Source organism: Rutidosis leptorrhynchoides, chromosome 9 (assembly GCF_046630445.1).
Source record: "Rutidosis leptorrhynchoides isolate AG116_Rl617_1_P2 chromosome 9, CSIRO_AGI_Rlap_v1, whole genome shotgun sequence".
Classification (NCBI taxonomy): domain Eukaryota; kingdom Viridiplantae; phylum Streptophyta; class Magnoliopsida; order Asterales; family Asteraceae; genus Rutidosis; species Rutidosis leptorrhynchoides.
In genome coordinates this window covers 30274618-30339891 of record NC_092341.1, presented here as the reverse complement: position 1 = coordinate 30339891, position 65274 = coordinate 30274618, and the positions used below count along the sequence as shown (strand labels likewise).

General features: G+C 34.3%; 1 long non-coding RNA gene, 1 other non-coding gene and 1 pseudogene across 2 annotated transcripts; 1 reads left to right on the top strand and 2 right to left on the bottom strand.

The window, feature by feature from the left end:
- Positions 1 to 30034: 30034 nt before the first annotated feature.
- Positions 30035 to 30225, bottom strand: LOC139869639 (U2 spliceosomal RNA). Its single transcript, XR_011766236.1, has one exon. It is a non-coding gene; the product is annotated as a U2 spliceosomal RNA (small nuclear RNA).
- A 922-nt stretch (positions 30226 to 31147) lies between these two features.
- LOC139867880 (shikimate O-hydroxycinnamoyltransferase-like) lies at positions 31148 to 32074 on the bottom strand (annotated as a pseudogene).
- A 49-nt stretch (positions 32075 to 32123) lies between these two features.
- LOC139869446 (uncharacterized) lies at positions 32124 to 33142 on the top strand. The gene is made up of 3 exons (XR_011766061.1): positions 32124 to 32391; positions 32860 to 32928; positions 33074 to 33142. It is a non-coding gene; the product is annotated as an uncharacterized lncRNA (long non-coding RNA).
- The last annotated feature ends 32132 nt before the right edge of the window (positions 33143 to 65274 follow it).

Sequence of the window (65274 nt, the reverse complement as noted above, 5' to 3'; positions counted from 1 at the left end):
ACTATATATGCATATGAAATTATAAATCCGGTTTTGTTAATAGTTTGATATGAAATTATAAATCTTGTTTTCTTGCTGGCAATCATTATCTTCTAGTTGAAACTCCAAGCCTTCTACAGTTCAGGTATAATTAACGATGTCAAAAACGAGATTCTTTCACGTTACCAATTTCTGTATTTTTATAATAAACTTTTTACATGTTGTTTAATTTCTAGCACTAAGAAAAAACACTTGTGATGAACAGAGTGTAGTATGATGAACAGGTGTATATGAGCATGTGATGAACAGTGTAGTATGATGAATAGATGTGTTGATCACCTAAATGGATGAATTCGTGTATTTGAGTCAATCACAGTGATGAAAAGAGTGTAGTATGATGAACAGATGTGTATATGATCATGTACATGCATATATATAGTAGCAGTTATTAAATAAATCTTATTGCCACATGAATTAGTGTATTACAAGGTTGAGTGGAGTTGATTATAAGTAAGAGTGTGTGTGTGTGTGTGTGTGTGTGTGTGTGTGTGTGTGTGTGTGTTTGTGTGTGTGTGTGTGTGTGTGTGTGTGTGTGTGTGTAACCAAGGGGTAGAAGGGTGGTATTTATAGTCAATCATACCACCTCCTTGCAATGGTATATTGGTATTGATACACACAATTCACATGATTTCTTATTAATAATCATACCAAATTCTAATTAGCTATTTGCATTGTTGCAAACATCGGCCAACTCGACCGAAAACTCAGGGGAGTTTAACCCAAGAAGCGATTTCTTCAACCTTGCCTGTGTCTTTTAGAGGTATTAGAACTATGCGTAGGTGAACTTTCTTTAAGTATATCCTGATTTAACTTTATAGCTTCTTAGACCACTTTAGACTAGATTTCTATTCTTTTAAGCTGTTTCTATCTAGCACAAACCACACACTTTTGGACTAAAATTTAGAGGGGTGATATAGGCCAAGGCAGTAGTGTAAAACGAAGGCGACTCGTAAAGAGACTAAAACCAAGCTACCGTGGTGGTCTTAGCCAAAAGACCGAGAAAGGTATGCCTTTTCTGATCGTAAGCCTCTAATTTTAATAAAATGTTTCTTGTTAGTTTCTTTAGTTTGGGAAATGTGGAATGCATCTTAATTAGCATTTGAACTTTAAATATTGAAGACAGAACCAAAAACTAGAGCTTCATTCTACATGTGATGAGTGATGCTGGTAATCAATATCTTCTATTTGAAGCTCCAAACCTTCTGCAGTTTCAGGCTTGATCAAATATTCAAATACCTCGAAAACAAGATACTTATACAGTTCATTTTACTGTTCTTTTGCAGTAATCCTGATACTGTGTTTTTGATCATCCTTCCGGTTTTTAGTATTACTCATGTGATGCCCCGTACAAAATCATCGTGTACGAATCATCAACAGCAGGATCATTACAAGGTTAATTACTATATGCTGTAATAAAAGAAGTTGCATTCACTATAAACAGGTGACGTCATAACCGACATCAAATGTTTTACAATCTAAAAGCACGCTTCACTAAGTAGAAGCAAATAATAAGTGTATGTGACCACAATGGTCGTTACAAGTCATAGTTCAAAAGTACTAAAGTTTGAATGCAAGGTAAAGTAGTTCATGCGATGACAACTCTAAGCAGCGGGTGTCTACAGCACGACTAGTACACAGCGGAAGCTAACCTTAAGCACCTGAGAAAAACATGCTTAAAAATGTCAACACAAAGGTTGGTGAGCTATAGTTTAAGTATAACAGTAAGTAAGGTAGGCCACAAGATTTCAGTGCTACAAAGAGCGTTTCAAAACAGTATGATAAAGTATATGTTAACCGTGGGCACTTGGTAACTAACTTAACGTTTATACCCCCTGAAAGTACACTTGGCAAGTGCGTATGTTTACGAAGTATTAAACACTCGTTAAATGCTAGCGCTACTAGCCCGAGTGGGGATGTCAAACCCTATGGATCCATATCTAAGATTCGCGTTCACGGTTCAAAAACCAATGATTAAACGTTACCGAGCTAAAGGGAATGTTTATTCGTGCCTAGTATGTAAAACATAAAATTCGCATGTATTCTCAGTTCCCAAAATAAGTTAAAGTAAAAAGGGAATGCTATAACTCACAATGATAAAGTAGCGGTAAAGTCGAGTCGGGAAAAGTAAGCAAGTAATGAAGGTCGTCCAAACGGGTCCTCAACCTAAGTCAAATAGTACTAAGTCAGTAAATCGTCCGAATAGGTTTAAAAGTATGTAAATAAGGTCTTAAGGGTCATCATCATTCATCATCAAACAAAAGGCGTAAAGTAAGTTTCGTTTATGAAAGTAGTTTAAAACAAAGGCTGACTTCGATCAGTCACCACGGCCTCTACCCTTATTGAATTAAGGTGAGACTAGTGGTCATGGCTCCGTATATGAGTCCTTTAAGTGTGGTAAAATTTACAGAAGCAAACTCGTCTTCGTTTGACCGTGACGACGGTCTAAGTGCGAGTAGGTCAGAAATTTCTGCACAACGTTAAAGGACATAGTGACGATCGGAGGGCCATAAATCCTAAACCGTAACTCGGATTAAGATGAGTATTAAACGAAAAATTATCTACTCGAAAAGACCTATTTGAAAATCAAGGTTACAGCAGCCTAGGTTTAGTGGTATGTTACAGAAACAGCAGAACAGTAGGCTGTAAGCAGAAGCAGAAAGATAAGTGGGTTCCGGTGGGTTTTGGTGCTTGACGTTCATCATGGTTCTCATCCTTGATGCATATAGCTTCAAGTGTACAACTCATTGATGTGTTTACATCATCTTTACCATGGTTTGACCATCATAACCCAAGTGCAAGTCTAAGACATGAAGCACAACTCACTTAAGTGTTGCAAGTGTTTTGATGAACCAAAGTTTCATCAAAGTCTTAGATTTAGCACATACATGAAATGTAAAAGTAATACTAACTAAGTTTTGACAATTATGACACAAGTGTGAGTCTAAGACATGTAGATCAACTCACTTAAGAGTTGTATGAAGTTGATGAACCAAAGTTACATCAAGGTCTTAGATCTAACACTTACATGAACTTTAAAAGTAAAAACAAATTACAAACTTGAAGTAAACTTATGAAATCAAGATCTTAAGTAGTAGAACATAGTTCTTAGTTAGATCTTGAAGATTCAAGACTCAAAAGCCTAGATCAAGCATAAGTGTACAAAGTTATAGTTAAAGAAGCTTATTTATGTGTTCTTGAACTTTCAAGTTAACTTTTAGTTCAAGATTAATGAGATCAAGACTAACTTGTAGTACTTGACCATTTAACTAACAAACATGAAATTAAAGTGCATGATATAAAGAGATAAACTAAGTAAATAAGTAAAAGGTTCATGGTTGTTCATACTTTTAAAGATTCAACCAAAGTTTGATCTTTAAGTAAAGTAAACTTTAAGTTTACTTCAAGAACTACAAGTATGATTTCAACACATGAACTTACAATCTTTGAAACAATAAAAGTAGAATCATAAACTAGTAAGTTTATGTTCTTGTGTTCTTGAAAAATACAAGATATTATGAAGAATCAAACTAAAGTGTTGATTCTTGAAACTAGTAAGCAAGTAATAAATAACAACAACTAGTAAGTAGGTAATAATTAACAAACAAGTAATCAAACAACAAGTAACAAAAGATGATGATGATCTTGGTAGCCAAAGGCTACGGTTTTAAGAGAGAAGAAAGGGAAGAACTCAAGCTTTGTTACTTACAAAATGTAGAGAAGGATGAGAGAAAAAAATGAAGCAAGTTGAAGTGTGTGTTTGAATGAGAGAAAACAAGAGAGTGAAGTAATGAAAAATGAAACCAAAATGCTCTCCAAGCCATCTAAGGCCCACGGTCAGCAGCTCAAAAAAAAAGGGGAAGGCAAGTGTTTAATGGTTACTAGCATGAGATTGTCCTTAAAGGTGGTTACTTGAGGTGCATGCATGGGGATAACAAGCAACTAGATTCCAATGTGCATAAAACTAACTAGTTACCATCTAAAATGATACTTACATATGAAAGACATGGGCTAATGAAGTCCATGAAGATGTAGGGTGGGCTTGCAAATCTAAATTCATGAGTCCATTACACTAAACAAGCCCAAGTTCCATTAATTCACAAGTTAAACTAATTAAAGCCCAAGTAATTAACTAATAACCTTAGTTAATTAAAATGATTAATAAAATCAATCATGAATGTAAATAATATTTAAAAATATTATTCGTGTAAGTCTCGGGTGTCACAAAGACGTTTCGGGCAATTAAAGTCAAGTACGGGCAATCATGGCAACATGTAAATGTAATAACATACATTTGTTTAATCACACGTATTAATAATAATAATTATTAATAAATTAACGTTGGAAAATCCAGGGTCGTTACACTACCCACCTGTTAAAGAAAATTTCGTCCCGAAATTTAAGCTGAGGTAGATGGAGGAGTCGGGAAAAGGTCAGGATACTTCCGCATCATTTGATCCTCTCGCTCCCAAGTAAACTCAGGTCCTCGTTTGGCATTCCATCGTACTCGGACGATCGAAATCTTGTTGCGTTTCAAAGTTTTGATCTCACAATCCATAATCTCAACAGGCTCTTCCACGAAGTGGAGTTTGTCGTCAATTGTAAGTTCCTCAAGTGGTATGATAAGTTCAGGTGCAGCAAGACACTTCTTTAAGTTTGACACGTGGAAGGTAGGATGAACTGAGCTCAATTGTGCTGGTAGATCCAAACGGTAGGCAACGGGTCCAACACGTTCCAAGATTTCAAAAGGACCAATGTATCGTGGGTTTAACTTTCCACGTTTTCCAAAATTGATCACACCTTTCCAAGGTGCAACCTTCAACATTACACGATCACCAACGTTGAATTCAAAGACTTTACGTTTAAGATCGGCATAACTCTTTTGACGGTCACGAGCAGTCTTAAGTCTAGCTTGAATCTGAGCAATCTTCTTCGTCGTTTCGTGGACTACCTCGGGTCCGGTGATTTGCTTTTCGCCTACTTCGGCACAACAAATAGGAGATCGGCACTTGCGGCCATACAATGCTTCAAAAGGTGCAGCATTAATGCTCGAGTGATAACTGTTGTTGTACGAGAATTTGGCGAGTGGCAAATGCCTTTCCCAGGCCTTTCCGAAATCAATGACACATGCACGCAACATGTCCTCCAAGGTCTGAATCGTTCGTTCACTTTGTCCGTCAGTCTGAGGTGATAAGCAGTACTCATGTCAAGATGAGTTCCCATGGCTTCTTGCAAAGAACGCCAAAATCTAGAAGCAAAACGGGGATCGCGATCGGAGATGATCGATAAAGGTACACCATGACGAGGTACAACCTCTTTGATGTATAATTGGGCAAGTCTTTCCATTGTATCTGTTTCCTTCATCGCTAGAAAGTGTGCAGATTTGATAAGGCGGTCAACAATAACCCAAATAGTATCGTATCCGCCCACCGTCTTCGGCAGCTTAGTAATGAAATCCATTGTGATCCTTTCCCACTTCCATTGCGGGATTTCTGGCTGTTGAAGTAACCCAAAAGGTCTCTGATGCTCGGCTTTAACCTTCGAGCAAGTCAAACACTTACCAACATAAGTCGCAACGTCCTTCTTAAGATTCGGCCACCAATACTGTTCTTTAAGGTCGTGGTACATTTTGCCCTTTCCAGGATGAATCGAATATCTCGACTTGTGTGCTTCATCAAGTATAAGGTTCCGTAGATCTCCATAAAGAGGTACCCAAATTCTTCCGGCATAACATCGGAGTCCAGACTCCCTAACCTCGAATCGAGAGACAAGTATGTTCAAATGTTCATGAGATATGTTTTCCTCCTTGAGGGCCTCTTCTTGGGCTACTCGGATCTGACTGTTGAGGTTCGAATGGATGGTGATGTTCAGAGCCCTAACACGAAGAGGTGTCGTCCTCTCCTTTCGGCTTAAAGCGTCAGCTACAACATTGGCCTTGCCAGGATGATAACGGAGTTCACAATCGTAGTCGTTGAGTGTCTCGATCCATTGACGCTGTCTCATATTCAGTTGCTTCTGATCGAAGATGTGCTGGAGACTCTTGTGATCGGTGAAGATAGTGCTCTTAGTTCCATACAAATAATGTCTCCACAATTTGATCGCAAAGACAACGGCTCCAAGTTCAAGATCATGAGTAGTGTAGTTCCGCTCGTGAATCTTTAATTGGCGGGAGGCATAGGCAATAACTTTTGATCGTTGCATCAGTACACAACCAAAACCACTCTTCGATGCATCACAATAAACAATAAAGTCGTCACTGCCCTCAGGAAGTGATAGGATAGGTGCGGTGGTTAACTTCTTCTTCAAAGTTTGGAATGCTGATTCGTGTGCGGGTTCCCAAATGAACTTCTTGCCCTTGTGAGTTAGCGCGGTCAATGGACGCGCAATCAGAGAGAAACCTTCGATAAACCTTCGGTAATAACCGGCGAGACCTAGGAATTGGCGAATGTGAGTTGGTGTAGTGGGGTCTCCCACTTGCTGATGGCTTCAATCTTGGCAGGATCAACTTTGATACCCTGGTCGCTCATAACATGACCCAGAAATTGAACTTCCTTCAACCAAAATTCACACTTGGAGAATTTGGCGTAAAGTTGCTCTTGTCTCAAGAGTTCAATTACTAATCGGAGGTGTTGCTCATGTTCTTCTTCGCTCTTTGAGTAGATGAGGATATCATTTATGAAGACGATGACAAACTTGTCCAAGTAAGGCTTGCAGACACGATTCATGAGGTCCATGAACACGGCAGGTGCATTTGTCAAACCGAATGGCATCACGAGAAACTCATAATGACCATAACGGGTCCTGAATGCAGTCTTCATCACGTCACTTTCCTTCACCCTCAACTGGTGATAGCCGGATCGCAAATCGATCTTTGAGTAGACACTCGATCCTTGTAGTTGATCAAAAAGGTCATCAATTCGTGGAAGAGGATACCGATTCTTGATTGTCAATTTGTTGAGTTCACGGTAGTCGATACACATACGGAAGGATCCATCCTTCTTCTTCACAAACAACACAGGTGCGCCCCAAGGCGAGAAACTTGGTTGGATAAATCCTCGGTCAAGTAATTCTTGTAGTTGACTCTGTAATTCTTGCATCTCAGAAGGTGCGAGTCTATAAGGTGCGCGAGCTACAGGTGCAGCTCCTGGCACTAAGTCGATCTGAAACTCTACGGCTCTCGGCGGTGGTAATCCAAGCAATTCTTTGAAATGTCCCGTTCTTATTGATTAAAAACGTTCCATATTAATTGATTTCGTTGCGAGGTTTTGACCTCTATATGAGATGTTTTTCAAAGACTGCATTCATTTATAAAACAAACCATAACCTTTATTTCATAAATAAAGGTTTAAAAAGCTTTACGTAGATTATCAAATAATGATAATCTAAAATATCCTGTTTACACACGACCATTACATAATGGTTTACAATACAAATATGTTACATCGAAATCAGTTTCTTGAATGCAGTTTTTACACAATATCATACAAACATGGACTCCAAATCTTGTCCTTATTTTAGTATGCAACAGCGGAAGCTCTTAGTATTCACCTGAGAATAAACATGCTTTAAACGTCAACAAAAATGTTGGTGAGTTATAGGTTTAACCTATATATATCAAATCGTAACAATAGACCACAAGATTTCATAGTTCAATACACATCCCATACATAGATATAAAAATCATTCATATGGTGAACACCTGGTAACCGACATTAACAAGATGCATATTTAAGAATATCCCCATCATTCCGGGACACCCTTCGGATATGATATAAATTTCGAAGTACTAAAGCATCCGGTACTTTGGATGGGGTTTGTTAGGCCCAATAGATCTATCTTTAGGATTCGCGTCAATTAGGGTGTCTGTTCCCTAATTCTTAGATTACCAGACTTAATAAAAAGGGGCATATTCGATTTTGATAATTCAACCATAGAATGTAGTTTCACGTACTTGTGTCTATTTTGTAAATCATTTATAAAACCTGCATGTATTCTCATCCCAAAAATATTAGATTTAAAAAGTGGGACTATAACTCACTTTCATAGATTTTTACTTCGTCGGGAAGTAAGACTTGGCCACTGGTTGATTCACAAACCTATAACAATATATACATATATATCAAAGTATGTTCAAAATATATTTACAAAACTTTTAATACATTTTGATGTTTTAAGTTTATTAAGTCAGCTGTCCTCGTTAGTAACCTACAACTAGTTGTCCACAGTTAGATGTACAGAAATAAATCGATAAATATTATCTTGAATCAATCCACGACCCAGTGTATACGTATCTCAGTATTGATCACAACTCAAACTATATATATATTTTGGAATCAACCTCAACCCTGTATAGCTAACTCTAACATTCACATATAGAGTGTCTATGGTTATTCCGCAATATATATATAGATGGGTCGACATGATAGGTCAAAACATTGTATACGTGTCTATGGTATCTCAAGATTAAATAATATACAATATAAGTTGATTAGGTTATGGTTGGAATAGATTTATTACTAACTTTCACGTAGGTAAAATGAGTAGTTTTTATCAATCTTGTTTTACTCGCCATTTCTTCGTTTCTAATCCGTTTTGAGTGATTTCAATGGCCACGGTTTCGTATTGAACTTAACTTTATGAATCTAAATAGAAAAAGTATAAGTTTATAGTCAGAAATACAAGTTACAAGTCGTTTTTGAAAGATGTAGTCATTTCCGTCGAAAGAACGACATCTTGATGACCATTTTGAAAAACACACTTTCACTTTGAGTTTAACCATGATTTTTGGATATAGTTTCATGTTCATAAGAAAAATCATTTTTCCAGAAGTATAGCTTTTAAATCAAAGTTCTTCTTAGCTTTTAATTATCCCAACCAAAACAGCCCCCGATTTTACTACGACGGCGTATATCCAGTTTTACGGTGTTTATCGTGTTTCTGGGTTTTAAATCATTAAGTTAGCATATCATATAGATATAGAACATGTGTTTAGTTGATTTTAAAAGTCTAGTTAGAAGGATTAACTTTATTTGCGAACAAGTTTAGAATTAACTAAACTATGTTCTAGTGATTACAAGTTTATAACGTTGAATAAGACAGCTTTTTATGTATGAATCGAATGATGTTATGAACATCATTACTACCTCAAGTTCCTTGGATAAACCTACTGGAAATGAGAAAAATGGATCTAGCTTCAAAGGATCCTTGGATGGCTTGAAAGTTCTTGAAGCAGAATCATGACACGAAAATAATTTCAAGTAAGATTTCCACTCGAAATAAGATTGTTATAGTTATAGAAATTGAATTAAAGTTTGAATATGATTATTACCTTGTATTAGAAAGATAACCTACTGTAAGTAACAAAGGTTTCTTGATTTTGGATGATTACTTGGAATGGATTTAGAAAACTTGGAAGTAAACTTGCAATCTTGGAAGTATTCTTGATTTTATGAAACTAGAACTTTTGGAATTTATGAAGAACACTTAGAACTTGAAGATAGAACTTGAGAGAGATCAACTAGATGAATAAAATTGAAGAATAAAAGTGTTTGTAGGTGTTTTTGGTCGTTGGTGTATGGATTAGATATAAAGGATATGTAATTTTGTTTTCATGTAAATAAGTCATGAATGATTACTCATATTTTTGTAATTTTATGAGATATTTCATGCTAGTTGCCAAATGATGGTTCCCACATGTGTTAGGTGACTCACATGGGCTGCTAAGAGCTGATCATTGGAGTGTATATACCAATAGTACATACATCTAAATGCTGTGTATTGTACGAGTACGAATACGGGTGCATACGAGTAGAATTGTTGATGAAACTGAACGAGGATGTAATTGTAAGCATTTTTGTTAAGTAGAAGTATTTTGATAAGTGTCTTGAAGTCTTTCAAAAGTGTATGAATACATATTAAAACACTACATGTATATACATTTTAACTGAGTCGTTAAGTCATCATTAGTCGTTACATGTAAGTGTTGTTTTGAAACCTTTAGGTTAACGTTCTTGTTAAATGTTGTTAACCCAATGTTTATAATATCAAAAGAGATTTTAAATTATTATATTATCATGATATTATGATGTACGAATATCTCTTAATATGATATATATACATTAAATGTCGTTACAACGATAATCGTTACATATATGTCTCGTTTCAAAATCATTAAGTTAGTAGTCTTGTTTTTACATATGTAGTTCATTGTTAATATACTTAATGATATGTTTACTTATCATAATATCATGTTAACTATATATATAACCATATATATGTCATCATATAGTTTTTACAAGTTTTAACGTTCGTGAATCACCGGTCAACTTGGGTGATCAATTGTCTATATGAAACCTATTTCAATTAATCAAGTCTTAACAAGTTTGATTGCTTAACATGTTGGAAACACTTAATCATGTAAATAACAATTTCATTTAATATATATAAACATGGAAAAATTCGGGTCACTATAGTACCTACCCGTTAAATAAATTTCGTCCCGAAATTTTAAGCAGTTGGAGGTGTTGACGTATCTTCTGGAAATAAGTGCGGGTATTTCTTCTTTATCTGATCTTCTCATTCCCAGGTGAACTCGGGTCCTCTAAGAGCATTCCATCGAACCTTAACAATTGGTATCTTGTTTTGCTTAAGTCTTTTAACCTCACGATCCATTATTTCGACGGGTTCTTCGATAAATTGAAGTTTTTCGTTGATTTGGATTTCATCTAACGGAATAGTGAGATCTTCTTTAGCAAAACATTTCTTTAAATTCGAGACGTGGAAAGTGTTATGTCCAGCCGCGAGTTGTTGCGGTAAGTCAAGTCGGTAAGCTACTGGTTCGACACGATCTATAATCTTGAATGGTCCAATGTACCTTGGATTTAGTTTCCCCCGTTTACCAAATCGAACAACGCCTTTCCAAGGTGAAACCTTAAGCATGACCATCTCTCCAATCTCAAATTCTATATCTTTTCTTTTAATGACCGCATAGCTCTTTTGTCGACTTTGGGCAGTTTTCAATCGTTGTTGAATTTGGATGATCTTCTCGGTAGTTTCTTGAATTATCTCCGGACCCGTAATCTGTCTATCCCCCACTTCACTCCAACAAATTGGAGACCTGCACTTTCTATCATAAAGTACTTCAAACGGCGCCATCTCAATACTCGAATGGTAACTGTTGTTGTAGGAAAATTCTGCTAACGGTAGGAGTCGATCCCAACTGTTTTCGAAATCAATAACACATGCTCGTAGCATGTCTTCTGAAATGTCCCGTTCTTATTGATTAAAAACATTCCATATTAATTGATTTCGTTGCGAGGTTTTGACCTCTATATGAGACGTTTTTCAAAGACTGCATTCATTTTAAAACAAACCATAACCTTTAAATCATCAATAAAGGTTTAAAAAGCTTTACGTAGATTATCAAATAATGATAATCTAAAATATCCTGTATACACACGACCATTACATAATGGTTTACAATACAAATATGTTACAACAAAATAAGTTTCTTGAATGCAGTTTTTACACAATATCATACAAGCATGGACTCCAAATTTCGTCCTTATTTAAGTATGCGACAGCGGAAGCTCTTAATAATCACCTGAGAATAAACATGCTTAAAATGTCAACAAAAATGTTGGTGAGTTATAGGTTTAACCTATATTTATCAAATCATAATAATAGACCACAAGATTTCATATTTCAATACCCATCCCATACATAGAGATAAAAATCATTCATATGGTGAACACCTGGTAACCGACATTAACAAGATGCATATATAAGAATATCCCCATCATTTCGGGACACCCTTCGGATATGATATAAATTTCGAAGTACTAAAGCATCCGGTACTTTGGATGGGGTTTGTTAGGCCTAATAGATCTATCTTCAGGATTCGCGTCAATTAGGGTGTCTGTTCCCTAATTCTTAGATTACCAGACTTAATAAAAAGGGGCATATTCGATTTCGATAATTCAACCATAGAATGTAGTTTCATGTACTTGTGTCTATTTTGTAAATCATTTATAAAACCTGCATGTATTCTCATCCCAAAAATATTAGATTTTAAAAGTGGGACTATAACTCACTTTCACAGATTTTTACTTCGTCGGGAAGTAAGACTTGGCCACTGGTTGATTCACGAACCTATAACAATATATACATATATATCAAAGTATGTTCAAAATATATTTACAACACTTTTAATATATTTTGATGTTTTAAGTTTATTAAGTCAGCTGTCCTCGTTAGTAACCTACAACTAGTTGTCCACAGTTAGATGTACAGAAATAAATCGATAAATATTATCTTGAATCAATCCACGACCCAGTGTATACGTATCTCAGTATTGATCACAACTCAAACTATATATATTTTGGAATCAACCTCAACCCTGTATAGCTAACTCCAACATTCACATATAGAGTGTCTATGGTTGTTCCGAAATATATATAGATGTGTCGACATGATAGGTCGAAACATTGTATACGTGTCTATGGTATCTCAAGATTACATAATATACAATACAAGTTGATTAAGTTATGTTTGGAATAGATTTGTTACCAATTTTCACGTAGCTAAAATGAGAAAAATTATCCAATCTTGTTTTACCCATAACTTCTTCATTTTAAATCCGTTTTGAGTGAATCAAATTGCTATGGTTTCATATTGAACTCTATTTTATGAATATAAACAGAAAAAGTATAGGTTTATAGTCGGAAAAATAAGTTACAAGTCGTTTTTGTAAAGGTAGTCATTTCAGTCGAAAGAACGACGTCTAGATGACCATTTTAGAAAACATACTTCCACTTTGAGTTTAACCATAATTTTTGGATATAGTTTCATGTTCATAATAAAAATCATTTTCTCAGAATAACAACTTTTAAATCAAAGTTTATCATAGTTTTTAATTAACTAACCCAAAACAGCCCGCGGTGTTACTACGACGGCGTAAATCCGGTTTTACGGTGTTTTTCGTGTTTCCAGGTTTTAAATCATTAAGTTAGCATATCATATAGATATAGAACATGTTTTTAGTTGATTTTAAAAGTCAAGTTAGAAGGATTAACTTTTGTTTGCGAACAAGTTTAGAATTAACTAAACTATGTTCTAGTGATTACAAGTTTAAACCTTCGAATAAGATAGCTTTATATATATGAATCGAATGATGTTATGAACATCATTACTACCTTAAGTTCCTTGGATAAACCTACTGTAAAAGAGAAAAATGGATCTAGCTTCAACGGATCCTTGGATGGCTCGAAGTTCTTGAAGCAGAATCATGACACGAAAACAAGTTCAAGTAAGATCATCACTTGAAATAAGATTGTTATAGTTATAGAAATTGAACCAAAGTTTGAATATGATTATTACCTTGTATTAGAATGATAACCTACTGTAAGAAATAAAGATTTCTTGAGGTTGGATGATCACCTTACAAGATTGGAAGTGAGCTAGCAAACTTGAAAGTATTCTTGATTTTATGTAACTAGAACTTGTAGAATATATGAAGAACACTTAGAACTTGAAGATAGAACTTGAGAGAGATCAATTAGATGAAGAAAATTGAAGAATGAAAGTGTTTGTAGGTGTTTTTGGTCGTTGGTGTATGGATTAGATATAAAGGATATGTAATTTTGTTTTCATGTAAATAAGTCATGAATGATTACTCATATTTTTGTAATTTTATGAGATATTTCATGCTAGTTGCCAAATGATGGTTCCCACATGTGTTAGGTGACTCACATGGGCTGCTAAGAGCTGATCATTGGAGTGTATATACCAATAGTACATACATCTAAAAGCTGTGTATTGTACGAGTACGAATACGGGTGCATACGAGTAGAATTGTTGATGAAACTGAACGAGGATGTAATTGTAAGCATTTTTGTTAAGTAGAAGTATTTTGATAAGTGTATTGAAGTCTTTCAAAAGTGTATAAATACATATTAAAACACTACATGTATATACATTTTAACTGAGTCGTTAAGTCATCGTTAGTCGTTACATGTAAGTGTTGTTTTGAAACCTTTAGGTTAACGATCTTGTTAAATGTTGTTAACCCAATGTTTATAATATCAAATGAGATTTTAAATTATTATATTATCATGATATTATCATGTATGAATATCTCTTAATATGATATATATACATTAAATGTCTTTACAACGATAATCGTTACATATATGTCTCGTTTAAAAATCATTAAGTTAGTAGTCTTGTTTTTACATATGTAGTTCATTGTTAATATACTTAATGATATGTTTACTTATCATAGTATCATGTTCACTATATATATATCCATATATATGTCATCATATAGTTTTTACAAGTTTTAACGTTCGTGAATCACCGGTCAACTTGGGTGGTCAATTGTCTATATGAAACATATTTCAATTAATCAAGTCTTAATAAGTTTGATTGCTTAACATGTTGGAAACATTTAATCATGTAAATATCAATCTCAATTAATATATATAAACATGGAAAAGTTCGGGTCACTACATCTTCAAGGGTCTGTATCGTCCTTTCACTTTTCCCATTAGTTTGTGGATGATAAGCAGTACTCATGTTTAGACGAGTCCCCAACGCTTGTTGCAATGTCTGCCAAAATCTTGAAACAAATCTGCCATCCCTATCTGAGATAATAGAGACTGGTATTCCATGTCTGGAGACAACTTCCTTCAAGTATAATCGCGCCAACTTCTCCATTTTATCATCTTCTCTCATTGGCAGAAAGTGTGCTGACTTGGTAAGACGATCGACTATTACCCAAATTGTATCATAACCACTTGCAGTCCTTGGCAATTTAGTAATGAAATCCATGGTAATATTTTCCCATTTCCATTCCAGGATTTCAGGTTGTTTAAGTAGACCTGATGATTTCTGATGTTCAGCTTTGACCTTAGAACACGTCAAACATTCTCCTATGTATTTAGCAATATCGGCTTTCATACCCGGCCACCAAAAGTGTTTCTTGAGATCTTTGTACATCTTCCCCGCTCCGGGATGTATTGAATATCTGGTTTTATGTGCTTCCTTAAGTACCTTTTTTCTCACATCTCCAAACTTTGGTACCTAAATTCTTTCAGCCCTATACCGGGTTCCGTCTTCCCGAATATTAAGATGTTTCTCCGATCCTTTGGGTATTTCATTCTTCAACTTTCCTTCTTTTACAACTCACTGCTGCGCCTCCTTTATTTGAGTAGTAAGGTTAGTACGAATAATTATATTCATAGATTTTACTCTAATGGGTTCTCTGTCCTTCCTGCTCAAGGCGTCGGCTACCACATTTGCCTTCCCCGGGTGGTAACTAATCTCAAAGTCGTAATCATTCAACAATTCAATCCACCTACGCTGCCTCATATTTAGTTGTTTCTGATTAAATATGTGTTGAAGACTTTTGTGGTCGGTATATATAATACTTTTGACCCCATATAAGTAGTGCCTCCAAGTCTTTAATGCAAAAACAACTGTGCCTAATTCCAAATCATGCGTCGTATAATTCTGTTCGTGAATCTTCAATTGTCTAGACGCATAAGCAATTACCTTCGTTCGTTGCATTAATACACAACCGAGACCTTGCTTTGAGGCGTCACAATATATCACAAAATCATCATTCCCTTCAGGTAATGACAATATAGGTGCCGTAGTTAACTTTTTCTTCAATAATTGAAACGCTTTATCTTGTTCATCCTTCCATTCAAATTTCTTCCCTTTATGCGTTAATGCAGTCAAGGGTTTTGCTATTTTGGAAAAATCTTGAATGAATCTCCTGTAATAACCAGCCAGTCCTAAAAATTGGCGTATATGCTTTGGAGTTTTCTGGGTTTCCCACTTTTCAACAGTTTCTATCTTTGCCGGATCCACTTGAATACCTTCTTTGTTCACTATGTGATCAAGGAATTGAACTTCTTCCAACCAAAATGCACACTTTGAAAACTTAGCGTACAATTCTTCCTTCCTCAATACTTCTAACACCTTTCTCAAATGTTCACCGTGTTCTTGGTCATTCTTTGAGTAAATAAGTATGTCATCAATGAAAACAATGACAAACTTGTCAAGGTATGGTCCACACACTCGGTTCATAAGGTCCATGAACACAGCTGGTGCGTTAGTCAATCCAAACGGCATAACCATAAACTCATATTGACCATAACGTGTCCTAAAAGCAGTCTTTGGAATATCATCTTCTTTCACCCGCATTTGATGATACCCGGAACGTAAGTCAATCTTTGAATAAACAGACGAGCCTTGTAGTTGATCAAATAAGTTGTCGATTCTCGGTAGTGGGTAGAGGTTCTTGATGGTAAGTTTGTTCAACTCTCGGTAGTCGATACACAACCTGAATGTACCATCTTTCTTCTTGACAAACAAAACAGGAGCTCCCCACGGTGATGTGCTTAGTCGAATGAAACCACGTTCTAAAAGTTCTTGTAATTGACTTTGCAGTTCTTTCATCTTGCTGGGTGCGAGTCTGTAAGGAGCACGAGCTATTGGTGCAGCTCCTGGTACAAGATCTATTTGAAATTCAACGGATCTATGTGGGGGTAATCCCGGTAATTCTTTCGGAAATACATCGGGAAATTCTTTTGCGACGGGAACATCATTGATGCTCTTTTCTTCAGTTTGTACTTTCTCGACGTGTGCTAGAACAGCATAGCAACCTTTTCTTATTAGTTTTTGTGCCTTCAAATTACTAATAAGATGTAGCTTCGTGTTGCCCTTTTCTCCGTACACCATTAAGGGTTTTCCTTTTTCTCGTATAATGCGAATTGCATTTTTGTAACAAACAATCTCTACTTTCACTTCTTTCAACCAGTCCATACCGATTATCACATCAAAACTCCCTAACTCTACTGGTATCAAGTCAATCTTAAATGTTTCACTAACCAGTTTAATTTCTCGATTCTGACATATATTATCTGCTGAAATTAATTTACCATTTGCTAATTCGAGTAAAAATTTACTATCCAAAGGCGTCAATGGGCAACTTAATTTAGCACAAAAATCCCTACTCATATAGCTTCTATCCGCACCCGAATCAAATAAAACGTAAGCAGATTTATTGTCAATAAGAAACGTACCCGTAACAAGCTCTGGGTCTTCCTGTGCCTCTGCCGCATTAATATTGAAAACTCTTCCGCGAACTTGTCCATTCGTGTTCTCCTGGTTCGGGCAATTTCTAATAATGTGGCCCGGTTTTCCACATTTATAACAAACTACATTGGCATAACTTGCTCCGACACTACTTGCTCCGCCATTACTCGTTCCGACACCATTTGTTCCTTTCGTTCTGTTAACCCCTGGTTCGTAGACCTCACACTTCGCCACGCTATGACCATTTCTTTTACACTTGTTGCAAAATTTGGTGCAGAACCCAGAGTGATACTTTTCACACCTTTGGCATAGCTGCTTCTGATTGTTGTTGTTGTTGCGGTTATTATTGTTATTGGGATGATTGTTGTAGTTACTGTTGTTGTTGTTATTGTTGTTGTTGTTGTTGTTGTTGTTGGTCCATTTGTTGTAGTTGCGATTGATGTTGCGATTGTTGGGATAGTTGTTGCGGTTATTGTTGTAATTGCTGTTGTTGTTGTATTGGTGATTCTTATCACCGTTTTCCTCCCACTTTCTTTTGACTTGCTTCACATTGGCCTCTTCAGCAGTCTGTTCTTTAATTCTTTCTTCAATCTGGTTCACTAGTTTGTGAGCCATTCTACATGCCTGTTGTATGGAGGCGGGCTCGTGTGAACTTATATCTTCTTGGATTCTTTCCGGTAATCCTTTCACAAACGCGTCGATCTTCTCTTCCTCATCTTCGAATGCTCCCGGACATAATAAGCACAATTCTGTGAATCGTCTTTCATACGTGGTAATATCAAATCCTTGGGTTCGTAACCCTCTAAGTTCTGTCTTGAGCTTATTGACCTCGGTTCTGAGACGGTACTTCTCGTTCATCAAGTGCTTGAATGCTGACCACGGTAGTGCGTAAGCATCATCTTGTCCCACTTGCTCTAGATAGGTATTCCACCATGTTAACGCAGAACCTGTGAAGGTATGCGTAGCGTACTTCACTTTGTCCTCTTCAGTACACTTACTTATGGCAAACACCGATTCGACCTTCTCGGTCCACCGTTTCAATCCGATCGGTCCTTCGGTTCCATCAAATTCCAAAGGTTTGCAGGCAGTGAATTCTTTGTAGGTGCATCCTACACGATTTCCTGTACTGCTAGATCCAAGGTTATTGTTGGTATGTAGCGCAGCCTGTACTGCGGCTATGTTTGAAGCAAGAAAGGCACGAAATTCCTCTTCACTTATATTCAAGGTGTGTAGAGTAGTCGGTGCCATTTCCTTCAAAATAGTCAAATGAAACGAGTTAATCATATAGAATATCAAGAGTAGTCAATAGTATTTCGTAGCGTAATATGAACTTATTTATAAAAGCTCTTTCTTCATATTAGCGTTTTATACTCTTTAATTCGGGTAGTACCTACCCGTTAAGTTCATACTTAGTAGCTAACATACCATTTCAACTACTACAATTCTATATGAAAAACTAATCACAAAAAATATATATATATATATATATATATATATATATATATATATATATATATATATATATATATATATATATATATATATATATATATATATCATATTCAAACCTTTATACAATAACTTGCAAACTTACAATACCGCTATTTTATATATAGCATAAAATATAGCACATAAAACTTTGATACAAAGTAGTTGTGAAGATAATTCTAGTTAATAAATAAGGCGTTCAGCAAAGGCAACAAAGACACGTAATTCATACATCCAGAAACAAGTCATGCATTCTGGTTTTACTAATATCACTTCCCATCCTTGGTCTTGCGGAACGTAACCGTTGTGACCGATAATATGACAACGTGTTGTAACGTCGTCAAAAGGGCGAAGGTTACGTAATGACCAACAGTCTCGTAATAACCTAAAAACCTCATTTCTTACCCCAATTACCGACTCCGTCACTTGTGGGAACGTTTTGTTTAATAGTTGTAGCCCGATGTTCTTTTTCTCACTTTGATGAGAAGCGAACATTACTAACCCATAAGCATAACATGCTTCTTTATGTTGCATGTTAGCCGCTTTTTCTAAATCATGAAGTCCTATATTCGGATACATTGAGTCAAAATAATTTCTTAACCCGTTGCGTAAAATAGCATTTGGGTTCCCCGCAATATATGCGTCAAAGTAAACACATCGTAACTTATGGGTTTCCCAATGTGATATCCCCCATCTTTCAAACGAAAGCCTTTTATAAACCAAGGCATTCTTGGAACGTTCTTCGAATGTCTTACAAACTGATTTTGCCATAAATAGTTGTGCCGAGGAATTCTGACCGACTCTAGACAAGATTTCATCAATCATGTCTCCGGGTAAGTCTTCTAAAATATTGGGTTGTCTATCCATTTTGTGTTTTTATACTGTAAAATAGACAAGAGTTAGATTCATAAAAGATACTTATTAATACAAGCAATTTTTACATATATCGTAAAGCATAACCACACTATATTACATATATTACACCGCACAAATACAACTATCTTATTCCGACTCACTCGTTTCTTCTTTTTCGAACTTGGTTCTTTTTGCTAAGTTTTTAGGGATATATGATGTTCCCCTAATACGAGCCGTCGTTTTCCACATTGGTCTAGAAAAACCTGGTGGTTTAGAGGTTCCCGGGTTATTGTTACAACTTAAGAAATACGGGTGTTGACGATACATATAAAGTTCATCGGGGTTAGAATCAGATTTCTCTATTTTTATGCCCTTTCCCTTATTGTTCTCTTTTGCTTTTTAAATTCAGTTGGGGTAATTTCTATAACATCATCGGAATATTTTGCTTATTGTTCATCGGTAATTTCCTTATTGTTCTCCCAATATTTTGCTTATTGTTCTCCCAATACTTGGCGGAAACACCGTTGACCATAATTAACTTTGGTCGGTTGGTTGAGGATTTTCTTCTACTTAACTGTTTTATTATTTCCCCCACTGGTTCTTCTTCCGGTTCCAATTCTTCTTCCGGTTCCGATTCTTCTTCCGGTTCCGACTCTTCTTCCGGTTCCTCTTCGGGAACTTGTGAATCAGTCCACGAATCATTCCAATTTACATTTGACTCTTCATTATTATTAGGTGAGTCAATGGGACTTGTTCTAGAGGTAGACATCTATCACATAATATCAAACACGTTAAGAGATTAATATATCACATAATATTCACATGTTAAAAATATATAGTTTCCAACAAAATTTGTTAAGCAATCTTTTTTTTTTTTTAAAGTAAACAAGGTCGAAGTCCAGACTCACTAATGCATCCTAACAAACTCGATAAGACACACTAATGCAAAATTCTGGTTCTCTAAGACCAACGCTCGGATACCAACTGAAATGTCCCGTTCTTATTGATTAAAAACGTTCCATATTAATTGATTTCGTTGCGAAGTTTTGACCTCTATATGAGACATTTTTCAAAGACTGCATTCATTTTTAAAATAAACCATAACCTTTATTTCATAAATAAAGGTTTAAAAAGCTTTACGTAGATTATCAAATAATGATAATCTAAAATATCCTGTTTACACACGACCATTACATAATGGTTTACAATACAAATATGTTACATCGAAATCAGTTTCTTGAATGCAGTTTTTACACAATATCATACAAACATGGACTCCAAATCTTGTCCTTATTTTAGTATGCAACAGCGGAAGCTCTTAGTATTCACCTGAGAATAAACATGCTTTAAACGTCAACAAAAATGTTGGTGAGTTATAGGTTTAACCTATATATATCAAATCGTAACAATAGACCACAAGATTTCATAGTTCAATACACATCCCATACATAGAGATAAAAATCATTCATATGGTGAACACCTGGTAACCGACATTAACAAGATGCATATTTAAGAATATCCCCATCATTCCGGGATACCCTTCGGATATGATATAAATTTCGAAGTACTAAAGCATCCGGTACTTTGGATGGGGTTTGTTAGGCCCAATAGATCTATCTTTAGGATTCGCGTCAATTAGGGTGTCTGTTCCCTAATTCTTAGATTACCAGACTTAATAAAAAGGGGCATATTCGATTTCGATAATTCAACCATAGAATGTAGTTTCACATACTTGTGTCTATTTTGTAAATCATTTATAAAACCTGCATGTATTCTCATCCCAAAAATATTAGATTTTAAAAGTGGGACTATAACTCACTTTCACAGATTTTTACTTCGTCGGGAAGTAAGACTTGACCACTGGTTGATTCACAAACCTATAACAATATATACATATATATCAAAGTATGTTCAAAATATATTTACAAAACTTTTAATACATTTTGATGTTTTAAGTTTATTAAGTTAGCTGTCCTCGTTAGTAACCTACAACTAGTTGTCCACAGTTAGATGTACAGAAATAAATCGATAAATATTATCTTGAATCAATCCACGACCCAGTGTATACGTATCTCAGTATTGATCACAACTCAAACTATATATATATATTTTGGAATCAACCTCAACCCTGTATAGCTAACTCCAACATTCACATATAGAGTGTCTATGGTTGTTCCGCAATATATATATAGATGGGTCGACATGATAGGTCGAAACATTGTATACGTGTCTATGGTATCTCAAGATTACATAATATACAATATAAGTTGATTAGGTTATGGTTGGAATAGATTTATTACTAACTTTCACGTAGGTAAAATGAGTAGTTTTTATCAATCTTGTTTTACTCGCCATTTCTTCGTTTCTAATCCGTTTTGAGTGATTCCAGTGGCCACGGTTTCATATTGAACTTAAATTTATGAATCTAAACAGAAAAAGTATAAGTTTATAGTCAGAAATACAAGTTACAAGTCGTTTTTGAAAGAGGTAGTCATTTCCGTCGAAAGAACGACATCTTGATGACCATTTTGAAAAACATACTTTCACTTTGAGTTTAACCATGATTTTTGGATATAGTTTCATGTTCATAAGAAAAATCATTTTTCCAGAAGTATAGCTTTTAAATCAAAGTTCTTCTTAGCTTTTAATTATCCCAACCAAAACAGCCCCCGATTTTACTACGACGGCGTATATCCAGTTTTATGGTGTTTATCGTGTTTCTGGGTTTTAAATCATTAAGTTAACATATCATATAGATCGAGAACATGTGTTTAGTTGATTTTAAAATTCTAGTTAGAAGGATTAAATTTATTTGCTAACAAGTTTAGAATTAACTAAACTATGTTCTAGTGATTACAAGATTGTAACGTTGAATAAGACAGCTTTTTATGTATGAATCGAATGATGTTATGAACATCATTACTACCTCAAGTTCCTTGGATAAACCTACTGTAAATGAGAAAAATGGATCTAGCTTCAAAGGATCCTTGGATGGCTTGAAAGTTCTTGAAGCAGAATCATGACACGAAAACAATTTCAAGTAAGATTTCCACTCGAAATAAAATTGTTATAGTTATAGAAATTGAATTAAAGTTTGAATATGATTATTACCTTGTATTAGAAAGATAACCTACTGTAAGTAACAAAGGTTTCTTGATCTTGGATGATTACTTGGAATGGATTTAGAAAACTTGGAAGTAAACTTGCAATCTTGGAAGTATTCTTGATTTTATGAAACTAGAACTTTTGGAATTTATGAAGAACACTTAGAACTTGAAGATAGAACTTGAGAGAGATCAATTAGATGAAGAAAATTGAAGAATAAAAGTGTTTGTAGGTGTTTTTGGTCGTTGGTTTATGGATTAGATATAAAGGATATGTAATTTTGTTTTCATGTAAATAAGTCATGAATGATTACTCATATTTTTGTAATTTTATGAGATATTTCATGCTAGTTGCCAAATGATGGTTCCCACATGTGTTAGGTGACTCACATGGGCTGCTAAGAGCTAATCATTGGAGTGCATATACCAATAGTACATACATCTAAAAGCTGTGTATTGTACGAGTACGAATACGGGTGCATACGAGTAGAATTGTTGATGAAACTGAACGAGGATGTAATTGTAAGCATTTTTGTTAAGTAGAAGTATTTTGATAAGTGTCTTGAATTCTTTCAAAAGTGTATGAATACATATTAAAACACTACATGTATATACATTTTAACTGAGTCGTTAAGTCATCGTTAGTCGTTACATGTAAGTGTTGTTTTGAAACCTTTAGGTTAACGATCTTGTTAAATGTTGTTAACCCAATGTTTATAATATCAAAAGAGATTTTAAATTATTATATTATCGTGATATTATGATGTACGAATATCTCTTAATATGATATATATACATTAAATGTCGTTACAACGATAATCGTTACATATATGTCTCGTTTCAAAATCATTAAGTTAGTAGTCTTGTGTTTACATATGTAGTTCATTGTTAATATACTTAATGATATGTTTACTTATCATAATATCATGTTAACTATATATATAACCATATATATGTCATCATATAGTTTTTACAAGTTTTAACGTTCGTGAATCACCTGTCAACTTGGGTGGTCAATTGTCTATATGAAACCTATTTCAATTAATCAAGTCTTAACAAGTTTGATTGCTTAACATGTTGGAAACACTTAATCATGTAAATAACAATTTCATTTAATATATATAAACATGGAAAAGTTCGGGTCACTACATTCTTCAGGGAAGACATCGGAAAATTCGTTCATGATTCGAACTTCGTTCACGCTCTTCACCTCAGTTTCTACCGCTTTCACATGTGCTAGGACAGCAAAACGTCCCTTCTTCATAATCTTTTGCGCTTTCACGCAACTAATGAGGTTCAACTTCGAGGTACATCTTTCTCCATAGATAACCAGTGGTTCGCCATCTCCTTGTGGTATGCGAAGTGATTTATCTCCGCAGATAATATCGGCCCTTATCTTGCTCAACCAATCCATACCGACGATCACGTCAAAACTTCCCAGTTTGATAGGTATCAAGTCAATTTCGAAATCTGCACCAGCAATGTTGATAATAGCTCCTCGACTAATGTGGTCAACTTTTTCAAGTTTACCGTTGGCGACCTCGACAAGCGTACTCTCTTTTAACGGGACTAATGACCAATTAATCTTATCGCAAAAATGTCTACATACATAACTTCTATCCGCACCAGTATCAAACAAGACAGAAGCTAAAAGATTGTTGATTTTGAATATACCTGTCACCAAGTCGGGGTTTTCGCGTGCGTCCCTTGCATTAACATTGAAAGCTCTAGCGCGGGGTGGTCCGCCGTCTTTTCGCTTGTTTGGGCACGCATTTCTGAAATGGCCCGTCTGCCCACATTCGTAACACTTCTTCGGTCCGTTGGTATTCGGCTTCCCATTCAAAGTGGTGACCTTATAGTCTTTTCTAACATGCCCAGACCGTTGGCACTTCTCATAGATAACATTGCAATACCCAGTGTGGTGTTTGTAACACCTCTTGCATTGAGGTAGGGTTCCCTTGTAGTTCGGGTTGGAGTTGGTGTTGTTGTTAGGGTTGGGGTTTCCACCGTTGTTGTTTCCTCTGAAACCCTCATGTTGTTTCGCCGGGTTCTGTTCATAGTTTCTTCCCCTGTTGTTGTTGTTGTTGTTGTGGTTATCCCATTTGCGTTTCTCACTAGTACCCGCTTCAGACTTAGTTTTCTCCGGTTCATCGATGGTTATCTGATTCATTAAAGTATGCGCCATGCGCATCGCTTCGGGAACATTTGGGGGTTTGGATGAGGTGACGTTTCCCTTAATGCTCTTAGGGAGTCCCCAGAAGTACCTTTCCATTCGTTTGAATTCTGGGGTGACCATTGTCGGACACATCAGGGCTAATTCCAAAAATTTCCTGTTGTAACTATCAAGGTCGGTCCCAACGGCCTTTAACTGCATGAATTCCATCTCCATCTTTTGTATTTCGGTTCTCGGACAATACTCCTCAATCATGGCACACTTAAATGCTTCTCAATTTCGTAGCATATGCCTCATCAATGCCTTGTGCCTGTGCCATTGTGTTCCACCATGTGAGCGCGCCGTCAGATAGCGTGCAAGAAGCAAATTTGGTTTTGTTGTCCTCCGAACAGTTGCTAACTCGGAATACTGATTCAAGTTTCTCGAACCATCTGGTGAGACCAACCGGTCCCTCGGTGCCGCTGAAGTTATGTGGTTTACAGCTCTGGAATTCCTTGTAAGTACACCCATTTTGAACGGGTTGAATAACCGGTGGTGGTGGCGGTGGAGCTTGGAGGTTTCTTTCTGCTAGGGCTGCGGCTATACGTTCTTGGATCATCTCTTCAATTTGAGCAGTAGTAGGTGTGGATCGACCGTTAGCCATGATGTTCTATACAAACATTTTGACTCAAGTCAAAATCCAGCATTCAATATATAATATAGTATATAACAACCAACATGTAAACAGCACAACACATGTTAATTGAGTAACGCAAGTTGATACAAGTACCGCAAAACACCATACAGTAACGTAAATAGAATACTTGTGCAAAAATAACATCACAAAGTTTCCATTCATTAATAATAAGTTTCATACATCATGATAGATTCGTACAATACATAAGTGAAATATGAAAATACAACTAGATTACATCATGAAATCTAATACAAAAGGTCCTACGGTGAAGGTGGGTGTATGATGTCTAAAACCTGAGCCAACTGCTCCTCGAGCTCAGTAACCCGGGCTCGGAGGATTCCCACCTCCCTTGTCAATTCCTCGACAGTGGGAGATGGTGGGGCAGGCGGTGCTGGTGGTGCAGGTGGGGCCGGTGGAGCGGATGGTGCAGACCGCACGAAACGGGGTGCAGATGTCCCGGCTCCAGAAATAGTCAGTACGTAACGGGGAAAGCACGACCTCCATTCACCCCTGGAATGACGGTGCCATCAGGACGGTACCGCTTCTTCGGCGGGGTGGAGGGTGCCTGTATAGGTACGTCATCAAAGTTCTCTTCGTCGGAGTCACTGGAGTCATCTGTAGAGGAGTCATCGGATGAAGGATCATCAGAATCATGTGGTGGTGACACGGGTGGCTGAACTGGTCATCCATGAGCAGCCATCATCGGTCTGTATCTGAATGGCGGAATCTGCACTAAACGTCCATTAGGAGCGCGTCGGCACGGCATGCGCATATGGTTACGGAATGGCCCTTCCCCGAACTCCGCGGGAATGACAACACCACCGATGCGGGGCTGTGGCTCCGAGGATCCGGGAGCAGACGGAGCTGGAATCTCCGTAGGGTCCACGTGTCCGTCAATAGTAGCCACTGGTGCAGGCGCCTGGCTGCTAGTCCCGGAAGATGAAGCGCCGGGGTCACTCGTGGGTAGCGGGATCGGTGTGTCGGCAGCAGCAGCAGGTGGGGTGGCTGACGAGTCTAAACTGCCCAAAACGATAGCAGGTGGAACATCCGACATCTGAACAAGTAAAAATAAATTTTCCATGTCAGTAAGTCATAAAGCAAGCACGCATTAGGCCAACAGTTTAAATCATGTATAACAATAAGTAGCATGACAATAATAACGAATCGTACAGAAGTAGCATGCAATCGAAAGCAAGTAATATCATACAGTAGTGAAATCATGTAATATCATACGGCATATAGCAGTAAAAGTAAGCAGCAGCATGCAATAAGTTCAGCGGAAACAAGTAAACAAGCAAGTTGTAGATTAGTCCTATTAGTGAATCCTACTCGGGTCGGTCTTAGACTCACTAATGCAACCTAATTCCCTACAACCAATGCTCTGATACCAAATGTGATTCCCCGTACAAAACCATCATGTATGAATCATCAACAGCAGGATCATTACAAGGTTAAGTACTATATGCTGTAATAAAAGAAGTTGCATTCACGATAAAAAGGTGACGTCATAACCGACATCAAATGTTTTACAATCCAAAAGCACGCTTCACTAAGTAGAAGCAAATAATAAGTGTATGTGACCACAATGGTCGTTACAAGTCATAGTTCAAAAGTACTAAAGTTTGAATGCAAGGTAAAGTAGTTCATGCGATGACAACTCTAAGCAGCGGGTGTCTACAGCACGACTAGTACACAGCGGAAGCTAACCTTAAGCACCTGAGAAAAACATGCTTAAAAATGTCAACACAAAGGTTGGTGAGCTATAGTTTAAGTATAACAGTAAGTAAGGTAGGCCACGAGATTTCAGTGCTATAAAGAGCGTTTCAAAACAGTATGATAAAGTATATGTTAACCGTGGGCACTTGGTAACTAACTTAACGTTTATACCCCCTGAAAGTACACTTGGCAAGTGCGTATGTTTATGAAGTATTAAACACTCGTTAAATTCTAGCGCTACTAGCCCGAGTGGGGATGTCAAACCCTATGGATCCATATCTAAGATTCGCGTTCACGGTTCAAAAACCAATGATTAAACGTTACCGAGCTAAAGGGAATGTTCATTCGTGCCTAGTATGTAAAACATAAAATCCGCATGTATTCTCAGTTCCCAAAATAAGTTAAAGTAAAAAGGGAATGCTATAACTCACAATGATAAAGTAGCGGTAAAGTCGAGTCAGGAAAAGTAAGCAAGTAATGAAGGTCGTCCAAACGGGTCCTCAACCTAAGTCAAATAGTACTAAGTCAGTAAATCGTCCGAATAGGTTTAAAAGTATGTAAATAAGGTCTTAAGGGTCATCATCATTCATCATCAAACAAAAGACGTAAAGTAAGTTTCGTTTATGAAAGTAGTTTAAAACAAAGGCTGACTTCGATCAGTCATCACGGCCTCTACCCTTATTGAATTAAGGTGAGACTAGTGGCCATGGCTCCGTATATGAGTCCTTTAAGTGTGGTAAAATTTACAGAAGCAAACTCGTCTTCGTTTGACCGTGGCGACGGTCTAAGTGCGAGTAGGTCAGAAATTTCTGCACAACGTTAAAGGACATAGTGACGATCGGAGGGCCATAAATCCTAAACCGTAACTCGGATTAAGATGAGTCTTAAACGAAAAATTATATACTCGAAAAGACCTATTTGAAAATCAAGGTTACAGCAGCCCAGGTTTACTGGCCTGTTACAGAAACAGCAGAACAGTAGGCTGTAAGCAGAAACAGAAAGATAAGTAGGTTCCGGTGGGTTTTGGTGCTTGACGTTCATCATGGTTCTCATCCTTGATGCATATAGCTTCAAGTGTACAACTCATTGATGTGTTTACATCATCTTTACCATGGTTTGACCATCATAACCCAAGTGCAAGTCTAAGACATGAAGCACAACTCACTTAAGTGTTGCAAGTGTTTTGATGAACCAAAGTTTCATCAAAGTCTTAGATTTAGCACATACATGAAATGTAAAAGTAATACTAACTAAGTTTTGACAATTATGACACAAGTGTGAGTCTAAGACATGTAGATCAACTCACTTAAGAGTTGTATGAAGTTGATGAACCAAAGTTACATCAAGGTCTTAGATCTAACACTTACATGAACTTTAAAAGTAAAAACAAGTTACAAACTTGAAGTAAACATATGAAATCAAGATCTTAAGTAGTAGAACATAGTTCTTAGTTAGATCTTGAAGATCCAAGACTCAAAAGCCTAGATCAAGCATAAGTGTACAAAGTTATAGTTAAAGAAGCTTATTTATGTGTTCTTGAACTTTCAAGTTAACTTTTAGTTCAAGATTAATGAGATCAAGACTAACTTGTAGTACTTGACCATTTAACTAACAAACATGAAATTAAAGTGCATGATATAAAGAGATAAACTAAGTAAATAAGTAAAAGGTTCATGGTTGTTCATACTTTTAAAGATTCAACCAAAGTTTGATCTTTAAGTAAAGTAAACTTTAAGTTTACTTCAAGAACTACAAGTATGATTTCAACACATGAACTTACAATCTTTGAAACAATAAAAGTAGAATCATAAACTAGTAAGTTTATGTTCTTGTGTTCTTGAAAAATACAAGATATTATGAAGAATCAAACTAAAGAGTTGATTCTTGAAACTAGTAAGCAAGTAATAAATAACAACAACTAGTAAGTAGGTAATAATTAACAAACAAGTAATCAAACAACAAGTAACAAAAGATGATGATGATCTTGGTAGCCAAAGGCTACGGTTTTAAGAGAGAAGAAAGGGAAGAACTCAAGCTTTGTTACTTACAAAATGTAGAGAAGGATGAGAGAAAAAAATGAAGCAAGTTGAAGTGTGTGTTTGAATGAGAGAAAACAAGAGAGTGAAGTAATGAAAAATGAAACCAAAATGCTCTTCAAGCCATCTAAGGCCCACGGTCAGCAGCTCAAAAAAAAAAGGGGAAGGCAAGTGTTTAATGGTTACTAGCATGAGATTGTCCTTAAAGGTGGTTACTTGAGGTGCATGCATGGGGATAACAAGCAACTAGATTCCAATGTGCATAAAACTAACTAGTTACCATCTAAAATGATACTTACATATGAAAGACATGGGCTAATGAAGTCCATGAAGATGTAGGGTGGGCTTGCAAATCTAAATTCATGAGTCCATTACACTAAACAAGCCCAAGTTCCATTAATTCACAAGTTAAACTAATTAAAGCTCAAGTAATTAACTAATAACCTTAGTTAATTAAAATGATTAATAAAATCAATCATGAATGTAAATAATATTTAAAAATATTATTCGTGTAAGTCTCGGATGTCACAAAGACGTTTCGGGCAATTAAAGTCAAGTACGGGCAACCATGGCAACATGTAAATGTAATAACATACATTTGTTTAATCACACGTATTAATAATAATAATTATTAATAAATTAACGTTGGAAAATCCAGGGTCGTTACAACTCACTTGCCTAAATAGCACGTAAGTTGACGTTTAATTGAGGTACTTTATCTAGGCTTAGATGAACTTTCATGAAGTATATATTATCAATCTTTATGGCTTATACAACTCTATGACTTAGGTTCTAAAAATATTAAGCTCTGTTTATCACACTACTGAAAAACTTTTTAACTAGAATTTGGAGGGAAGCCAAGCCAGGGCAATAGTACTGCACCAAGGCAACTCGCAATGACCCCAACAAAAAGTTCAATGGAAACTTGTCATGAGTCTCTTCACATAAAACATAAGATTAATACCGAGTGAATCAATGGTTTAAATTGATAAAAACAGATACCACACTTGATCTTAGCCAAAAGGCCCAGAAAGGTAGTCTTTAGAGAATGCAAGTAATTATAAATGTAGTGAAATCGCCTTTCTTTTTCAGCAACAAAGAAAGATCACTAAAGAGTTAAATAGTCTTTCTTTTTCATGTCCATCAACCAATATTAATAATTTATAGTATTTAATATTTAAGAAAGAAAAAGGGAAAAGTAAAAGCTTCAAGTTGAAGTCTCTCATAGAGTTGCTTTTACATGATTCTTCTTCAAACATTGATATCCGTTAACTGCAATTTAGGTATCACTATATGATAGTGCAAAACTATTCTAATTTAGCATCTTATCCCAAATGAATATGAGATCAAAAATCATAATATATCTTTTCTTTGTGCTCATATGTGATGCAATTTTATGTTCTGATGCTAATAATGGTCTTCTCCTATCAAATATTTCAAGTCTTAAGCAAGATTTTCATGGTCAGTATGCAATTAACCATCCATTTTTCCTTTTTTAACCCTATATACTTGCATACACAATCATATTTAGACATAATAATCTACAGGGGTGGAAGCAACTGCTAACTTAACTCGCGACAAAAACAAAGTAATACATGAGAGTGATTATATTCTAAGACATGGTGGTGGTGAAAATTTTGATCGTAGTCATCGTGTTCCAGTTCCACGAACCAATGCACAACTGAAGCTTAAAAGGTCCTTAAGTATCACATTTGGACTCTGTTTTCTTCTCTGTTTCACATTTTAAGACTATAATTCGAGATTGTTCCTTAAGAAGGTAATTTGTCTGTAACTTTAAGTGTGATGATATGTATTTATGTATAGAACCATACTTTGTTACTTACATTTTAAGTGTGATGAGCGGAAGAAAAACTGTTTCACCCTCCATTGACTTACAACAAACAATGTGTCTTGGAAGGTTTTACTGATAATAATATTCGAGTAATTAATATAAATCCACTTAAATATCATACAAGAATTTGCTAAAAAGCTTCATGTGTTCTGCTTGCAGCGAAATAGCAATTGACAAACTCCCATCATTAATCGGGCTCGGTAACACAAAACTCAACCCTTCATAAGCAATCCCACCGGGCCCCATGAATATGGGCCGACCCCATCAAAAGTCAGCATCATGAATAGGGAGTCTAGCCCAACTAGTTATCCCAGAATTCGGACACTTAAACGTATGTGCACCACGAACCAAGGCCTTTAGATCGGGCTGAAGTTCCAAGTAATCAAGTGATGATCTTAGATAATCGTTGTCCATCTTTGTTAAAGCGTCGTGAATTTTACCAGCGGCATATCACGTAGGCGCTTTAACTATAGCTCGCCAGCTACAGCTTTCGGGGTCATCGTGAATATGACGTTCCCGAAGTAGCCAGGTGGCAGTGATGTGTGAAGATGGGCTCGCCCATCGGTAGCTATGTGAAGCTTCATGTCCTGATCCTCTCAAAGTCATGGGCTTTATATACAGACCTCGAAACATGACCCCGAAAGCATTTCATAAGAGCTATAATTGATTGTGTTGCCATCTTCCTAAGATTTGGCTTTTAGTGCATTGAGTTGGTTTCTAGCTAGGAACAATTGGGGAATTAATCGGTCTGGACTTTGAAAGGAGTAATCGGAAATTCGGGGATTAGTCGGATTGTACTCTATACATTTAAATATTAATTTGAAAAATTATTTGTGTAAATCACTATCACTATATACATTAAAAGAGAGTCTCGATTAGCTAATAAATGTTTTCAAAATCCCCTTAATTACCATTAGATTAAAAAATTACATTATAATACCCCTTGATCGAAGGGTCCTTAATTATCCACTAATATTGGGTATTTAATTATCCACTAAAAATATTAGCTAATAAATGAATGGTTAAAACCCTCATTCCTAAAATACCCTTTTCAAAACACGGGAAGAAACAACATACGTATATACCTACGAACAAAACAGATTGCAAACCCTAGCTTCAATCGATTGCTTCTCCAGACGCAAGTTTCACAAATCAATCCCAAAAACAAGGTCCCCATCATCCAGCCTTTACCCGTTTGGACGTTTGGTTAGGTTATTTGCATTCTGCTGCTGAAGGGTTGTCTGAGTTTATGATCGATTTCAAAGCTTTGATTTCAATTATGTAAGTACAAGCAAATGATAAGGTGCATTAATGCAAATAATGAATGAGAAAAACCATCTGATTCTAATCAGGTAATAATAGTTGACCCCTTCTGACTATTGAGTGATAAAAATGTTATATCATGTTCATCTCTATCTTGATATGATATATGCCATTTGCTTATGTTTATAAATTCTAACTTTCAATGGGATACATGAATTGTTGTGCTAATACTTACAAAGTGGAGAACTTTTTCATGTAAGCTTTCGATTACCATATATTTTGTTTATTCCTTTTTTTAAATTGATGGATAATAAGATGTGGTTTGAGTTTCTGAATTCTGGCACCCTGACCCGATAAAGTAAACATATGTTGAGATTTCGTCTTCATGATATATGATTTGTGATGTTTTGTATTGATTTTATCTTACCGGGCCTCTTTTTATTCAACTTAATTAGATTAATCGTTATTGTATCAGATATTTGTCAATATATCATATAAGATATTTGTCAGTAAATCATATAAATCTGGTGGTAATTATATCTGCTATGTTTTTGTAGGTTGTTGTAGCACCATCTGTTATCTGTAAGTCTGTTACATAAAAGGTTCTACCGCGGCTGGAGATTTAGGTTAGTCGTCACTATCTTTTGTTTTGTGTTTTGAAGCTCTGATCATCTCTCCAGCCATGTTTTGTCACACAAATGATTGTGGTGAAATTTTGTTTTGTTAATATCCAACATCAATCATTGGCAGACAATGAAATTCGGGCACCAGAGTCATCGAAATCAGCCAGAAAGAGAAGACAGAGATTATTGACGCTGAGAAAGAAAAAATATTGACGCATAATGAGTTTGAATTCAGTACAACATGAGTGGACAATTAGGTTCGCTAAAGGTTTGTTTTTATATATTGGTTAGTGTATATACCAATTATTATGGTTAAAATGATTATTCATATGCGTTTAAAAGACAATTCATATCCAGAAGCTTCAAATTTTTTAAGAGTGATCACCAACTGTCCGATGAAAGAGTATTATGCAGGGTACTATAAATTTGAATTTATATTTGATCAGTAGTACTATAAGCAAGGGCATCAGATATGTTTCTTGCTTTCATGTTTAACGAATCAATTTTAGTTATTGTTTCTTATCGTCCTTTTCATTCAAGATAAAGATGGATATCAAACGAAACCAATTTGAAGTAAAACGATAATCTCATAGGTTTGTTATTAACCATTTTTGTAAACGCTGTACACTCTAGGTTTGTTAATGTTAGCGAGCTTTATAAATTGATTTAATTCATAGATTTATAACATAAAATTCCAAGTAAGTGACTGTAACTTTATAATCTTATAACATAAAATTAATTACTAATGTTGTTTTTTGTAGGTGACTGTAACTTTATAATCTTATAATGAAAATCGAATTGGAAATACCCATGTTGATACAGCTAATGTGGATACAACTACCAGCGTTTCAATAGCTTCAAATAGGAAATTCCCATGGAGCTTAAACAATTTCTGGTCTACTTAGGGTGTGTTTGGATGAAATTAGCTGGAGCTGGAGCTTTTAGCTAGAGTTGGAGCTTATGGGCTAGAGCTGGAGCTGGATTTTATTTTTAAAGCTGGTAGCTGGAGCTTATTATTTTTTTACAAGTGTTTGGTAAACTAGCTGGAGCTTATTTTCCAGTTCATAAGCTCTACTTTTTTTCATAAGCTACTAGAAGTAGCTTATTTTTCTAGAGCTTATGATTTTCATAAGCTCTACTTTTTATGTCTACCAAACAAAGCTCATTACTTTGAGCTTATTAAAATCATAAGCTCAAGCTCCTATAAACTCTCATAAGCTCCCATAAGCTCTTGCGCCAAACACACCCTTAAACTACAGTTCTATCTGAATTTGTATTGTGATATTTTATTTACTAGTGGATATTCAGCTACAGTCATTGAGACATTATAATTTGTGCTATGAATCATACTATTGTGGATGTACGTTTTACTACATGGGACGATTACCATAATTAAGGTACAAAGATTCAATCTTTTTCTTTTTAATTCATGGGTGTGGCCCAATGTAAAAGTCATCAATTGATTGCACAAAGATTTCATTTTTAGTGTTTATACATCTCTTGATTAGTTGTTTAAAAGGATTGGTTATCGGTTGTGGGGTTTTACTTATCTGTATTTTGGGTCACTGATATTAATGTAATTTGTATATAAGTTTTTAACCTTTATGACTTTTGAGTTACTTCACAGCCACTTACAATACTAATTGAGCTATTTAGAGTTTTATTTTTAAGTAGAAATTACCATCAACAAATATTATTTATTTATGTACTTAATCTTAAATGATAAATCGTAACAAAGTACCTGTTTTGCAAGTGTATATAGATTGCAGGTTGATAAATGGAGTGAGCAAAAGGAGAATGACACTTTCGGTTGACCAATAGGCTAGGCTATACAAGTTATTTATCTATATAGCATTAGACTAATTGGGTTCTCATTGTTTATACTGTTGATTTTGTTTCAAATGTCTTTTCAAGTGATTTGGTTATATTACCGATTCTTATGTTTGATTTTGTTAGTCTGCTTTATATGTTTAGACTTTTTTGTTTGTTTACGCATTCGTTAATGTAGATTACGATAATGATGGTCGTTTGTGGTAGGAGATGGAATATCCATGAAAAACCCAATAAAGATTATCTTCAGTCTATCTATTCAAAACGTCAAGATATTGTTAAATTAGTCAAAGGTGTGTAATCCTTGGATGCATGCCATTTGTTTGATGATGTGACTTGCATGATTTTAGTTTTTGTTTTTGGTTATGCATCTTGGATATTAATTACCTTTGAGCAATATTGAGGTGCAGCCAATAATAAAAATGTTAATTAAAAGAACAATTAGATACCAACAATATTATTTTTCTCTGTATAATCATACATAGTAGTGTTATGTGGGTTTTAGATCAAAACATGCAATTTTAATGCATATATTTAGATTGAAAATGCTAACTTTTTTTGGGTGAACTTATGAATTTGTATTACTGTAGTTGGCAAAATGAGTTGAAACGAGTTCGGGTATGGGTAATTTTTATGGACTTATGGGCCGGCAATGCATAAACAAATACTGTGTATGTAACTCTAACATTACAAAACTACAGGCAACGCCCTTGCTGACCCATGCAATTGATAATGGAACTTTGACGAAATAGCTGATTCACGTCTACACAGAGAATACAACCACAACGAAATGGCCCGTATGGTTTCTTGTGCCGCAACCTGTGTTAGTCACTCAGCCCGTCGCCGGCCCTGGATGAGCTAGCCACTTCGAGCATTGAAAGGAGACATCTCACTATCTGACCTAAATGAAAGGATCTGACCCGGTTCGGGTCCCACGGAAGCTCAGACTATGGCACATTTCAGTACAATGATGACATGGTTAAGATCAGGAAAATGGCTTTAGGAGGTACATAAGAGTATGCCAGTAGTGAATATAGCCGAACCACGAGTAAATACGGGTTGTATCCATCTGGATCCAGTGAGGAAGGGGGAAATACTTGTGAAATGGAAATGGGTAAGTATAAGAGAGACGGCCCGAGTTATAGTGAAGGAGTTTGATGATTAAGACTGATGGTGTAAAAATATTCTTGCTAAATCTTGATGATATTATTATATTTTGTATATTACAGCAAAGTTTTGTGACATGGGCCATGTTTTGCTTGACCATCTTTTGATTAGTTGATTTGTTGTGCTACTAATTGTACATCGAAATCTATCTATCACCGGATACGAACAGTTGCTTATTGGTACTACTTTTGAATTTAAGTTCATTACTTTAGTTTGAACATGATTTTTTTATTTCATATTTATATACATAAAAAGTTTTAAACTACTTGATTGTTTATTTGTGTTTAATTATGTACGTACATTGGTTTGGAGTTTCAATATTGTCATTCGTGGTAATGATTTATCAATATTACTTCTTTGTGAATGTGGTTATTGCGTATGTTTTGTGCAGGTGTTGTATCGTTTGCAATTGGTTCTTCCTGTTTATCCTCACCTGCGAATGCAACTGGAGGTACTTGCATTGTTTTTTCCTTATTTGTTGCTTATATGTGGTTGTAGTTTTTTGGGTTGCCTGATGTACCCGAATTTTTGTTTTTTTGTTGTTGTTGTTGTTGTTGTTGTTTGTAGTTATTGAGGTGCTTTTTTTGGTACGAAGAGCGCTTAAGATATTCTTCGATTAATCCCTGTATTAAATGGTGCTGTGACGGTGGTCGTGTTGATCTGCCGAGAGAAAAGGAACCACCTCCGACAATTAATGAGCTACTGAATAATAAGGGTTATCTGGACAATATACGTACATATAAGCAGACGTTCATTATTGCCTCTTATGGTGCTCAGATTGATTAGACTATTAATAATGTAAGACGACCTTATGTGTTTAAAGTGTCAGGACAAGTTTACCATTGGGTGGGTTCACTGTATCCCAAAGTAGGTGATCCACCACGGTTTTTGCAGTTGTTTATTACAAGTCATAGTCTATTTCAACCCATACCCAAAGACAACAAATTTTTTTACTAACTTTCCTTTCCCTTACACATGTCTTTTATTAGTACAATATATATTTTACTGGCGTTTACTTATTGTTTGTGTATGGTAGAATGGCACTCACAACCATCTCAGCCTTGCGAGCAGGAGACAGTCAGCAAACAATAAAGGCAATAATATATAGGCGCTGGAACTCAAAGAGGCCAAATAATCCAAACCCACATGCAATCTGTTGCATTCTATTAAACATACAAGTAAGCACACTCACATATAAAACCTTAAAAGCTGTCTGATATCCTATATGATCGACAATTCCTATAATAAAAATTATCACGACCCGATAATATGAACTGATGTTACAACCACTACTAAACACAAAATGCAGGGATCAGCCATTCAAGCAAATACTTTCCAGTGCATCTTTTGTGACTGGAAATTTCATGCATTTGCATATAATATTGAACTCAAATTATGTTTTCACATGACCACTTGGTGGGTTAATTGTGTGGATGTTGAAAAGATCTTTTTGGGATGAACCCGTTACGGTCTGAGATGTGATTCATATCGATAAGGTTATTTATACCGATTCAAATCAATTAAACTATGGTATATTGGTATTATGTGTGATGTTACATGTGGCAATATCGGCGAGTCACAATGACCATGTGAGTTTCAAAATAAGTTCTTTTTGCTTTTCCTTTATAAGTTTACACTGTTTTCGTTTTTATAAGAAATAAGAAATGGTAAATTGGGCGGGTAATCTGAGTATGGAACAAATTTACAAAATTAACTCTCGGTATGATCTACCTCAGTTTTGGTTATATATATATATATATATATATATATATATATATATATATATATATATATATATATATATATATATATATATATATATATAAGAAATCTTAAAGACGGATAGAAGCCTTTGTGATTCAACACATTTTGACTATACTAGAAGGACCATATTTTCACCCACTATCTATATTTTCTACTTGCTGTCAGCACTACCGATAGTGGTTTATTTTTAATATCCGCTTCTGTTTTAGTAGTTGCATAGTATTGTTAAGTAAGAATTGATTTGTCGTTACTGATTTTGGGTTTCACAATAGGTACTTAAAACCAAAGTTCTCCCGGTGTGATAGAAGGTGAACTCCAGGCCATCGTTGTAGACATCCGTTCTTTCTAGCTGGCTTATGGAACAATGGTTTTTTCAACTTCGGTTTGATTGTTTTCGTCTATTACATTAAACATTTTTGTATTTCGTTGTGGGGTTAGTTGCTTCTCTTGCGGAAGACATTGATCGATGAATGAGGGTATAGAATGTGTGATGATTGTTGTTCGAAAGGGACTGTTGATGGTGAAGAAGGGTCAAATGAGGACGAATATGATGTCGATTTTTTACCCATGATGTAGTAGGAGAAGAATACGGTGAATCTTTTGAGGAGAAATGGTGGAATCAGAAGGGCGAGATTGGAGAATAATTTTTCATTAGTGAGATCATTCAAGGCCCAAAATAGGAATAACAATTAAGATTTTGATCATACAAGATGTTGTTTTAGACAAATGGGACTTATTGATTTGGGAGTGCAGTGTGGCCAAGAGAAGCATGCCACCATGGCAGAGGTGGTAGTTGTTTGAGACAATTTTTAGTATGAAAGTCCACCTATGACTGGAGAAATAGTCCGTACCGTTGACTCGAAAATTTGGAATTTCAGCTACTATTCTCAGTCCTTACAAGTTAGTATTATAACTGCAACATTATCTATTAATACTCGAATAGTTTTGGTTAGTATCAAAGGATTACAGAGTATCGAAAAGCTAACAACATTTTTTTTTTTTTTTTTAAAAGTACTTCAAAATTAGCATTTTTAGTACCTATCATAAGAAAAAGGGTTATGTTAAAGAAAAATGATATTATTTGATGTGTTATTAACCATATAATATATCAGCTGCCAACAAAATAAGAAAGATTATTGTAAATTTTATTATGTTCACGTTAGTGCATATTAGATGTTCAAATGATCATAAATTCATAAGTAAAACTCACCAAGTGTTGTGGTAGCCAAATGTAGCTACTTCACACCACCAAACCAGTTCACTTGAAAAGATGCTACTCATATTAAATCGACACAAATCACTTGAACGAAATCATACAAATTGGTTTTCACATGGCATGTAATCTAAATATGTATCAACAATGCTTTCAACTATGTACATTCCCGAATATAATTACAATCTCATATGTAACTTTGTCAGTAAATTGATGAATTAAGCACTCATAAAGGTTTAATTCCATCAACATGCATTGCTCATAAACACAGTAGGACTGCAACAAGCAACGTGCAACCTATGTAATTGTCTCTATCTTTTCATCAAAGAGAAAATTAGACATTGTCCTCAAGTTCCAACGGTCGTTTTCTTCAGTACTACTGAAGGCCAACGCCATTTAAATCAACCTAAAAAGGGAGAGTAATACACTCAATATTTTAGTCACTTTTTTTTTTGATAGATTTAAAAACTTTCAAACTTTTCTATATATACTAAAAGTCACCTATGTTTTGGTCATTTGATAAGCCTAAAACGACATTCACTCTTCCAATTTTATAGTTTAACCCCCTTGACTTTAGGTATAAAATGTAACTTTTTAAACATATTAACAATTTAACTCCCTCAACTTTAGGTATCAATTCGAATTTTTCAGGAGTATTAAATGTAACTTTCAAATTAATATAATACTAAAAAAAACTCACCCAATTATTTTACATAATTTATCTTTCTTTTTTTTCGCCGCGAGTTAGGTTTCTACGTTATCACCATTTAACTCGAAATAATTTTACGAACAAAACGCAACTAATTATATTCGAAACGAAGTTCTTTTTAAGAAAAATAATATATATAATGAATAAACCGAACGTAATATAACAAGTGGATGACTAGAGTAAATGGTAAGTTCATAAGTTTGTAAGGGAAATAACATAGGTTAGAGTCCCTATGGCTTTTTTTTTCTTTTTTTTTTTTTTGCAATTTTTTTTAATCTTCGCTCAACATTAGTTTTATAAAAGACGTCAGAATGTTCTGCAGCAACGAGCTTAGATGTCAGGATTAATTTGTGTAAAATTAATTTGTGTTATTTATGATATAACTGATTATGGTTGCATTTAGGATTAGTATTTAGATTTACAGATTAGGGTTTAAATTAGGGTTTAGGGTTTAGACTCTAGGGTTTAGATTTTAGGGTTTAGGGTTTAGATTTAGGGTTTAGGGTTCAGAGTTTATAGGGTTTAGAGTTTAGGTGTAGGGTTTTGGGTTTAGATTTAGGGCTTAGGGTTTAGATTAAGGTTTAGGGTTTATATTTTAGGGTTTAGGGTTACGGTTTAGGGTTTAGAGTTTTTAGGGTTTAGAGTTTAGGTTTTGGGTTTAAGGTTTAGATTTAGGGTTTAGAGTTTAGGCTTAGGGTTTTGGGTTTAGATTTAGGGTTTAGGTTAGGGTTTAGATTTAGGGTTTAGGGTTTAGAGTTTAGGTTGAAGGTTTTGGGTTTAGATTTAGGGTTTAGGATTTAGATTATAAGGTTTAGATTGTAGGGTTAATGGTTAGTGTTTAGATTTATAGTTTATGGTTTAGATTAGGGTTTAGGGTTTATATTTTGATGTTTAGATTTAGGGTTTAGGGTTCAGAGTTTTTAGGGTTTAGAGTTTAAGTGTATGGTTTTGGGTTTAGATTTAGGGCTTAGGGTTTAGATTATGGTTTAGGCTTTAGATTGGGTTTATATTTTAGGGGTTTAGGGTTGGGGTTAGGGTTCAGAGTTATTGGGGTTTAGAGTTTAGGTTTAGGGTTTAGGGTTTAGAGTTTAGGTTTAGGGTTATGGGTTTAGATTTAGGATTTAGATAGTTACAAATAGTATTCGTATGGCAAATAGTAGTCGTATGGCAAGCTCGACTTCAGATAGTTCATCTTCTGTTGTTATATTGTTTGGAGAATATGAAACTTATAGGTAAATTAATAGCAAACAAACAAAAACAATATAATATCGTATTAATAAATTATTTTACCTTTCAAAAATCTCGCGAAATCGCGGGTCTTTAACTATGTTAAAAATAAAATTACACAATTAAATACTCCGTAACACACACATCCTCAAGGGTTTCCCATGTTTCTTCATTATTCCCTTTCGCACGGTGGAATACAGCCACAAACCCTAATATATAAGCATCGATTCATCGATACGAATAAAAATAATCAGATTCAATCAGCAATCGCTTTTTTATATTTTACGTATTTCATCTTAATCCATACGTACGTATCGATCATGGCCGAAAACGACGCTCCTATTACTAATCAATCAGAGGTCTATAGTTGCTAATTCTTAATCTTAGTTGATTTAGTTTTGTTAGTTATGTCTTTAATTGATGAGTATACTCTGTATGTTTGTACTTTTATTTGATTTAGTATCGATTGATTTCTTATGTACGAATACTGAATTTGTTATTTGATAACAAGACCATATATAATAATTTGTGAATTTGAGATTAATTAAGTATTGATTTGTATGCTTTTTTTGTTATAAAAGGTTGAAATTGAACAAGGGAAGTTGAAGTACTTGGAATTTGTGCAAGTGGCAGTACTCCATGTAGTTCTTTATGCATCAAAGGTATACGATATGCCAAGAAAAACTCCGGTCCACTGAAACCAGGTGTGGAGACGATATAAGGTATTTTAAAGACTGTTGTTGGCCCTGCATATGATAAGTTCCATGATGTTCCTGTTGAGGTCCTTAGGTTTGTTGATCGTAAGGTCTGTGTGTTTCTCTACTTAGCTGAATCCACTTTTAATTCTTGTAGGCTTATTGATATGTAACCTCCATGTACTATGATTGATGTTTTGTCACTTTTAGTGCTCACTTTAATTGTGACATGATTTCAGGTTGATGAGTCTGTTACTAAATTTGATAGCCAAGTACCTCCTTTTGTGAAGCAGGTATCAACTAAAACCAAAAACATATTGAAAAAGATGTTAATTAAATTGCATAGCTTTAGTTTGTTTGTAATACATTTGAATTCTTATGTAAGTAGCAGGTGGATTTCCTTCATGCAGGTGGACACTAATCGGGGTTGTCTTTGTGATTTCTCTTAGTTTTATACTTTTTATTAGTTATAATTATGTTATGTTATGCATCTTTACAGATTAGAAATGTAAAGATTAGAAAGTACATGACGATGACAATTGTTTTTAGTTGAATAGCATCCAAAAAGTAAATGATATACCAGTTGGTTATGACATAAATGAAGACGATTTAGTAATCCAATTGAAGGAAACCCTTTGTGTTATGGTTCATGTAAGATTCCAATATTTTTTTATCCTAATCACAATTGTCTTGCTTTAAAATTTTTCTAATTAGTTTTTACACTTGAATTTTGATTTGTTGTTTGTTATAGTCTTATTATTAGGTATTGATTTTCTATGTCGACTAGATATGTAGTTATTAGAATTTTACTTTTTATGTTCATTTTATTTGATGCGAGTAGATAAAAAAATGCATATTTAGTAACATAAAAATATTTGAAAAAGTGGTTTTCCAAAAAAAAAAAAAAAAAAAAATGAAAATACCCCCGAAGTTTGGGGTATTGATCAAAAGGCCCCCAAACTTTGGGGGTTGGCAAAAGAAGCCCCTGTGAATAGTGGAATAGTAGCCAAAATAAGTGGAATAGTAGCCCAAATAGTAAATGGCTATTGGGTATATGTAAAATATAATATAATGTAAGCCATTTTATCAACAGCTTTAAATAGTATATATGATTAGTTCTATTTCTATTAGTTTTCCCTCATGAAATGATTGCCTACTTCTGAATTTTAGGTGAAGCTATTGCATTATGCAATCAAGGCATTATGGTTATGATGTAGAACTAATATTTTCAGGGTAAAATGGAACCATGTGATGAGGAAGAAAGATCATCTGTTTTGGTGTAGAAACTCTTATAAAGCTACTCAAGAATTACTCTATAAATCACAAGATAGGTTTGACATGTATTGATTTGTGGTAGGTAAAACAAAAATATATAGTTAACTTAAAGAAAATATGTAGCAAGTGATATGGGTTGAATCAAACGGGTCATGACAGAAAATGTTGAGTAATAGTGTTGATGGTAGAGGGAGTGTAAATTATTACAGTATTATTTAAGATGTAAAGTTCTTGTGAGACTTTATTGTGATTTGTTACTAACATGATTGAAATGAATCGAACTACGTAATGTATCATATCTAAAAAAATGTTTGATATGTTGCTTTATACTTATGATATGCAATAGATTGGAGCATTTCAAGTAGTAATAATAGTTTTATTTGTAAGATAGATTTTATATGTTTTATTTAAACAAACCCGTGATTTCACGGGTCTTTTCACTAGTATAAAAGAAAACCGCAAATATAAACATAAACTTTAAAATAATTGTCTAAAATTGTTCATTTTGTTCAAAAACTCTAAAGTTCTAATTTAAATTCATGATAAAATGTTGACAAAAGTTTACTTTAACCGACTTTGATTACCAAAATTTGATTTTGATCCATCAATCGACGTTGACCGATTGATTAAACGGATTTTGAAAAATCGGAACGGAATATTGGGGATTAATCATGTTTTTTACAACAGTGTCTGTGGATATGAGTGCAATATCATTGGAGTGGCAGGCTGGTACTCGACATAATTGAACTGAGACTTGGGAAGGGTCACGGGCTCGTAATAGGGTTCGATCAATGAAGTAAGTCGGATCCATCTTCAGTCTAACCAAAAAATAATGCAATCAGATGTAATGTTTTTACAAACAGAGCTAATTGATTTAAAGGACTTAATTCAAAACGTCACGTGTCAGTGCACTGATACAGACAAACAGAGCCGATTGTTATTCAAAAGGTCGCCCTTCGGATTAGTACACATCAGTAAAATGTGTGTGAGAGATAAATTCATATACTTGATCTGTCTGTAGCGAATATGTTGATCATTTACTCGTGTTGTTTTCCTTAGATCAACCGGAAATGGAGAAGTTTTTGCTTACAAAGGTTTTTTTGAAGCCGAGTCGATTTGTGATTCCGGTTCAATATCTTTGAACAAGGCTGGACATATATATAGAGTTATACAATAAAGTGATACTCAATTAGTTAAATGTTTTGTTTATTGATTATTTGTGCTATTCAGCTATATAGATTATATTTTGATATATAGGTTAATAACTGAATTATACAATGATGTCAAAATTGTATATGTTGATTTCCATTTGGGTGGACTCCATTAGCTATGCAATTATATTAGAGGTTGTTGATGAATGTTTTTTTTTTTTTTTTTTTTGATTTTTTCTTAACAGGGGATCCAGGGGGACTAAACCACTCATACATTCATCTCCCACAGTTCCATAACCCACTCCCAACTCCGTCCAGTAGGAAACTCGGCCCAACTCGAGGACATAGGTGATAATAAACCCCCCCCCCCCCCCTCCGCAATGCGATGTACGGAAGGTGTTGGTGCATAAAGGCCCGAGTTCAGATCAACCACACAAGGTGGACCCGTCAATCGACTATCGGCCCAATCGAGTATATAAGGGAGATTATGTAGTAATTTGTGGCTAATCACCCTATTAGGTTCCATACGTGTTTCTCTCTACCAAAACATATCCGAAAAACCCACAAGTCGAATAAACGACTCTAGGCGTCGATCTAATCCGATCTACACGATCCGGTTCGACTAAATCGATACCCGAAAGTCAACGATTTGCTAGAACATCGATCCGAAGATCCGAATAGCTCCAACAAAGTGGTATCAGAGCTACGGTTGTAGGATCGAATCAGTTCCAGCGAAAATCGTTTTTGAGTTGTTAAAAAATTGAAAATTTTGGGTATTTTTCATGTTTTTGGTACAAAAATTGAAAAATTCGATGTTTGGGTGTTAGAGTCGAAATTGATTGTTGAAAATCATTCCATATAATCATACAAACATACGCCAATTTTCAGATCTTGCTTTCGTGTCAAAATCAGCCCAAAATCTTAATTTTATGGTCTAAAAAGTCAAGGTCAAAGTCCGGATCGATTAGTGTGATTTAGTGTGTTTTTGAAAAACTAAAATTGTAGAGTTGTTAGGAATATAAAAACGAACCGATCTGCAATTTTTCGTGCTCTAATTCGCATTTTTGAGAAACCGCTGTCGCGAACCACCAAGCACCACCACCAACCGCCGCCGGAAACTGAAAAAACATCAAGAACACCTTCATTTTTACCCTCGACCGATTGTCTCACTCCCTCGACCGTTTGTCACCCTCAATCGACCGACTGACGTAATACCAATTAACCGTGTGACACTCGACCATCGATCGACACACTCGAGACCATCGACCGACTGTGTTTACAGTCGATCGACACTTGAGACCATCGGCCGACAGTGATTATGAAAGGAGAAAAATAATAATTAAAGTTGCAGGTCTCTGTTGTTATTGCGTTCTATTTGTGAAGAAGACAGTCTCTTCGAGCAGTTTAAAATAATTAAAGTTATATTCATTTCGAAAACCAACTAGCAGTTCATTGGTTTGGTCTTCATTTGCTATAGAAAACTAGTTTGGAGGTCCGTACTTCGCTACGGAGACTAAATCCACATACACATATAATTTCAATACTTTTCTTAATCAATAATAAATAAACGGGTTATAAAATAAGGTAAATTATAAGTCGACTTCCAAAAATAAATAAAAATAATCATTACCTTTTGTATATAAGATAAAAATATAGGTAAAAAGTAAGTGGTTAAATGGTAAATTAATTAAAAAGCATAATATAATTAATGTAATGTTTTAAACTGTGTATTTTTACCTAAAGACTATTAATATTGGACCGAGGAGTAACATATAACAATATTTTATAATACTTAAAAAAGTAAACAATTTTTCTATTTTGTATGTAATATTTGTATATGTTCGGTTTCATATTGGCCGGTGGTCTTCCCTTGGGGTTGAGAAACGACTTTTCTTTATTGAAGGATAAATGAAGGATTATCAACGTCTCACATCTCCTATAACCCATACATGTGAGATTGAGTTTTGTTGTTGTGTTGTTGTGTACACCAAATTTTATATTTTAAAGAAAAATCAAAGAAATCATTTGTTCAATTACTCAACCAACGTTTTAACCTCCAAAACCCACCAATGGGCCTCTGGGGTGACCCGTCTTATATATTATACAAACAAAATCACTTTTCCATTAATTAACTTATTTCTCCAGTGTTGTTTCCCCCTTTTTTCATCCTTCTCATTCTTTTCTTGTTATTCTTTTACTTATCATCTACTAAATGTCTGATATCTAATATCTAATTAGGTAATTAAAATTAGTTCGTTATGAGTACTTGAAATATTGAAGTTTTCTAGATGTTTTCTAGATCTGTTGTATAATCCTTTTAGCCACACGACTTCATTTTAGTTAATCTAGTTCGTTTAAAAATTATACTATGGTGTGTGTGTATGTGTGTATATATATATATATAGTTTTTCGACTCAAATTTTTGTTTGTATATCGATATACATAATATGTATATTTATAGTTGCAAAATACAGAGCAACTGTGTTTATTTATGGATTTATATTTTATACTCCATTATTTATATTTTATACTCCATTGTGGCAAGGGAAAACCCAAAAGATTTATATTTTATACTCCATTGTGGTAAGCGAAAAAAAAAAATTTCAGAGCAACTTTGTTTATCTATGAATTTATATTTTTATACTCCATTGTGGTAAGGGGAAAATAAAAAAGCTACAGTGATTTCGCTACTGTAGCTACAGTAGCTGCTACAGTAGCTACAGTGTTTGCGGGATAGGTGGCGTGGTATGATTGGTGGGTTGTCCATATTTAGTATATATATATATATGGGGGATGATTCTCACACACATTTTTTTGATCCTCACACACCAATTGAGTATTATTAGAAGAGTAAAATGTTAAAATAGGTGTGTGAGAATCAAAAAAGTGTGTGCGAGAATCATCCCCCTATATATATATATATATATATATATATATATATATATATATATATATATATATATATATATATATATATATATACATACATATATAGTTTTTCGACTCAAATTTTTGTTTGTATATCGATATACATAATATGTATATTTATAGTTGCAAAATACAGAGCAACTGTGTTTATCTATGGATTTATATTTTATACTCCATTGTGGTAAGAAAAAAAATTCAGAGCAACTGCGTTTATATATGGATTTATATTTTATACTCCATTGTGGTAAGGGAAAACCCAAAAGATTTATATTTTATACTCCATTGTGGTAAGCGAAAAAAAAAAAATTCAGAGCAACTTTTTTTATCTATGAATTTATATTTTTATACTCCATTGTGGTAAGAAAAAAAAAAAAAAAAAAAAAAAAAACTACCGCTACTGTAGCTACAGTAGCTGCTACACTAGCTGCAGTGTTTGAGGGATAGGTGGCAGAGCAACTGTGTTTATCTATGGATTTATATTTTATACTCCATTGTGGTAAGAAAAAAAAAAATTCAGAGCAACTGCGTTTATCTATGGATTTATATTTTATACTCCATTGTGGCAAGGGAAAACCCAAAAGATTTATATTTTATACTCTATTGTGGTAAGCGAAAAAAAAAAAAAATTCAGAGCAACTTTGTTTATCTATGAATTTATATTTTTATACTCCATTGTGGTAAGGGAAAAAAAAAAAACTACAGTGATTTCGCTACTGTAGCTACAGTAGTTGCTACAGTAGCTACAGTGTTTGCGGGATAGGTGGCGTGGTATGTTTGGTGGGTTTTGTCCATATATATATATATATATATACATATATATATTTAGTTTTTCGACTCAAATTTTTGTTTGTATATCGATATACATAATATGTATATTTATAGTTGCAAAATACAGAGCAACTGTGTTTATCTATGGATTTATATTTTATACTCCATTGTGGTAAGAAAAAAAAATTCAGAGCAACTGCGTTTATCTATGGATTTATATTTTATACTCCATTGTGGTACGGGAAAACCCAAAAGATTTATATTTTATACTCCATTGTGGCAAGCGAAAAAAAAAAAATTCAGAGCAACTTTGTTTATCTATGAATTTATATTTTTATACTCCATTGTGGTAAGGAGAAAAAAAAAAAAAAAAAAAAAAAAAACTACCGCTACTGTAGCTACAGTAGCTGCTACAGTGTTTGAGGGATAGGTGGCGTGGTATGATTGGTAGGTTTTGTCCATATTTAATATATAGTATAATATAATATAATATAATATAATATAATATAATATAATATAATATAATATAATGTCTTGTGTTCAATTCTCGTCCAAGGGATACGTTTTTAATTATTTTCTATTTGCTACAGCAGCCCAAATCATTTTTGTGCCATTAAGGCTTGGATTAAATATTGAGCACAAACACACCATCAAGCCATTTTAATTAATAGCCTATTTAAGGAGTTCATTATTTTTGTTAATTATTTAGTATTGTTTGTCAAGTTCTCAACGAACGAATAATTGTGAAGGACTACTAGCGAAAATATTTTGGGTTCTAAGGTGATTTTTGACGATTTTGACTAAGTTGACTCTAGGTTGACCGCGGTTGACTTTAAGAGTTGACTTTGACTAATAAGTCAAACGGGAAAACTTGATACGTTTATCCAATTGACTCCGATAGTCAATCTTTGGCCATTTTTGTTGGGATTTCGAGAGTTTTTGTCATTTTTAAGGTATTCATATGTTTTACTCGTGTGACGAAATAAAGGAAGAGAAGTGTAGGGCTTTGAAACGGGAATGGAAAAATTTTAAGGCACTGAGAACTGAGAATTTAGAGGACGCGATCACAAGGTATTGTCATCTAATATCCGAGATGGAGAATTGTGAAATTGAGTTTACACAAGCTAAGGCAGTAAAAGTTCTCAAGGAAGGATTGTTTTGGAAATGAGATGCATATATTATGTAGATTACATCAAGAGCATGGGCTTGCAACAATGTTCTTACTCTTAATTCGTTTATATCCAAGTTGAGGGGGAAGGAATTAGAGCAATGTACTATAAGGAATATACTTCAAGATTCTAAGATAAACGGTGTGTCTGCATCATCCGGGTTTAAGAATGAGGTTGAGATGGTTAGTGTTTGCTTTAAAGACGAATCTTCAAGTGATCATGGTAATGCTGCTACTGAGATTGAAAATCCAGCTAGGGAAGAAGAGCCAGTTTTGAATGATGTTGCTGATAGTATTGAGAAGCTGGGGATAGTGTCAGACAGTTCTAGATCCGAGTCTGAAATTGAGGTCTCGAACTCGACAACCAACTGTGCATTCACGTCAAGCAATGATAACGTACACACTAAATCTACTTCTGTTTGTTCTAAATGTATTGATTTTGAGCAGGAAATTGATAGACTTGAATGTGTCATTTCTAAGCTTAGTGAAATTCCTGTAACTTGTGAGAATTGTCCGAAACTTAGACTTGAACTTAAGAATCAGATAAACAAAAAGAACTATCAGGATGTTGTTTACTGCCATAATAAGCAGAAAGAGTATGTTGATGTTATTAAGGCCTTAGAGAATCAGGTAGGACACTTGAAAGCAACGGTCGTAGATGATCAGAAAGTGATTAATATGTATTTGAGTCAGATAGAAGCACTTAAGGTAGAGAAGGATTCTTATAAGTTAAAGTTTGAATCGGAAAAGGCTAGGATTGACAATTGGCAGAGAACATCATATGTGATGCAAACCTTTAACCCTCCTAAGATGAGAAACATCAAGGTTTAGGTTATAATCAGGTTGCACCACCTTTTATGAATGAATACATCTATAAGCCTCGTGAGAAGTGTAGAAATGAGATCCTTGAACAACAACCCATTGAGTCTAAGGAGATGCCTGTTAAGTCTAAGAATGAACATGTTGAGAGTGAGAAGGTAGAGGTTAAGAAACCTGTAGAAGTTGTCTATGAGACAGAGTTCGATACTGATATAGACACTGAGAAAGACAACAACCATTCCGACCTGTGACTAAACCCATCACGATTTTGAAAAATCCCATGAGTGCTAGTAACAAACCAAAATCAAGAAAAATTGAGAAGTCTAGGAACCCTAAGGAGAAGCTTATGTTTCAAACACATGTTAAGTATGAGAAAGGACTGAACTCTTAGAAAATGAGTATGTTCTTACTCCACCACCTGAAGAACTTTTTAAGAGTGAGAGTTATAAGACTAGCAGTGTGCCTAAGTTTGTTGACGAAGTTCTTTCTAATGATGAGATAGTTGAGGAGATTGTGTCAAAACCTATTGATAGACTTGAGTTAAAACCAAGAAGAGCTACTAAATCCAAGTCCTCTAAGTTAGAATCAAAATCCAAGGTTAAGTCTGATCACAATCTAGTGGCCAAGCCTGTTACTAAGGAAGGAGATCTAGAATACAAGACTATCCATGTGGTCCCCATAAAGACTCCGAATGTCGAAAATAGGTACATACCTCCACATAGACGGACTGTAAGTCACGAATGTAGACTTAACAGGAGAGCATGTCATTACTCAGGTAAATTTATTGATCGTAGAACATGTTTTGATTGCTGAGAATTAGGACATGTTGCATGGAATTGTCCAAAGAGGTCTCGTACACTATATAGGAAGGTTGACCTGAACCAAACTTTTAATGAAAATTTGTCTAGGTCAAAATGGAAGAACAATAGACTTTTCAATAATCATTCAACCTCTCCTATTAAGAAACGTGCTTCCACCTCAACTTTCAGAACTTCCACACCTCCTAACTTTGACTCGACAATTGTTTATTCGTAAACAGTCGCCATCTAAGCGTCAAGTTTGGAAAGCTAAGTCTGATGGAGGTGGTGGTTCAAGTGGTGATGATGTGATTACGATATCATTGGGATCCACTGGAAAATAGGTAGATTTACAGGTTGTTGGTGTCGACGGGAAACCCATTGCCATTCGGGCTTGGGTTCCCACTTTGAACTAATTTTGTTTTTGAGCTTTGTGCAGGTCGCCAAGTTTGTTTAAACTTGTTGATAGTACCTGGATTGTCGACAATGGGGTGGTCCGCACATAACTGCCCAGGAGAATGGCTTGCATATACTTCAGTATGCAACCCGAATCGAAATGTATGTTTTGACTTCTACATAATTCATTGTAGAACCCGTGTAATAACGTCATTTGGTGTCAAAAATCAGTCTGATATCGTCCCAGAAATGAAACGTCAAATGAGTAACCAATTTTTTTTATGTTTTCTTTATTATATTTGTTTACATTTGCATGTTAGGTAGTTTAAATTCTTGCAGTGCATTTTATTTTCTGATTTCTTAAAAATCCAAAAAGCCAAAAAGATTTTCGGTTTTAGTATTTTAGGGGTAGAAAATGGCAACATCTAAAAAAAATAAAATATGATAAAATGAAAAACAATAAAAAAAATTAGAAAATCAAAAAATGAGTTGCTTGATCAGGGGAGATGACTGTATTACTAAACTTGCATGTTTATCATTTGACGCGTATAGTAAATAGTATAGATTAAATCAGTGATTATTCATATCAAGTACTATTAAGCCTTATGACTCAATCATATAATGAGATGATCGCACTCATAATCATGTAAATATCTTGATGAGAAAATCATGGAAAGATTTACAGCGGTTGAATGGTAGTCACCTAATTATCACCTGTGCATATTCTAGAAATAATTGTTCTGGAAATTAACAGAAGGTGGGGATATTCCCTATTGAGATTCAACATGGACATATTTGGCGATGAATATCCCCAAGCAATAATCAAAATTTGCTCTACCATTGAGTCTAGCGACTAATTGGGATATTCATGTAATCAATACAAGGTGAGGATATTTTGTACATATATTGTATATCAAATTCTATCGGCTCGTAATGCTTGAATCCAAACATAGAAAGGTTAGCTTACATAGAGGTAAATATATTTCAAAAATAATGTCTAAAAGTATATCTGACCATTACTGACCGTCCGTGTCTTTAAGGGAGAACACATATGGATGATTTGAGCATCTAAAGTAATTATGAAATCAACGAGCATCTGCATAAAGTTCAAATAATTGATTCAACAAGATGAAAACAATATTCAAATGTTCGAAGATTAAGAATGCAAGTCAAAATCAATCAAGAAGAAAGATAATGAGGAGAGTTCCCATAATTAAAGAAGATATGTGCTCAAATCTCAAATCATTCATAGTGTGACGCTCTCGCGTGGCTTGGATTGTTGATCCAGGGGTTCACATTGAACTGCCGAGCATCCTTGTGCCTGTGATACAAGATATACTGTCACACCCCCAAAATAGGGCCTAGGGTATTTGTGACTAATTATATCAAATCACAGTTGTATATACGAGAACGACTCTATATGAGACGTTTTGAATAAAACATTTATTAATAAAACAGCGGAAGCATTAAAAGTTTTACATCAAATTTAAACTGAAATAATAATAATAGTCTTAATGCAAAGTAAATGTAATGAAATGAAGACTCCATGTAGCAGCATTCAATTCATCAGGTAGCAATCATGGCAATCATCTTATTCGTCACCTGAGACAAAACATGCTTAAAGTGTCAACCAAAAAGGTTGGTGAGTTCATTAGTTTATCAAAATCAATCATTTTCGTTATAATAATAGGCCACAAGATTTCAGTTTCATAAATATCCGTACACTAGCAAGTGTATAAAAGCATTCTATAAGTTGTAGGCACCCGGTAACAAGCCTTAACGTTCATGTTTTACCCTCTGAAAGTACACCGAATCAGGTGTGTTATATAAACCTCGAAGTACTAAAGCATCACATAGTCAGGATAGGGTTGTCAGGCCCAATAGATCTATCTTTAGGATTCGCGTCTACCGTACATAGACAGGTAGTTTAATGTTACAAAGCTAAGGGTATATTTCTGGTTTAAACCCACATAGAATTAGTTTTAGTACTTGTGCCTATTTCGTAAAACATTTATAAAACAACGCATGTATTCTCAGCCCAAAAATATATATATAAAGGGAGTAATGAAACTCACCTTAAATAGCAGTTGAAGTATTCCACGCAAGAAAGGAAAGTAAAGCAAGTAAGTGACCGAGATATCAACTAGAAGTAGTTCTTAAGAGAGAAATGAGAGATTAAGGTGTAAATTTGAAATGAGAAATGTATGTGGTATTTATAGTTGAAAATGTTAGGTAAAAAAAAATTAAAATAAAATAAGTAAATCTTAAAAGTTAAAATAAGAAAAAGTATTTTGTATTTTTATTAAAAGTAAATCTTAAAAGTTAAAATAAGAAAAAGTAGTTTGTATTTTTATAAAAAGTAAAATCTTAAAAGTTAAACTAAGAAAAAGTAGTTTGTATTTTTATTAAAAGTAAAACTTAAAAGAAAAAGTAGTTTGTATTTTTGTATTTATTTATTAAAAGTAGATATAGTTTTTATTTTTATTTTGTATAAAATTCTAAAAAAAAAAATTGTTTAATATATCTCTAAACATTTTATTTCTATATTTGTTTAATTCTTAAATACGAATTTTATATAAAAATTATTATTATATTTAGTTTTTATATAAATTAAAATTTATGATTATTAATTTATAGTTTTTATTAGTTTTATAAATGTTATAATATTATTTATTATTTAGTTAATTATATATTCTATTAACTAAATAACAAAAGTAATATAAATATTATATATATATTCATTGATGTAATTATGTTATATTATATATTATATATCATAATCTTATTTATAATATTTATAATTATATTATTTATTTTAAGCGCACGTTTATTCGGTCAACGTTAAATTTATTCGTATATAACAACTCTAGGTATTTTAGTAAAATCGGAAGTCGAAAAGTGAGGGTTGTTATAGTACCTACCCGTTGTGAAGACCCATCCTAATCCATCCGGACGAAGTCCATATCGATTATAAACGTTTCACAACAGTTGATTACATCGCGAGGTACTTGACCTCTATATGATACATTTTACAAACATTGCATTCGTTTTTGAAAAGACAATCTTTCAATACATCGAAAGTTGATGGCATGCATACCATTTCATAATATATCTAACTATAATTGACTTAATAATAATCTTGATGAACTCAACGATTCGAATGCAACGTCTTTTGAAATATGTCATGAATGACTCCAAATAATATCTCTAAGATGAACAAATGCACAGCGGAAGATTTCTTTCATACCTGAGAATAAACATGCTTTAAAGTGTCAACCAAAAGGTTGGTGAGTTCATTAGTTTAACATAAATAATCATTTCATAATTTTAATAGACCACAAGATTTCATATTTCCAATTCTCATAAACATACGTCCCATACATAGAGACAAAAATATCATTCATATGGATTGAACACCTGGTAACCGACATTCACAATATGTATATAAGAATATCCCCATCATTTCCGGGATCCTCCATCGGACATGATATAAATTTCGAAGTACTAAAGCATCCGATACTTTGGATGGGGCTTGTTGGGCCCGATAGATCTATCTTTAGGATTCGCGTCAATTAGGGTGTCTGTTCCCTAATTCTTAGATTACCAGACTTAATAAAAAGGGGCATATTCGATTTCGATAATTCAACCATAGAATGTAGTTTCATTTACTCGTGTCTATTTTGTAAAACAGTTATAAAAGCAGCGCATGTATTCTCAGCCCAAAAATATAAAGGGTAAAAAGGCAAATGAAACTCACGCATATAAATATTGTAAAACAGTTAATAAAGCATTTGCATGTATTCTCAGCCCCAAAAATGTAAAGAGTAAAAGGGAATCAAATGAAACTCACGCATATAAATATTGTAAAACAGTTAATAAAGCATTTGCATGTATTCTCAGCCCAAAAATGTAATGAGGAAAAAGGGAGCAAATGAAACTCACCATACTGTATTTTGTAGTAAAAATACATATGACGTCATTTATCAAGTGTAGGGTTGGCCTCAGATCCACGAACCTCAATGGAGTAATCCTAAAAAAAAAATGCCCAAGTCCGGGTTTGAACCCGCGATGTCCTGCTTAACCCACAACACTCTACACCATCCTTCTGATTCTGTTATTCTGTAATTGTTCAGATTCTAATTGTACCTATCCTTTATTTACAAATTCATTAACATCATTCTACTTTATCATCAACTCATTTCATTTCACCATATTCATCATGATCATCGTAGTATATCATCATCGTATACCACGTTTATCATGTTATGCATCATCATAATATATCATCTTCATTCTTGTTATTCATAATCATCATAACGAGCTCGAACCCAAGCTTCTTCTCATATAACTTCCAATTGCACACTATCATACTCTTAGTTGCTATCATCGCAGAATCATAATAAGTATAACCACTTCCTACTGTATCGTCTAACCTTAATATCACTATCACTTCATGCTCTTATTTCATTCTAACAGATAACGGTAATGTAATTACGGCCCAATTCAAAATATGACCATCAAGCTTGCAAACCCAAGTTAAACTTTTAATTGCTCATTACCACCACTTGGTATCTTATTTATTATATACTACAGATATTGTGCAATTGGAAAATCCCCATATGATCTAATCACCACTAGTAAACTAATCAACTCTTAATTTTAAAATCCTTATTTCCGAAAAGGTGTAGGTGGTCCAAACAATTCACTAGTTCGGTTCCCTTTTTCCCTTAAAGCAATACGTGGAGTCATCCACCAAAACCATCGCTAGTGTTTAATTTATTTGGCCCGATTCTAGTATCATTTCCTATAGCAACCAAGACCCACTAAACTAGCTCACTAGTATAATTAAAAAGAGTTTTTGGGCAGGTGGTAAATAGCTGGGTTCCATCGAATAACAGTCAACATCTTAAATAACCTCAAATTCGTTTTCATATACTGGTTCCACAAACAATTTGTGCGGCTTGTTCTGTTTCCTCAAAACGTTCGACCAAAAAAAATAAACAAATAAATAATGTAGTAGTTATATATGTGTATGCTCATGTCACCTTGTCAAATTATGGGATTCCTTTTGATTATAACCGAAACATAAGATGCCAAGTCTATTCATCTTTATCATTATATTATGCTTTTAATAAATCAAGTGGGACTCTCTTTATAGTGAATGTCGACCACCATGTGCACTTTTTGAGTCATCCACTACATCATCATCTCATTCCTTCATCATCTTCCATGGATCACCATCATACTAAACGTATTCATTAAAACAGAAAAATATGGCAACAGCTGCAGTAACTAAAGCTGCAGTAGTATCACGTAAACTGTAATATAGCAAAGGTATCGAGCAGTTTTAGAAGATTGGTTAGAAACAATAAACTCAAGGTGGCTTCCAGTGGGCTGTGGGGATCTTGGTGATTTGACGATTAAAGCAGAAGGAAAGATAATAGGAGATGATAGGTTGTAGTGGGGTTGGAAGATGGTAGTATAATCACGATGGGAAAGAAAAATAGAGAGGAAGGAGAGAGAGAGAGAGAGAGAGGAAAGGTGTGAGGGTGTCGATGGTGGTAATATGGGTGAAGATGTCGATCAAGAAGAATAAGAATGGGTGTCTGGTTTGTTTTTGTTTATTTTGTTTGTGTCCCGTAAGGAGTGTTTAGCAATACCAGAATCAGAATCATAGTAACATAAAGATGGATAGTTTGACTATCAAAATAGATTGAAAATCAGTTGGACAAAACAATAACTCATACACTGGGTTCTGGAGTTATAATCTACTGGTTTTCTAGATACAAAGGGTTGTTTGATGATGATGGTGTACTAGACAGAAAAAGGAAAAGAAGAAAGAGGATGAGAGAAGATAGCTATGGTTGTTCTTGTAATCAAATACAATGCATATAACTATATATAGTGTTATGGTAATATGGAATGAAAAAGAAACGTAATAACTAACATTAAGTGGGATGTAAGGTATCGACATTCATACACAAGCAAGAAAAAAAAATAACAAAGTAGAAAGGGATTGCTAACCAAAATCGATTGTGTTGTACTGGGCAAGATTTGGGCTGATAATAATTTAAAGACATATGACAAAAAAAATAAACAGATGGATAGTTACATTCCACTGAATTCAGATTCCCTTTTTTTTTATTTTGTATGATATATATTATTAATTATTATATATATATATTTATTTTAATAATAATAATAATACTAATAATAATAATCAATATATATTAATAATAATCAATACAATTCTTAACAAAAATGATAATAATAGTATTTTTAATGAATAAGATAATTATAATGATATAATTAATATTACTAGTGATAAGAGTAATAATTCGTATTATTAAATAATAAAAATGATAATTTATAATAGTAGTGATAATTGTTAATGAAAATGGTATTAATAATATTTAATAATATTACATATACTTATATTTATATTTATATATATTTACATCTTTATTTACACATAATTGTTCGTGAATCGTCGGGAATGGTCAAAGGTTAAATGTATTCATGTAAACAGTTCAAGAACTATTGAGGCTCTACAATACCGACTTTGCTTATCGTATCAAAATCATATAAAAATCAAGTTTAAATTTGGTCGAAAATTCCCGGGTCGTCACAGTACCTACCCGTTAAAGAAATTTCGTCCCGAAATTTGAGTGGGATGGTTATGAATAATAATAAGTATGTTTTCATGACTTATATAAGCTGATAATTAGAGTTTTATTACCATTGAGTAATAAGGATGAAATAATTCGATTATTCGAAGAATACGAATGAAGCTATCACGAAAGAGTGAGATGAAGAAATAAGGATTCGTCTTAACTTTTGACGTAGTCATTGTTGAATTTAGAAAATAAGGTGCGTCTTAACTTTTGACGTTATCTCGGTTGAATTCCGGAAATCAATGGATTTAAAGAAAATCTTCGAAATCTAAAAGATTTGATTCTTCGGCGAATAAGGAAATTAAGATCTCTATAATTAAATAGTGATCTGCCTCGATTACTATGTCTGATATTTCTATTATAAATTAAACTCTTCCGTCCCATTATTCTCACCATTCCTATACTTTCTTTCTTAGTTCATACATCCAAAAGATTGTGAAAATGCTTAATCTAGTTCTAATACTTGATATTTTCCTAATTATCATCTCCGTCATCCTTCTTCCAATCTTCCGCCAGAGAAATTTGTTTACTTCTACCATTACCTTGGGGTGATACTATTCTTAATTATACCGTGTCTTTATATTGCTATTCGTATTAATATCCACGGTTTGTAACCTCCGTGTTTTTATTGGGCTTTATATTTTCTCTTATATTTTGGAGCTCTTTGCCTTTTTATTATCTTCTCGACCCCTAGTTAAGCGAGTAATGGTCCAGAATTCATAAGTATGAAGTTTCGAATGAACTTAATGTTCTAAATAAGAAAGAACGTAATCGCACGATTTGATTTGTCAAATTACCTGAATCACCGAGAATAGAACTATCAAGAATATAGTTTCTTGATATGTTCAGAAGTTAATCAGAATGGAAAAGTTATGTAACATGACACATGATGACGTTATAACCTATGAATCATCATGTTCCATTTAGAAACTCGTAATGACTTACTGTAATATAATCACGTTGATCAAGTGTCATTATATTATACTAACTCATGCATCAGTTCCCAACACTACTTCACTATCATTCATCTTTTAAGTTTGAAAGTTTACAGAAAATAGAAACTAACAGTTTCTTATTTGATGTAACACTGATAGCACGAAGAGATTAATAATTTCAGATAAGAATAGTTATGAAAATATCTTCAGAAATATGGAGGATATTTATAATGAAAGATACGATAATATCTTAAAATTTTAGAATCATATTGTGATGAAGAAATTCATTCACAATGATTTAGAATAATTAAGGAGTAAGGTATTCGCTAAAGATTTCATCAGGAACAGAATCATCAGGATTATTAATGTACAAGTTTAGTCCTTGTGATTTGTTCAGAGACTCCTTCGTAGTTTGCTCAATCAGTTTTTCAGTTTCAGACTTTTTCTGAGCTTTGCCAATATACAATTCTTTATCATCAACTTTTGGCTGATGAGGTCGTTTACAGTTTTTTTTTTTCATTCAACTTTTCAAAATTCAGAGTATTAATTCACAGACTGGGTGCTTTTCAGAATTTAATAATGGAAGATCGTAGTTCTAAGAGATAAATATTATATGGATACATTTATCTATTGATGTGGAAACGTTGCAAGACTCACAATACAGATTTGCTGATTCCCGAAAATTGGTATGGCAATTCTTGTTACAAGATGCGGATGAGTATATGATGAGACTTCAATAGATAAATATAGTGATTTGTCGGAGGGATTTAAACCAAGGAGCGACGAGGTAGCTGGTACATCTGCTGGTAATATGGTGGAATATAAAAGGTTTCCCGGTAACAATAAAAGAGTATACATATAAATTAAGGTGATAATAAGATTGTTTCGAACGAAAAGTCGAAGTTGACTTGCTGAAGCTGTGACAAAATTGGCTAATTGGGAAAGGAATTGTAAAGTTATTTTCGGTAGTAACAACGCCAAAGGAGCTAGCACGGATACGTGTTAAACATTTACTCATGTTCTGAGTGTTTCCAGGTGCATAACTATATGCATCAATCTTTTCTTCCGTAGATGAAATGCGGTTGATTCATCCTATCGATTGAGGTGTTTTCAAGAATTATGAAAGGTTTGAATGCAGATTGTAATCGTCAAGATACAAATGAGGTTTGAAATGAAATCAAGTGGCAAACTTGAAGAATTGTTTAGTTTCATATGTTATGATCAATATTTTAATTCATTTTTAATTGTCCAATCCTATTAGTCCACAGTCGATAGTCCACGATTAACTAGGAACAGTTAGCTAAGGTTTTTGTTAGCGTGGATTCTTAACAAAATTTCTCATAGTTAATTTGTTTGTTTCTAACAAATTTTATTCCGTCAAATGTTTTCTTCATTATGCCACTTGTTGGATTCTGATAAATAAAAATCCAAATATAAAATTGAATGAATATGGTTATTCTGAGGTGAACGGATTTGTATATCGGTGGATGTAAGTAGGATAGTATATGGCTTGTTGAAACAGATTCGAAGAACGTACAATGTAACTTATTAATGTGAAATTTAAATAGTTCTCGGGTATTACCTACCCGTTAAAATATTTTCACCATTAACAGTTTGTACAAGAGAATTTTTAATTACAATCTTTATGAAAACATATATACATATATATTTTCTTCAGATGTATTCATCGATTTAATGAGTTAATATGATATTAAACTCATTTGCTTTTCGGTTGGAACTAGAATAAATAATCTCTAAAACTTTAGAGATTACATATTCGCCATGTCGAACGAAGATAAATGAGGTGGAACGATACGTAGAACGAAGATCATACTCAGAGTACATATGACAATATTGAAGCATGGATTGATGATGGTACTGGTGCTATTATTGATTGTACTGTTGGTGCCGGTGATGTTGCTGAAGCTGGTACATTTTGCACCATATTCTCCGAATTGATTATTCGATCACGAAGTTCGTTAACTTATTACTCCAGGGTGATTGTCGGTCGGAACGAGCGAATGAATAAGGTTCAGAATTGTGGATAGAATATGATCTTGTCGAGTTACCCTGGAAATGAGACTGAAAATGGTGTCTCGAACAAGTTCGCCGGTAAACGCTTCAGATTCATTGTCAAGAGGTGAATTCGATTGGTGAAAGGGATTGCCTTCTGCGCGTTTCCATTAATTAAGTCAACTACGAACCATCAGATGAATTGATAATGGCTGATTGGTTGATTCATTCTGGTGTCGTTGCTTCCGAAGCTTAGATGACTATCCATTCTGAATAACTGTCGGGATAACTATCGAAATAGCTGTCGGAATCCGAGGGACTCGATCTAGTTGAGAGATTCATCTCGTACGATCAGATGAAGGATTTTTCGATAAGAAATAGATTATAGGATGTAGATTAATATTCTGCAATACATAATTTACATATACATATATAATACTAAAATCCCATAAGTTACGGAGAAATCTACGGATGCTGTCAGGCAAAGGTAACAATAACAGATGCGCTAAGTTATGGATTAGCAGATACGTTAAGATATGAATTTGTCTATACACTATTCATGCAATCATAGTAGTAAAATGTGTCTAGACTAAGAATGATAAGCAGGTAATTTTTCTAAGGATGATAAACAGATGATTTCTGACGAAAATGATAAGCAAAACTTTTGACATGCAGACACGGTCGAAGTCCAGACTCACTAATGCATCCTAACGACTTATCAGTTAGACACACTAATGCAGACATGGTTCGCTAAGACCACCGCTCTGATACCAACTGTGAAGACCCATCCTAATCCATCCGGACGAAGTCCATATCGATTATAAACGTTTCACAACAGTTGATTACATCGCGAGGTACTTGACCTCTATATGATACATTTTACAAACATTGCATTCGTTTTTGAAAAGACAATCTTTCAATACATCGAAAGTTGATGGCATGCATACCATTTCATAATATATCTAACTATAATTGACTTAATAATAATCTTGATGAACTCAACGATTCGAATGCAACGTCTTTTGAAATATGTCATGAATGACTCCAAATAATATCTCTAAGATGAACAAATGCACAGCGGAAGATTTCTTTCATACCTGAGAATAAACATGCTTTAAAGTGTCAACCAAAAGGTTGGTGAGTTCATTAGTTTAACATAAATAATCATTTCATAATTTTAATAGACCACAAGATTTCATATTTCCAATTCTCATAAACATACGTCCCATACATAGAGACAAAAATATCATTCATATGGATTGAACACCTGGTAACCGACATTCACAATATGTATATAAGAATATCCCCATCATTTCCGGGATCCTCCATCGGACATGATATAAATTTCGAAGTACTAAAGCATCCGATACTTTGGATGGGGCTTGTTGGGCCCGATAGATCTATCTTTAGGATTCGCGTCAATTAGGGTGTCTGTTCCCTAATTCTTAGATTACCAGACTTAATAAAAAGGGGCATATTCGATTTCGATAATTCAACCATAGAATGTAGTTTCATTTACTCGTGTCTATTTTGTAAAACAGTTATAAAAGCAGCGCATGTATTCTCAGCCCAAAAATATAAAGGGTAAAAAGGCAAATGAAACTCACGCATATAAATATTGTAAAACAGTTAATAAAGCATTTGCATGTATTCTCAGCCCCAAAAATGTAAAGAGTAAAAGGGAATCAAATGAAACTCACGCATATAAATATTGTAAAACAGTTAATAAAGCATTTGCATGTATTCTCAGCCCAAAAATGTAATGAGGAAAAAGGGAGCAAATGAAACTCACCATACTGTATTTTGTAGTAAAAATACATATGACGTCATTTATCAAGTGTAGGGTTGGCCTCGGATCCACGAACCTCAATGGAGTAATCCTAAAAAAAAAATGCCCAAGTCCGGGTTTGAACCCGCGATGTCCTGCTTAACCCACAACACTCTACACCATCCTTCTGATTCTGTTATTCTGTAATTGTTCAGATTCTAATTGTACCTATCCTTTATTTACAAATTCATTAACATCATTCTACTTTATCATCAACTCATTTCATTTCACCATATTCATCATGATCATCGTAGTATATCATCATCGTATACCACGTTTATCATGTTATGCATCATCATAATATATCATCTTCATTCTTGTTATTCATAATCATCATAACGAGCTCGAACCCAAGCTTCTTCTCATATAACTTCCAATTGCACACTATCATACTCTTAGTTGCTATCATCGCAGAATCATAATAAGTATAACCACTTCCTACTGTATCGTCTAACCTTAATATCACTATCACTTCATGCTCTTATTTCATTCTAACAGATAACGGTAATGTAATTACGCCCCAATTCAAAATATGACCATCAAGCTTGCAAACCCAAGTTAAACTTTTAATTGCTCATTACCACCACTTGGTATCTTATTTATTATATACTACAGATATTGTGCAATTGGAAAATCCCCATATGATCTAATCACCACTAGTAAACTAATCAACTCTTAATTTTAAAATCCTTATTTCCGAAAAGGTGTAGGTGGTCCAAACAATTCACTAGTTCGGTTCCCTTTTTCCCTTAAAGCAATACGTGGAGTCATCCACCAAAACCATCGCTAGTGTTTAATTTATTTGGCCCGATTCTAGTATCATTTCCTATAGCAACCAAGACCCACTAAACTAGCTCACTAGTATAATTAAAAAGAGTTTTTGGGCAGGTGGTAAATAGCTGGGTTCCATCGAATAACAGTCAACATCTTAAATAACCTCAAATTCGTTTTCATATACTGGTTCCACTAACAATTTGTGCGGCTTGTTCTGTTTCCTCAAAACGTTCGACCAAAAAAAATAAACAAATAAATAATGTAGTAGTTATATATGTGTATGCTCATGTCACCTTGTCAAATTATGGGATTCCTTTTGATTATAACCGAAACATAAGATGCCAAGTCTATTCATCTTTATCATTATATTATGCTTTTAATAAATCAAGTGGGACTCTCTTTATAGTGAATGTCGACCACCATGTGCACTTTTTGAGTCATCCACTACATCATCATCTCATTCCTTCATCATCTTCCATGGATCACCATCATACTAAACGTATTCATTAAAACAGAAAAATATGGCAACAGCTGCAGTAACTAAAGCTGCAGTAGTATCACGTAAACTGTAATATAGCAAAGGTATCGAGCAGTTTTAGAAGATTGGTTAGAAACAATAAACTCAAGGTGGCTTCCAGTGGGCTGTGGGGATCTTGGTGATTTGACGATTAAAGCAGAAGGAAAGATAATAGGAGATGATAGGTTGTAGTGGGGTTGGAAGATGGTAGTATAATCACGATGGGAAAGAAAAATAGAGAGGAAGGAGAGAGAGAGAGAGAGAGAGAGAGAGGGGAAAGGTGTGAGGGTGTCGATGGTGGTAATATGGGTGAAGATGTCGATCAAGAAGAATAAGAATGGGTGTCTGGTTTGTTTTTGTTTATTTTGTTTGTGTCCCGTAAGGAGTGTTTAGCAATACCAGAATCAGAATCATAGTAACATAAAGATGGATAGTTTGACTATCAAAATACATTGAAAATCAGTTGGACAAAACAATAACTCATACACTGGGTTCTGGAGTTATAATCTACTGGTTTTCTAGATACAAAGGGTTGTTTGATGATGATGGTGTACTAGACAGAAAAAGGAAAAGAAGAGAGAGGATGAGAGAAGATAGCTATGGTTGTTCTTGTAATCAAATACAATGCATATAACTATATATAGTGTTATGGTAATATGGAATGAAAAAGAAACGTAATAACTAACATTAAGTGGGATGTAAGGTATCGACATTCATACACAAGCAAGAAAAAAAAATAACAAAGTAGAAAGGGATTGCTAACCAAAATCGATTGTGTTGTACTGGGCAAGATTTGGGCTGATAATAATTTAAAGACATATGACAAAAAAAATAAACAGATGGATAGTTACATTCCACTGAATTCAGATTCCCTTTTTTTTTGATTTTGTATGATATATATTATTAATTATTATATATATATATTTATTTTAATAATAATAATAATACTAATAATAATAATAAATATATATTAATAATAATCAATACAATTCTTAACAAAAATGATAATAATAGTATTTTTAATGAATAAGATAATTATAATGATATAATTAATATTACTAGTGATAAGAGTAATAATTCGTATTATTAAATAATAAAAATGATAATTTATAATAGTAGTGATAATTGTTAATGAAAATGGTATTAATAATATTTAATAATATTACATATACTTATATTTATATTTATATATATTTACATCTTTATTTACACATAATTGTTCGTGAATCGTCGGGAATGGTCAAAGGTTAAATGTATTCATGTAAACAGTTCAAGAACTATTGAGGCTCTACAATACCGACTTTGCTTATCGTATCAAAATCATATAAAAATCAAGTTTAAATTTGGTCGAAAATTCCCGGGTCGTCACACCCGTTAAAAGAAATTTCGTCCCGAAATTTAGTTTTTGCCATCAATCGGCGTTGTTCGTACCTAGACGAGGATATTTACGTTTTAGCTGGTCTTCACGTTCCCAGGTAGGTTCGGGGCCTTTCGTGAATTCCAACGGATAGAATATTGTTCTGTTTCATGCATTTAAATAATACGAACCCTAATTTCTTACAGGTTCTTCTATAAAGTGCATTTTATCATTAATGCGGAGGTTATCTAAAGGATTAATAAGAGTGTCATTTGACTAGGTTATCCTCAAAAGGGATGATGGTGTTATACGAGCATTTTAGTAAACTGAACACATGAAATGTG